This window comes from Enoplosus armatus, chromosome 19 (assembly GCF_043641665.1).
Source record: "Enoplosus armatus isolate fEnoArm2 chromosome 19, fEnoArm2.hap1, whole genome shotgun sequence".
Classification (NCBI taxonomy): domain Eukaryota; kingdom Metazoa; phylum Chordata; class Actinopteri; order Centrarchiformes; family Enoplosidae; genus Enoplosus; species Enoplosus armatus.
In genome coordinates, this window is record NC_092198.1 from 10938078 (window position 1) to 11009974 (window position 71897).

The 71897-nt window shown below is 40.9% G+C and overlaps 4 protein-coding genes across 5 annotated transcripts; 2 read left to right on the plus strand and 2 right to left on the minus strand.

Annotated features, from left to right (window-relative positions):
* Nucleotides 1-2614: 2614 nt before the first annotated feature.
* On the plus strand, nucleotides 2615-8247 carry slc2a12 (solute carrier family 2 member 12). The gene is made up of 5 exons (XM_070926320.1): nucleotides 2615-2705; nucleotides 5680-6975; nucleotides 7533-7655; nucleotides 7922-8054; nucleotides 8151-8247. The coding sequence occupies exons 1-5, from the start codon at nucleotides 2615-2617 to the stop codon at nucleotides 8245-8247; spliced, it is 1740 nt and encodes a 579-aa protein (XP_070782421.1).
* Nucleotides 8248-10426: 2179 nt separating this feature from the next.
* tbpl1 (TBP-like 1) lies at nucleotides 10427-15370 on the minus strand. The gene is made up of 7 exons (XM_070925771.1): nucleotides 15300-15370; nucleotides 13969-14212; nucleotides 13723-13805; nucleotides 13188-13251; nucleotides 12241-12344; nucleotides 11641-11735; nucleotides 10427-11242 (listed from the first exon to the last, which is right to left on the minus strand). The coding sequence occupies exons 2-7, from the start codon at nucleotides 14101-14103 to the stop codon at nucleotides 11160-11162; spliced, it is 564 nt and encodes a 187-aa protein (XP_070781872.1). The 5' UTR covers nucleotides 14104-14212; nucleotides 15300-15370; the 3' UTR covers nucleotides 10427-11159.
* Nucleotides 15371-33445: 18075 nt separating this feature from the next.
* Nucleotides 33446-34760, plus strand: tcf21 (transcription factor 21). Its single transcript, XM_070926234.1, has 2 exons — nucleotides 33446-33868; nucleotides 34671-34760. The coding sequence occupies exons 1-2, from the start codon at nucleotides 33446-33448 to the stop codon at nucleotides 34758-34760; spliced, it is 513 nt and encodes a 170-aa protein (XP_070782335.1).
* Nucleotides 34761-51964: 17204 nt separating this feature from the next.
* Nucleotides 51965-55856, minus strand: LOC139302329 (zinc-binding protein A33-like). 2 transcript variants are annotated; one of them, XM_070925997.1, is made up of 7 exons: nucleotides 55238-55856; nucleotides 55020-55115; nucleotides 54709-54939; nucleotides 54577-54599; nucleotides 53813-53863; nucleotides 53496-53608; nucleotides 51965-53326 (listed from the first exon to the last, which is right to left on the minus strand). In XM_070925997.1, the coding sequence occupies exons 1-7, from the start codon at nucleotides 55640-55642 to the stop codon at nucleotides 52815-52817; spliced, it is 1431 nt and encodes a 476-aa protein (XP_070782098.1). In that variant the 5' UTR covers nucleotides 55643-55856; the 3' UTR covers nucleotides 51965-52814. The 2 variants fall into 2 exon arrangements, with proteins under 2 accessions (XP_070782098.1, XP_070782099.1); XM_070925998.1 differs by lacking the exon at nucleotides 53813-53863.
* Between the last annotated feature and the right edge of the window lie 16041 nt (nucleotides 55857-71897).

Genomic DNA, 71897 nt, shown 5'->3' on the forward strand with positions numbered 1-71897 from the left:
GTTCTTGCAAATGTGTGAATCAGTAGGCATAGTAATAATCCAATTATATAATATACTGTATATAATACTATAATTCTGTTGCATAATGAGTACTTAACATTTGATACATTAAATACAATTTATTGACAATACTTGAATAATATTTGGAATACAGGACTTTTACTTGAAATGGTGTATTTTTACACTGTGGTGCTGCTGTCTTCTACTCAAAAAGGATCTGAATACTTATTCAACCACTGTCTACTTCAAATCAAAACAAACCTATTCAATAATTTTGTTTTTAATTGCATGAACCAATATTATGCAAGTTTGACCTTTGGATTTTTAATAGGTGTGCTGATTATGTTGCCAATATTTTCCTGCTGGATGACTAAAGCTTTCTCTCTTTCATCCTTCATTTAATAACAAAGTACCTTTTCAGGTAACTTATTTGGTCAGAATAGACCTTCAAGCATATGACTATCTTGAATTTAAAAAATGTGGCCCTGCAAGCACAAAGTTAAACAGTTTGTTTGACTATGTGCCGCATGGTCGTGGTTTTGAATGTTAAAAGTGTGACACAGCATTCCAATATGGTATCTAAGCCTCAGGACTAAACCTAGATAAGAAATCCAAAGGTGACCTGCCAAATGATGAAACACTAATGTAATAATCACGACATTATTTGCTGACATACACCGTCTCCAACAAGCAGGACACCCATAGTTATCTTGGTTACTGAGTTATTACATAACACGAGAATGCGCGCGCGCACAGACACACACACACACACACACACGCACACACTGAGGATCAAATGACAGTGGTTAAAAACAGGTCAAACCTTGGATTCTATAGGCCATGCCGGAACATCTACGGAGAAGTAGGCCAAGCGCAAACAGAGCGTAACAGGCAGGTTGGGCTTCATACTGTCATCTGTGAAGCAGCAGGGCAGGTGTGACAGCTCAGTCCTGCTGCATTCGTAGAAACAGGACATGAGAAGCGAGCAAAACACCAGGTGGCCTCCCCGTTTGTTTTCAAATGCAGCATGAGAGAAAGCGCATTATTGATACAGGTGTATTTTATTGCTGGTTACTTTATAGTGATGCTCACAGCATAAAAACGTAACATAATAACCTATTCTTGTAGCTGGAAGCTGTACAAAAGCAAGATAAGCTCATAACCGTGCCACAATAGAGAAATATTCGCCTACAATACATTACAATACTTCATTAGAAATACATTAAATTACAGGCACGGCGTGATTGAAAACGTTGGGACCAATAGGGTTTGACGTTGGGCGTTCTAAGGCCGAATTCACGTTTCCTATTCGTGGTCCGGGAAGATATGGGCGGGGCTAAACAAATACCCTACCAAAACAAACAGCTTGCTTGCACAGACACGAGCGACACAAGAGTTTGGAGCAAAGGAAAAGTCTGACCAGTGAGAAAGTGTGCAGGAGAAATCGAATGGACCGACGAACACGAATCTAAGCTAGAGACAGAGACACAGCTGGGGCGTCAGGTAGGGAAGTGTCACTGCATATAGCTGTTGTTTCAACTTAGATACTGAAACTTTTCAAGTGGCGAAATCCACTTAATATGCACATAAATAGTGGACAAGCCCGTACTTGAAGTCAATGCAATAAAGAAAGCTGTTCACTTTAACTTTTACTGTGAAGACGTTGTGTTTTCCTTGGTGGTCTGTGGTTTCCGGCTTCCATAAAATGACCTTGCTACATTTTATCTCAAGTCATGGGGTTTTCGGACAGAAAAACAGCAGCAGCACACATAGAAAAGGAAGTAGTCGCATTCAGTACATATATGTATGAATTATGACAACCACGAGATGTTATTGCAAGTGTAGAAAAGTGCAATTAGTGTGACAAACAGTCTCCCAAATAATGTCCATATGTCAACAAAATAACAAACCTAAAGAGAGGTTAAAGGTCAAAGCTCCCCAAAACCTTAACAGGATCACAGAACCAGCTGCAACTGTCCATTGTGAGCTGCACAGAGCTGGTATTTATGACGGGGATTTCGTTTGGAAGCCTGCTTGTGTTCACTACTGTTGTATCCTGGGGAACTGGTCACCACTTTTGTCCTGCATCAGGATGGGATTATTCTGTATTTTGGAGACAGTAAAAGTCGCCCCACCTGTTGGGTAGTCTTAGCTTAGTGTGTTAAGTATAACGTCTAGTTTTTAAAGCCATTATATAGGAATCAATAGGTCTGATTTTCTGAATCAGATGTCAGCACACTGTTTGCTCTTGATGTTGCTATATTCAGAGCCATACGACATGTACGCTGCCCAGGAATGAATTGAAACTTCTTCCATGAGTGGGGCTGGGTATCAAACCACTGTACTTTACCTCAGCGCCAACTATGTAAGAGGTGGCATCAAATGTCTGGTCAGATTTGTAACCTTGTTTACTTGTTTTAATTCAATAGTTCTTGAGTTAAACCAACGTTGAATTTAGACTATTTTTTAGGCAAAGTTCTTGTCTAGGTGATTGTGTTAAGATTTGGCTTCTTTTCTCAAATAAAAAAGGATTTTGTAGAAAAACATGTTTATATTTCTCAATGTGTTGGTGTGTGTCTGTTTTACCTAGGCCTACTGTTAGAGGGGGTAGACGATGGACCCCAACAGTGAGACCAAGAAGATGACCTACCTCTCAGGCAACCCCTCCTCTGAGACCGAGAAACTGGCCCAACCCAGAGGCCCAGGTACACACAGACACCAGTGGCATTTTTAATAGATAAAATAACATGTTTAAGCCAGAGGTGTGTCAGTGTTTTGTTTAGAGCGTACATGTTACTTAAGAAACAGGGTGTACGTGTTTAATTCAGGTACAAATGGGCTCCTCCTTACAGCTTACATTCCTTGGCTTCCACCACTGAGCCTCCATAAACACCAAGGCCAATATAAAACTTGGTTATACTGAAAATCGATATTTCTTAAATGCTAACCTGGGACTTGTTGCAAGAAGCAGTTTAATTGAGTTATCTAGATAACTTTCCGAGTAACAGTCTGGAACTTGGACTGACTGGACCTGCTCTGGGTTTTATCCAAACAACTCAGAAAACCTGCTTCTTGGAACACGTGGGAATTTGAACAGTAATCATTCAGCAAAAACAAAAATGTAGTTTGCTGCATGTTCAACTTCTTTACATCGACTGTTTCCTCAAACACTGATTAATGAAGAAGCCAAAAGTTGTTCATGACTGTCTTTATGCCAGTGTCCCGGGTGACTCTGACCTTAGTGGCTTTATACCAAAAATGTGACACCCACTCATCATAAAAAACCTGCCCATGAATCATAAAAACATTCAGTTTGTTTAACCAATGACCTTTCTACTTTAATTTTGCTATGACCTGAAGAGCTGGCTTCAATGGGCCACAGATTTAATCTGTTGTATGTACTGGGGAAAAATCGTTTCTGGATGAAAGCCTTTTGTGTGCCAAACTGCATTTTGAAAAAACTTTCATCAAATTACTATGTTTTACTCGCTGACAACTGTGAACAGGATTTTCACTATTTTGCTGCACTTGCTTGGCAAAAATACAAGAGCAGCACCCTTCGGTCTTAAAATCTGGACCTCTCTGCACATTGTTGCCTTGGGATGTATGAAAATGCAAATATGGTGTGCAACACTTTGTTTTCAGTGTACTGCCTCTGCTGTAATTAGACTTAGACTATTGGTATTGTAAATTCCCACCCATAGGAAATGAGAAAAGCTTTCTGCACAGTAAAATGAGGAGACAAAAAGAGCACTAGTATTAGATTGATACTCCTTGTCAGCAAGGTATCAAGGTAACCCGAGTATTTGGATACGAATTCTGAGTTTAGGTATCAGAGTTGGTATTGAGAGTGAAAAAGTAGCATTGGTTCAGTCCTCGTTGTTTTGTGACAGAACATATAAAAATAAGTGGGTGTGGGTGCAGTACAACAGTCTTTATCCCTGCAGTTTGCAGCTGTGTCTCTGTTTTTCTTGCATGTTGCGCCTTGATAATTAAAAACAAAAAAGTCTCACTAGCATGATTATTAGAACAATTGCAGTTAAATACGTTGGCATTTAAGTCTATAGCCTATTATAAAAATGTGTTTAGCAGGTTTAAATAATAAATAATAATAATAATAATAATAAATAATTCAAATGTCCTTTATTCAAAGCTGTTTATATCATAAACTATTTTGAATCCATGAGTTATATATATTACATATATAAATGTATATGTAAATAGTATCGTAGTCTAAATGCTAAGCTCATCAGTTTTCTACTTGTTCCTTTCCTATCTGTCTAATGATAACAAATATCTGTTAGCTTACCACAGTGATGCATGCAAGGCAAAGCATGTAGGCTCCTCACGTACACACACACACACACGCAGACACACACACACACACACACACACACACACGCAGACACACACAATAGCTTGCAAGATTGCTTCAGCATTCTTCTTGTGAACCTCCGACCTCTACTTCTGCTTAGTCAGTGCTGTTAAGGCAGCTTAATGATTGGGGGAAACCTACTGGGAGAAAAGCTGTGGCCCTGCCAAAAGTTATGTTCTTTGAAATATGTTTTTATTTTTTATTTTAGTGCATTACAGCAATTTATTGATGCTATCTGGCCTTTTGCCGGGTTCTCCCCTTTGACCTCATGCTGTCAGTGACAACCTTTTTTGTAGTTCCTCTGTGGAATATGGCCATTTCCCTATGTACTACTAACTAACTACTGTCTGCTTTTTACTCCAAACCAAGTTGGTAGAATCAAGTTGGTTTTTTATTTCATCCAATGCTATTCTTGTATGTACATCACCTCTTTGATCAGGCTGTAACTCATTTCCTTGACTGAAGGTTTGTTACTTGAGTTTCTGTGCTATGACATGGGATGGAGACAATAACATATATTTTGTTTATCGTCTATCCATCCTAACCTGATTACAGCAACTGCACATGAGACCATATGCTGCCTTAAAACTTGACTAGCTGTAAACAAGAACACAGTACTTGTTTGATCACCAGAAGGAACACATGGTTGTAATGTTGGCCCCACTCCAGGGAGAGTAATAGCTCTGCTGGATCTGAAAGAGGTTCACTGTCTTGTTCTTTAACACCTCACTGCGGCAGATGCTTGCTGACATGGGGGCGTCATGAGAGCTTGATCCTTGTTGCTCAATTGGCAATATAAGATTTGTCTTATAAATTTACTTGGCATAAGCTATGTTGGACACAAATATTTTTACACGTTTTGCTCTGCTACTGTTTTGCTAATACGGTTCATTTATTTCCTACATTTAATGTTTCTAGGACATTCTTACTCTGGATGGAAACATCTCACTAGCAGTGAGTTTGGCCTGTATATTCATTTTTCTGATGTATTTGTAAATTAAACGTCTGGCCATGTCTACCAAATGAAAGGGACAGCAGCTCTATCCTTCAGTTTCAAACAGTTTTGCATATTGAGACTAGCTGATGTAAACAATAAAAAACACAACACAATCATGTCTTCGTAGAACAAAACTAGATACAGTTGCTTTGAACCTGAACCAACTTGTTCGTGTCTGCTCTTTTAGGAAAAGGCAGCAAAATCAAGAGTCCTCGAGGATGAACATTTGGACCAGGCCTTCTGTTGGGTAGCTGTTATCTTATAGTATATTCTCTGACTCTCTCTCTGTTTCTGTCCCTCGCTCCAGGCTGCAGCTGGCTGGTGGTGGTAGCGGCTGTAGCGGCCTCTCTGAGCGGCCTGATGCTGGGCTACGAAATGGGCCTGACCTCTGGAGTCCTGCTGCAGCTGCGGGGCCTCCTCTCCCTCTCCTGCCGGGAACAAGAACTGCTGGTCAGCTCCCACCTGCTCGGCGCTCTCCTCATCTGCCTGGCCGGAGGTCCTATCCTGGATCGCTACGGCCGCCGCTGCTCTTTGCTCCTGAGTGCCGCCCTTGTGGTCGGAGGGAGCGTCGTGCTCATCGCCGTCACCTCACTTATTGCACTTACACTGGGCCGGGTAATAGTCGGCATGGGAACAGCGCTGTCGGGGACAGGAGCGTGTCTGTACATTGCAGAGATCTCACCCAGGGAGAGGAGGGGTCTGCTGGTGACGCTGTATGAGCTGATGTTGGTTGTGGGTGTAATGCTGGGATTCAGCTGTAGTTACGCCTTTGCTACTCTGCCCCATGGCTGGGCGTATACATTTGGACTAGTAATCCCTCCAGCGCTGTTGCAGATCAGTGTACTTGTGTTCCTCCCACCCAGTCCACGCTTTCTGGTTGCACAGGGTAAAGTGGAGCAGGCCAGGATAGTGCTGGCCAGAATGAGAGGTGGGGTTCAGGAGCATGTGGAAGTGGAGCTCAGAGACATCCAGGCAGGACTTAAAGAGGAATCAGAGCATAGTTTCTGGGAGTTGTTCAGTGCCAAGGCCAACTTGCGTTCACGGCTGCTAACAGGTGTGGCCTTGGTCTTCCTTCAGCAGGCTACCGGTCAGCCAAACATCCTCTCCTACGCTTCACCACTTCTCCGCAGTGTAGGCTTCAACAGTGACGCCGCAGCAACCATGGCCTCCACAGGGTTTGGAGTGGTCAAAGTAGTTGGCACCATCCCAGCTGTGTTGCTGGTCGACCGCGTGGGACCCAAGAGCTTTTTGTGTGTGGGCGCCGTCGCAATGGGAATGTCGCTAGCAGCACTTGGTATACTGACACTGCAAAGCCACACTCACCTCACCAGCCTGTGCAAAAGCCAGACTATACTAAACCACACACATACGCTGTGGGATTTGAACAGCACCACGATAAACTTGGACAACAGTGACATTTTTTCTACTGACCTCCCCAGCCTGTGGAACAGTGAGGAGACACAGGGGACGAACAGAGAGGATGGTGGGAATGGAGGGTTAGGAGGAGGAAAGACTTATGCAGAGGTGTCTTCCTCACTGAAGTTGGCGTCATTGATCAGCTTGCTGGTGTACGTTGCAGCCTTCTCCATTAGCCTCGGGCCAAGTAAGCTCCCATTCATTCAGTGTTATTCACCCACTCCCTTTGCACACACACCCACACACAAATGAACTGGTAACTGTTGACATACATTGTATTTACCCTTCAGGACATCCTCAGGCTGTCGTTAAAAGAAGGAATGCATGTCTGCATTCTAGTGTGCCCACATTTGATTTTTATACTTTTGCAGTATCCGCAATATAGAACAGCAACCATGATCCATATGCACTCACATGCACATATACGTTAAGATCATGTGTCTGGTTTATTTGGTTCTAATGGCTGCAGCTTGTCAGACATTGTACTGTGAAGTACAAAGTACAACAATGATTATCATACAATAACTATGCTTAGAGATAGAAGTATAGATTGAAACACCCAAGTTGCCCAGATAAAGCAGCGTGGACCCTGACTTTAAAGCTCCAAGCCTGGCCTATAACTCCACACAAAATGGTCAGATATCAAAATTGTGAAAAGCTATTCTGGATCATGTTATTTGTATTTATACCTTATTAACCATGCCCCCTTATGCCATTGTATATTTCTTTTCTTTTCTATTCCAGTGGTATATGTGGTTCTCAGTGAGATCTTTCCAATGGGAGTCAGAGGCATGGCTGTGTCTGTGGTGTCGGCTGTAAACTGGGCCACAAACCTGCTGATCTCCATGACCTTCCTCACAATTACAGGTGTGTGTGTGTGTGTGTGTGTGTGTGGTTATACTTTATTAAGCTGGGATTCACGAGTAGATCAGCACACAGTGTTCTTTTCTGCAAAAAATTACCACAGGTAAAGAAAACCTTTTAACCATGACACAGCTTTGAGCTTTTGCCCAGGACAAAGAAAGAGGAATGTTTATAATGTTTGTGAGGACAACCAGCAAACTTTATACACGTTTGCTGACTGAGATTTAAGAATATATATATATATATATATTTTGCTGTTGTTTTTCTAGAAAAGATTGGTGTCCCCAATGTGATGTTCCTCTACTCTGCCATGAGCTTTGTTCTCCTGGTGTTTGTCATCCTCTGTATCCCCGAGACTAAAGGTCGCACGCTGGAGGAGATATCAAAAGAACTGGCTAAGAGGTGAGTGGCAGCTTACGCAGAAACTTACCCATCCAGTAAACTAGTTTGTGAGATAGATTTCTTCATCTTCCATCTCTCCTTTCTCTGCTTTGCTAGGAAGCCTTTTGAGGTGAGGCTCTGCAGGCAGGTTCAGCCTCAGGAGAGCCTGATCTGCAGCAGCAGCACGTCCTCAGAGATCCCAGCAAATGTCTGACTCCTTTAACAGACCACAACTGTACACCTCACCTGAAGGGAGAACAAGAGCAAGGATCAAGAAGGACAATATGTTAGCACTGTTAAAGAATTTGGGATACAACTTGTATGTCTCACCTGCATTTGTACATCCCTGCAGTTCCAGCTGATTCCTATAATAATGTCCCATTCATATAGTTAGTTTTAGCTACGTACTGCATGTGAAGGAAGGAAACAACAGGGATGGTCAAAATTACACATAGAGGAAAGAATGAAATAATGGAGATTTGCTCAAATGAGGATAGCTCAGGGTTTGCTCTTGCTTGTTAAAGGGCAGTAAAGAAAGGTCAATAATGGGGATTGTAAATGAGATTATATAAAATACATATTATAGAACATTTATTTAATTCCTTCCTTTCTTTACCCCTTCCCTATTTAAGAACACAGCTCCAACAACGCAGAAAGGAACATTTTTCTTTAACTCCAGGATGAAATGGACTCCCCACCAGTCAGTAGAACTGATGAAGCCCCTTGCATGAGTGCTGAAACTGTACCAATAGTCTTTTAGTTTTTTTTCCATTTTGACCATGACATTGTGATGAACATTTATAAAAGATCGTCTCTTCTGGATAATCATGGGGAAATCAACGATGTACTGAAAAATCTAAAGTAATACTGAAAAACATTCTTTGGGTCTGTGTTGGACTGCAAATGTATTCCAGTGACATTGTTTAGATGCTGCTCCCTGTCATATGTAATGTAATAACACTAACATGGCTCAAACCTGTCATACCAGACCATCCACATGGTGACGGAAACATGGATGAAGGCCACAGTTGTGTTAGTAAGAGCCCGGTGTCTCCTCCTTTACATTTTATGGGATCAAACAATCATGAAAATGATAATGAATCAACACACTCAGCTCCACTGTATGCCTGACTGCCTCAAAAACCAGCAATGAAGCAAAAAATACTAAACTCATTAGGTCTAGTAACAATATTGGGTAGATAATATAACGAGTAGTACTGTTGTAGTGTAAGAAGTAGTGTGAAAAGTAATGAAAGTGTTTTTTTTTTTTTTTACTTATGTCAGTGATGCCAAAATTATACTTATCTGATTAACAAGTCGAATGTTTTACTGCAAGAAAGAATGAGTTAAATTGTACATTTTTAAATCTGTACTTTGATACATATCTGAATCTCTTTTCATGTTGGAAGATGTAGACATATATTTGCAAAGTCTCACACTGAAAACCATTTTATAGGATATTCTCTTGAAACTGCTGTGCTCCACCTGTAATCAGGACATGTACACACAAGGAGACACAATGAAGATGAGAGTAAAACACACTAAACAGTAGTCATGTGGTGGCCTCTTATCATTAACCTTTATTTTTATACAAAATACAAAATTCTGAACAAGTGTCACAAATCTTCAGTTGACACTGGTTCAAAACAATCCCACACACTTGAGACAACGTGTCAAAGTTTTTGTCAACATATTTTCCATCAGATGCCTTTATTATATACATACATATACGTTGCCTCTCGCTAGGTTTCCGGTTCTTATTTAAAAACGCTAAACTTGTCTCCATTGGTTCACCAAAGTTTTGTTTTTCAGACAATTCAGGCACTGGCTCATGTTGTAAGCATGGCCTCTCTGAACACTGTTCGTGGTCTTACGTTGCTTCAATACATGGGTGTATTGCCTCTAGATGGGTGACAGTGCTGAGCTAACTGCCATACAACATTGTACGACTTAATTGAGTGGCTGCTTTTGTGATCATGAGTTCTTAAACATTACAATTTTGTTTAATTTTTTGTTTCTGTTACTCTGTCCCTCGCCTTTACAGCAACTTTGGATGGAAGACCCAATTCTGGACAGTGTTTAATAATAAATTTGTATTCCTCTGCCCAATAAAATGCTAATTTTAAATATCTTGCCTCAGTACCACTATAGCTTGGGACTAACCAGACTAACCAGTAGTGTTAAGTGAAAGCAAATGAGGGGTCTATGGCTCAACAACTCACCACCTGGACAACAAAATATACCTGAACCCTTCAAAGGTTTTCATTACATTCCAAAACATTTAGGAGATCAATCTTGTTCTGTACATCACTCGAGCCAAGAAAATACAATTCAATATTTGCAAGTTTAGCTTGTGTTTAAAACTATTATAAGGAAATGACATGAAATGAAAGCACGTTTATAAAAAATTTATAGTGAACTGACAACCAAACAAAGATGACAGAGATGAATGCATATCCTGAGCAGATATGTGTGTCTGCATTGGGGGTCTGCTCTTACTTTGTGTACATGTGTAACAGTCCAGACTCCGTCTTTGATGTTTTTCTCTTTGGGCAAACATATGGGTAATACAGTGGACACCTTGTATTTGCGTTAACACGTCGAGCCATGGACGGAGATTCTTCCAGAGAAAGTGGCAAATGGGACGACTTGTTGTATGTAGGGTTAAAGGTGAGGCTTCTCAGTGTTAACATACTGACTCTTTGCAACGGTCATCACTGTTAAGCGTAGAACTGATTAGACTGTTTAAAACTGGTCTTTCTGTGTCCATGCAAAAAACACCTGGAGCAAATAAAAAGCAAAAGCAAATAACCTCCACCCCCCTTCAGCATCAGTCAGGTTTGAGGAGCAGTTCCTGCTGAAGGATATTAAGTTTGAAAGACATACTTGCAAGTTTAGGCTGTTAAAATCACAAGAGCCACACTATCCACAACAATAATGACATTTTGTGACAGGGAAATCTTACGACTCCAAATAGGGTTGTTAAACATTTTGAAAAGTCCAGGTGACATCCAGTTAGACGTTTGTGGCCGTTGCCATGTGATGATAAAATCAAGCAAATAAATCCAAGGATAAGGTGCTTCCTCACCTCTCCTTCATTTCTTCTGTCTTGAACTTTTTTATCCTTTATTTGCAGAGGGGTTTCCGACACTCGAACAGCAGTGGGTAGACCTGCTCAACAGCTGTGGCCACATTCTGCACATTTGGTCCTGAGTGATTGGATGTGTTTGGGGGGGGGGTAAGGGGGGGGGGAGTGAGACCATAAGGACAAGTTTTGAGTACAATAAAAAACGAAAAAGCAATAAACCCTGCATACATACAAATAGAGAATTGCAGACAGAGAGAGAACGGTCAAAACATAAATGAGAGTGACAAAATAGTTAATTCCTTGTGGATAATGGATAACATAGAGGGCGTGAACTATTTAACTCGGAGTAAGATTCCTTGAGGAATTAGGTTATTTACAAACCGCTTTTCTGGTTGTAACAGACTATAAAAGTGCATTATGTCAATGTGACCTCAATCCCTTAAGCTGTTGTGCCCTCTAGCTGTATGTATGTATGTGTGCTTGTGTGTGTGTGTGTGTATGCATGTAAGTGTGTGGTACCTGTAACTGTGATGCTGCCAGTAGAGAACACCTGTATAGTAGCCTTGATATTTTTGATCCTGTATGTGGCAGCAGGATGGAGCTCTGGTTCATAACTGACAAACACACACACAAAATGGTTAAGTACAATGACATATCCAGCTTTGAGGCTGTTTTACATGATACTCCACTTGACGTCTGACTACACCAACATCTGCTCCCACCACTAGAGGTCATCCTGTCCTTGCAAATATTAAACCACTTCAAGTAAAAGAAGTGTAACATTTTAAACAGGGTGATTACCTTCGTAATACATGTGCTGAGGTGTCTCAGGCAAAATTGAATCAAAATAACTGACAATGATAGGTAATTATGAAAGTGATGTGTATTTTTCCTTATGGCATCACAACTTACTATAACTCAAAACTAATCAACCAAAATGAGTATCATAAAATACAAGAGACTCTGAACTGACACCTGAGGGGTAAGGTCTGATACAGGAGATCAGTACAATGAATACATTTCTAAATACTGCTCAACTCAGACAGATCAGGATGCTGATGATAGTGATGATGTGAATTAGTGCGATTATGGTGGTTGTGATGCACAGTACTTAATTACCTGGCAATGGGTCGGTTGTTCTTAGTAAAGTCTATAAGATGGATTGCAAACGGCATGGAGCACACTGCCAGCACATTCACAACTTTGAAGGCTGAAAACCTCACCTGAACAGACAACACACACGCACACATACACACACACACACACACACATATGAATGCATTTATATTTGCATACTTTTACATTAAAAAATAACTTTTTTTCTTTCAATCTTGGTCTTATGGCCGTTGTGTTGGCAAGTTTACCCATAGGTTAGCCTCATTTGTACTTGTGCTTGTAGCAGACACAAGAGCTTTGCTGGATAAAGCTTTAACACAGAAGCTATTTGGATTGCAGTTCTACTGTACTCGAGGTTCAACCTGCAGGTTGCCCTGGCTGCATGCAGCTGTTTTGTTTACTAGTCATGAAACATGACCTGGCTAAAGCAAATGATAAGTCAAAAGAAATGTAGTCATGTACACAGTCTAATGAATGTATTTATGAAAGACCTGCTTTAAGGTCTGTGCCTCCTTGGCACAAATGGACTCTTATTGTGTCAACCTTCAGGCATATTAACCAAAACTATGACAATAAGACCAGGATTGTAAAGCAATGAAGTAAATATTTATAGATTATTGCAACTGTATTCTTTTAACAAAGGTGTGATATATAGTGAATTGTGATAAACAATTTTTTGTTGTTTTGTCTAAATTAATATTACAATGCAAATCCTCTTTAACATTTCCCCACGAAAGGACAGTTCCAGTTTGACTCTGTATTTCCATGCAAGACTTGAACATTAACTTGACAATCTGAAAGGCAATACCTCAACAGATATTATGATAAACTCTATATCTGAATTGAAAAGTTATCTAGTTATTGTAATATTCAGGTTTATGCATGTTTTTCAAAAATAAAACCTGTGATCTGTTATAATGCTGTTCACCAACAACTGTGATTATTCTCACCTTGAAGCCCAGTTTCTGCAGACAGCGTGCTAACCTGCGAGCACCCAGCTTTGCATCATCCTCACTGAGCAGAAGAGGAGAGCAGGAGTAAGTGCCAGCATAACAGTGGTATACGTACTGTGTATGGTTTGGCATGCAAAAGAGATATAACACACAAACAGCAACTTTCAACCTTAAGAGTAACTGTACCAAAGTCATCACCATGCTGGTTTGTGGCCGATTTACCAAAAACTGATAATTACTAGCTCTAATGTCAGCTGTGACAGGAGAGACAAATGGTGATACCACTGCATTATTGGCAGTTGATGGGAGATTTTGCTCAAACATTCAGCTGAAGCCAACATTACTGCACCAACAATACAGGGGCAAGACAGCCAAGGCAATCAGCAGCCAACATTTCTCTCACCAGAGAAAATGAATGGCCCTTTGGCAACTAGCAACTCCACTTGTTATGTGCAGTTGCAGTGGTTGCTGTTTGTAGTTTTTGACAAGTCTTCCAGTCTTCTAACGGTTAGTGCGAGTGTTTCATGTCTACCTTGTTGCTCCAGTGCAGATGATTTTCCCTGAGGACCAGATTGAGGCCGTTATCTTGGGTTTACGAAGCTTCATTAGAACTTTCTAAAAAAAGAAAAGTGGCCAACATTTGAATGGTGCCAACATGACCCATATCATATACCCTTGATAATGCAGTAAAGCTGTACATCTCTTTAACAGTCTTTAGAATCAGAATCAGAAATAATTTATTGATCCCGGGGGGGAAATTACACTTGAGCTTCCTTACCCCTACTTCCGGCTTGTAGATGACATTGGTTCCCTCTAAGGCAATGGTGCGCAGGTTGAGGTGGCACCTGGTCCTGAAGGTTGCCACCACATTGGTGATAATAATATCAAGTGCCTCGTCATTGCTGGAATCCATGAGGAAGTGAGCGGTGCAGCAAGAGGACCACAGGGGCTTTCTCTTCACACTTGTATCATCAACGCCACCATCACCACCATTTCACGGAGGGACAGGGAGACAAGACTAGCTGGAAGAAAAAAAAGGGCCAGGATTTATTAGTATTTTGATTTACACATGCACTATGCAATGTAATGCAATGCCCCATACTTTTTTTTTATCTAATTATTTTTCATCTTATTATTAGTGCAGCTTATAGCTTGCACATACAGCGCAATCAACGAGCACGCAGCATTTGCACATCTCTGTGTAAATAATGTGATCTAGTTGATCTTACACCTGAATAAAAACGTTATAATATTAGGAAGGGGCTTAACTTGTCACCTTAGTTGCAGCACCAATTCATCTGATTCTCCAGCTAAGTGGTTCCCTTCTACTTGATATATAGGAGTGTGACTCAAAACAAGAATCACACCGGCATCTGCAAGACACTAGAGGAGTAATTGAATTATTTCGGTTTTTAAATGTACTTCTACGCTATTTTGGCCATGAAGTAACGTTAACGTTAGCTCGCCCGCTAGTGTCACAGCTTGAGACGTTAGCTACCCTCTGTAGCGACTAAATTACCTAGCAAGATGAATTAAAATATTATAGTTGAGGCTATATGTAATGCATCTGTAACTTAATTACGTGAAAGCGTAGGGTATAACTCGACGTAGTTTTATCTAAAATGTAAGGTTTATTGGCGTTACAGCTCATGCATCGCTCATCCCAGTGTTGTATTGCAGAGTAACGCAACTGATAAGCTTGTTTAGGGAAATTATGCTAGCTAATCTTGCCAACATAACAAGCCGACTGTCAACTAACGTTATTCATCAAAAACTAATTCAGCATAACTGCTTAGACTAACGAACGTGTTGTTGTGACTAGCATTCCATTAAAATGAGCGACTAAAAACAACAGACAAACAACAGAGTAGCGATAAAGTTACCTCACTACTGCCCAGCTAATGTTGTGAATAAAGCTACCCGTTAGCTAGCAACAAAGAAAAGTGCACAGGCAGTAATGAATGAAAAGTTGTTAGCTAAGCTAGCTAGCTAGCAGGCGAGCTGTATAACGTTACAGTGAGGACGAGGTAGTTCCACTGTTTCCAGGTGGGTTTGCGTGTTCATGGCAAATGTGTGTATCTAAAATTTTTGCTTTAATTCTTTAGCTACCTCTTCATTTAGCTCAGTGCTGTAACCCCGAGACATAAACAATCCAGTCAAGATAAAATTGTAGACAGACCCCTTCCTCCGCGGACAAGGGACCAGCGAGTAAGCCACTTTCCGGTTTCAGCTTTCAAAATAAAACAAGATGACCTAGCGAACTTCAAAATGACTACAACTTCCGGTTACAACTTTCAAAATACAACGATAAAAAAAAACACATTAAACACTTGTGTGGTGTTCGTGTCTGTGTGTCCCGTCCAATGTTTACTAAAATAATATTATAGTTTTATAATTGTATAATGAAATATTATTTAACCTGAAACTCATTGGCCTTGGCTCTTTTTCTGTGAAGAACATGTTTTCACTGACTGCACACTGCACACCGCGTCTTCACATTTACATTACATATGTGGTGATTGGGTTCACTGTACCCCAGGGGACTCGACACTAATAACATGCATTCTTTACTCTGTTGTGTGTCAAACTGTCTCACACACTCTACCTGAAATTGGGGGAGTAACACAATAAATAAGCTCTGTGTGCGTGGCTCCTTATCACAATCAATCAGTATGGCAAAGAGAACCTCTGCTCATAGAGCCATAGAATTAATTTAGGAGAAGCTTGTGTGGAAGAAGTGAATAATTCTCTAAATATGAGGATCATGTCTGTCAATTCATAGTCTGACAGTGAGTTTGAAGAAGAGGATGAGATTGACCCTAAACTGGTCCCAAGACCAGTTTGTCTGGAACCAGCCACAAGACCAGCCCACCAGAAACCATCCCGTAAGGAACCAAAAAAATGTAATTGAATGAACTAAATTAAACTGAATCAACTCATTTTTTTAAATTAGATTTACTAAAGAAATAAATTGAGTCAACAAAAAATGTAATTGATACAACTCAAATTAATTCAATTGAATAACCCATTTTATTGAGATTAAGTCAACTGGATATGCCATGCTATGATATTACAAGTGTGAAGTGAATTCCTTTCAATATCAAACCGGGTAACCAAATGACATTTAATTAACTGCATTCAAATCGGTGTGAGTTAAATTGAATGGCAAAGGAAATTCATAATTAACCATAGATTGTTCATATGATAAAATACAACCTTTATTGTCAAAGAGATCAAGAACATAATGAATATTTGTAGTTGCCCACACAGATGGACTTGAACAGCAACCAGTAAGTTGGTCTAAAGTTGTCTTGTTGGAAAAAAAATGACATAAATTTGACATAATTTGTGGTAAGAAAAGCTCAGGTTTTCTACACCATGCCCTGCAGAATGAGCTAATAACTTAATGTTATTGGTAGATTTGTTGTGAATTAATTTTGAGCCATTAGAAGTTATAATTTGCAAGTCCAAGTAAGGGTTAAAATGCTCATTGATTCCAGCCAAATTCTGTGTCCTCAAATTTGTCTTTGTAATCATCTATGTCTGCCAATATTACACTTAACAGGCTTATGTTAACACCATTTCCAGATAACAATGTGTAACTTATTTTTTCAGTGTTTATGGTGTATTGACATTTAAGCTACGTGGATTAGAACATCTCAGAGGAAAATGAGCACATCTGGTCAGTAAATGCTCCTCAGGGAATTCTGGACAGGCTACAAAAGAGGAGAAGGAGTAAAGTTTGGAGGCGGCCGGGAATGTTTGTGTTATCAATGAGAGAATTCACAGCCGCTCCCGTGGCTCATGAATGAATTTAGTGAATGGATTCTGTCCTGAGGTTTCTGTGCTCTGTCACGTCCTGCACTGATTGTGACCTTTAGGAGGACTGATTGTGACTTTGTGAGGTTTTGCGTTGATTATTATTTTCTGAGCTCATTTGACTGACTGTACTTTGTGTAACTTTTGCACAACACTGCATGAAAGTTAAACTGATAAGAATGACACACTTTGTGAGATAAAGTTGAATAAACTAAACACAGATTTGAATGTGTGTGGATCTCTGCACACATTCACGTGTATTTGTTTATGCCTGTTAATATCCACATGACTTGCTTGCTTATGCACATTTGCGCATTGTGTCCTGTAACCCAGCTCTTCTGCTCAGACCACTGCAAACACTTCTCCCGCCTGGCCTGCACCCAAACAAAACAGAAAAATAACTTCTTTATGATTCAGCCTTGTTGTTATTGTTCTTCCTCCCTGGTTACTAAATTGACTCTTTTCCCTCTTGTTTAATCCTCCTGGGCTTCTCCTGGTGAAATATAGCCTTGTGATTCACATCCATTCTGCACAAGAGCCTTGTTCAGATGTCCCAAGATGTTTACTATAAAGGTTTAGATTTAGTGCAGGTTAGGAAAGTCTGACCACTAGCATTGATGGCGTGCGTGTGTTTGTGTGTGTTGTGAGACGGCTGACGCAGGGCGCAGGAGTATGTTTACAGCTTGTTGGGCTGCACATCACTGGGGCAGTCTCTTCCCAGGGGAACAATGCTCTTATTCTCATTAGGTCATAAGATGCAGCATGTAAACACACAGATGTGAGCACTTAGGGCTTAATAGATGCAGATATGTCTAAGAATAAATAGACGGTCCATCACTGTAACTACTCCTTGTGTGTGTGTCAAAGAGAGAGTGACTGAGGGAAAGTGAGAGATAAATCATTTTTTCATGTTTCTGGGAATATTTGTGTTTGTGTGCTTGCATGTGCGTGCATATGTTTATGTGTTTGTAACAATAGTTTTGATCTGAATTGTGGTCGATTGGCTATTGGATAAGTTGAACGCTTTACCCTTACATTTATGCTTATGTTTGCTATTGGATGGAACAATATTATCAACCTAACAAGGGTGAATGGTGGCTGTATATCCATACATTCCCAGGCCCCAAGAGGCGTGTTTTCCTCTGAATGTGTGGATGATCTTGACAGTTTGGTATTCTTATGACAAACAGCTGACAAGGTCACTCCCAAAGAAAAGAAGAAGAACTTTAGGAAACATACTAAAACAAAGTCGCTTTCTGTCTACAGCTTTCCAAAAATACTGAATGTTAAGATGGCATTTCTTTTAAAAACTTGAGTCACATCAGCAGATGCATCTTTGCAGAGATGTTCTGCAGAGGTGACCTCACTGTTGCCTGTAAACTGGGCGTGTTTGTCAGGACCCCAGTGTTCTGTTTATGTTGGGCGTACATCACAGGCCCATTTCAAAAGGACTTATGAGAGTGAAGTTAAAGCTTTTGAGAGCCTTTGCGGTAGTGTTATAAAACTGAGTTTAGTACTGGTTTGATGGCTTTGTGGGAACTCTGTGTCAGACTGCTAAAGGCAAAAGGAAAAGGCTCTAAACAATAAAAGTAAGGGGAGGGAGATAAGACAGCGACAAAACTGAGTAGGAGAAAGAATAAAAGACTAAAACCTGTGCTTGTCACATTTGTAAACGTGTTAAACGTGCATGGCTGCATTTCTGCATAAATGCACATACAGTGTCTCTGCATGCCCATGAACCATGTATGTGTGTAAGTCTGTCTGTATGAGACAGAGATGGATAGTGTGTGAGTGCGCCGTGCGGAGGGAATCCAGTGCTCTGGTAGTGCTGCTCTGGGGTCTTCCAGTGTAAACAGAGACGTGGGAACGACCAAGCCTGTTTATATCAGCTCCATTCTTACTGGGACCAGTCAGCCAGGCATCAGGGGCACAGCCAACACACCGGTCTCATGTGCATACATGCTCACCCACATGTATGGAGTTGCATATACAGAAATACATGTAAGCCGGTTTGTTTATACATGCATCCTAAAATCCTAGATTCTGCAAGTGTTGTTGGTGTGGATTGCATCATGTTTTACTTGATGTAAGAGGCAATTACTAACTCAACTAACTTACTAACTCAAAACAGGGATGTAATGAAGAATAAACCTGACCAAAGTCTGACCAAGTCTTTTTAGGCTGATGTACTCTAAATTCATAGCATTTAGTAAGAAGTAGTTACCCCAAATAGTTCTACGGATAAGTTGTTTTATGGAAAACAAACATAAATCAGCACCTTTCTGTCAACATGATGGGTTTTTGATAATGCATGTGGTATAAGATATATAGATAATGATTTACCCAGGATTTCATTTGCAGCCACATGACCTATCTAAATCCATCCAATATGAGTCTAACATACACAACAGAGCCAATTGAGGCCAAAATAAAAACTTGGACATTCAACCAAACAAAAAGGAGTTTCCACAAAGAAGAGAATCTTCTCACCCTCCCATCACAGCTCCAGAGGTGAGGCCGAGCTCAGACAGAGAGACAATCACTCCGACACTCATCGTGCCAGATTTACTGGCCTAACATTAACACACCTGCACAAATGTTATGGAGTTCCCTGCTAAGCCATGTTTAGACTAGTTTTGGAAATGATGACACTGCCACATTATCTGGTGCAACTCCAGTCCGCCAAGAAAGCACCTGCTCTTTTCAGAAAAAGAGATGTGAAATATTACAGAGGAAACTGGGTCAAGATTAAATCAAAGTCTCTTATAGATATATTTGTTTCTAAATAGAAGAATGGCAGTATAATTGTAAAAAAAATTGTATAATTATTATGTTTTTAGATACATTCCTTATACATTTTTAATGGACTAGGTCTGATGTTTTTGTTGAATTTATGCCTAACTGCCTCTTTAATGTGCAACATGAAATCATACATGAATGAAATCATACATCATCATTCTTCATCATGATAATTTACGGGTTAAGTAACAGTAACCAAAGCTTGTTTTTATCATTTCTGATATACCTTCTTTGGGAAAGATGGGATTTGCATCAATAAGCAGTATTACATTGAGTATGTTTCAGTCCATTATTTCAATATAATTAAATAATTACATAAGACAAAGTAAAGTATATTAAAGTTTGTTCCAGGGGACTTTAGATTCTGTATACCCTCAATTTAACTAAGGAAACAACACACAAAACAAAACCTCAAAAGGAGCAAAGGAGGAATGCCTTGTCCATGATGGATCAAAATGATTCACATACTTCCAAGGAAAATAAAAGCTTTATTAAAAAAAAGCTGCATAAACCCAGTGCTTTTGTAATTACATTAAAAATCCTGATGGTAATACCTCTTTTTGTGGCTCGTCACTGACAAACATGAACAAACAATACGTTTCTGCTACAAAACTGGGGCACACTGGTCATTTTGTCAGCACCTCAGACAGACAGATAGCCAGTGTTTGGATAGAGAAGGAGTTGCTGTAAGCTTTGTGGAGTGGATTCTTCCTCTCTCACAAGAAAACAGAGCGCTCCGAAAACAAAGTGCTGTAAGAGCGCGGAGGAGTCCGTCTGAACGGCACCTAACAATCGCAGAGGAAAACCACACATTAGCTGGTCAGAGCTCAGGAGTCGGGAGGTGGGGTCATCAATCACACACCTGGTTGCCTTTCGAGACGAAGTACGTGTGTGAAATACATCATTGTCATTGTTAATGCTCTCTTTTCCTGTATCTCCACGTGTGTGTGTGTGTGTGTAAAGTCTCTAAACGCTGTGCTTATAAAGGTCTGAATTTGGGTGGAATGGGGGGTGGGATGTGTTGACATAGAAGGATGTTTTGGGGTGGCGTATGGGGAGCGAGTCGGGGTGAAGGTGTAGAATGATGGTAGGAAGGAGGGATATGTGATAAGGGGGTGTTGTGTTTTAGCGTTTGTTTAACAGTTTGGGAGTAACGTTTGTACGGTGTGCAGTGTTGCATGTTTGCAGATATGCACGCACTTTCTAATTGATCTGCTTTTGCTCATACTCATATGTGTGTGATGAAACAAAGCCACAAAAAACTCCCACTCATATGTGAGCAACACATAGACAAACACATGCACATGTACGCACACACACACACATACACACTGATATCTAAATTAATGGTCTCCTTGGGGAGTCATCCAAAGGCCACGGGCGTTTGGGAGAAAAGATTCTTGGAAAAAGGCTTCATCATCGGAACATTTGCTCATTAGTAACCCCATCTTAGCCATCCAGAGAGAGAGAGAGGTGCACTAAGGAATACATGGACAAGGTCATATACTTATCATTTTGAAGAGGCATTTACTTTACAGTCTCTCCAAATGACGATAAAAGTGGTAGATAGAGAGAAGCGAATGGGGAATCAGCCTTTGGTGTGAGGAGCAGAGACACGGGTAATGAGGTAAAGAGCATAAATAGTTCAAAGAAAGTCCAAAAAAAAAAAAAAGATGTCGATTCTCAGCACGTTAGACTCCCTCTGTCTCCTACAGCCTCACTCTGTGCAGGAAGTCATTAAAGAGTAAGCCAATAAAGCTGTGTCAGATATTGTATCCCCCGTCCTCCACAGAGATATAAAATATTGGCCTCCCATTCTCATCAGACACGGGGATCAGCATTTTACAGGCCCACGATGTCCTCCTTTGGAGTTCAGAGAGTTTACTGACGTTATCAACTGTCTTGTTGTTGGTATTCAACCTAATTGTTTTTTATTGAACATGACTCATAAGAAAGGGGCATCCTTGGTAACACAAAGGTTTTGTGGGAATGTTCATCTTAACAAGTCAGCAACTCGGCATTGGGTCTTAGTTTTTTTGGCCTCTAAAAATAACAATTAATTTGATTTGGGAATGATCCTGAGCTGGGAAAAGACTTTTCCAGCCATGACTATCAAACTTAAAGCTGCATTAATAAAATTTTGGCCACTAGGGGGCATATGAATATGTCATATTACAGCTTATAAAGTTGTTATGGATATTGTGTTAGCATACGATTGCGAATTGCAATTACATATTTTGCAGACACTGAGCACCATTCCATTCATTTTGAGTAGACTACCTGATGAAAAGTCCAATTTCCAACCTTTTTTTTAGCTTTGTTTTGATCACCAACTCCTGAGAACAATATCTGGGTCTTTAGCTGGCCAGATCAACCAGCCACTTCAACTTCCTCTGTTTGGTGCTGCAGATGTAGTGAAGATAGGCTTTATCAGAGCTTCTTTGCATATTGGGGTTGATGAGAGTGGCAGGACTGAAACATCCAGTAGATTTGCAGAGCTTAAAACCAATACAATGAGCCAAAAGAGGCTGAAATAAATAAATATATAGCTAAAAGCAGTCCTCCACCAACTTCTGAGGGAAATATCTGCCTCTTTAGCTGCTATACATTCACCACTTAGTTGCTAACGTTGTTGTGTTTTTTTTTTTTTAGCTTTTTGTCTGAAATTATCTGCCTGCTGGTGGGAACGAGGCTCATGAGAGCAGTGAACCCAAACAGTAAAGTTGTGGGCCGTTAAACCAAAACATTGAGTAAAAAGATGTTTAAATGCTGGCAGGACTGCACCACACAGCAGAGTGACTAGCTGGTGAACATAGTGGAGCATTTAGCCTCTCAAGAGCCAGATCTTTCCGTATCTGCTGGACATGTAAACATACATAAACATTTTTCCAACAATGTCAAGAATCAATTTTTCGGGGAAACTCCGTTGGAAACAGGTGAGCTTATTATTACTTGATACTAGATTAAATGACTTGTTAACATTTTATGCTCAGTGTGTGTGTGTGTGTGTGTGTTGATGTGTGTGGGTGCAGTTCAACCCCCCCACAAAGGAAGTGCTTGTGATGATATATGCTGTTTCTTTGTTCTCTGTCTGTCTTGTTTTTCCCCTCAGATTCAGTTTTTAACATATTTGGACAAGTATTTTACATCTTACGCAAACAAAGAGGCTAGTTCGGAGGGAAAATAAGCAACCCCTGTTGCTTTTTCTGCTGATAAGACAGTTCATGTTCCTCCAAAATAAATATGCAACATATTAGTAATAGGGCAAGAAAAGAATGTGTTATTCATGGACATTTTGGTGTACTTGAAGTGTGTTTTTCCTTTTAATATTGTGTGTTTCTCCATTACAGATAGATTGATAGATTGATAGATAACAAATTGATGGTCGGAAAAGAAGAGAGCAATAAAACATGATGGAGGGATAGGGAAGGAGGGAGAAAGGGTAAGGAGACGAGGTTAATCCAAACAGACGTGTGCCAGGTTATTTTTACGACAGTCCCATCAGCCATTATCTGCCTGCTCTGTTATGGTTAGGGATAAATACAGACCAGGGCAACACCAAGGAGCTTGTGTGGGTGTGTGTGTGAATGGTTTTGCGTCTGTGTAGTTATGTGTAGTTTCGTGATCATACGTATGTGGTCTCTCTCATTCTCTCTGGCTCTCCTCCACTGCAGCAGCCAGGGGAGATAACTACAACAGTTTATTCCATTTCATCAGACGCTCTTCTGGCTATTTTAGCCCTAATGGACACAGAGCAGAACTTGCCTTTTTATCTTCTTGCTCAATAAAAAACTTAAGGCCAGTCTGCTTCATGAGACTCTCTGTCTCTGAACTAAATAAATATCTGTGTATTGACTGAGCTGGAGAATGGTGAGAAAAAAGAAGTCATTGGAGAGAGTCTGTGTGTTTGTGATAAGTGAAGTAGAGGGGAATTTTCTGTGGGAAACTATTGTGTGAGGGAGAGACAAAGAGGACTTGAAACATAGTTACATGATATCATGATATCTGGCATCAGATTCTCATCAGTAAGCTCTCCAAACACCTGTGTTTAAGGCGTGGAGTGAAGATAAACGAGGGGTTTAAACTTACACATACAGAGAAATGAATGTGTGTGTGTGTGTGTGTGTGTGTGTGTGTCTGCGTTTATGCATGTGTATGCAGGCATGTGTTTGAAAGATGTAACGTTATGTGTATTTAAAAGCCCTTGACACTATTTTTTATCATGCAATGCTTATTTAAACATGCATTTCAGTGTTGCCTATGTGACTATCTGCAGCATTTCAGTTTACACTCACCTGCTGCCTCAGGGAAAGCCAACAACCATGTGTTTAGGGTTTGTGTGTGTGTGTGTGTGTGTGTGTGTGTGTGTGTGTGTGTGTGTGTGTGTGTGTGTGCGCGCGTGCACTCTCGCCCCATCTGGCCATGTTGCTGTGAGAGGAGCTGAGGTGACGGTGAGTTTGGAGCAGCAGAGAAATGACCTGCAAGGTTTATTATCTTTAATTAGCATCCGGGGGAAAGAGATAGATAAGGACCACCATTTTGCTGATGGATCTGCTCTGTGTTTTTACCCAAACCGAGAAGAAACAGTGCAGTAAAAAAAGCAGAAAGAGCAGAGTTTTATAAAATTGGATGGTGCGACACAGCTATTGTGATATAGCTTCTTCCATTTTGGACTCTCCGGTTCTTTTCGTTTCCCTCTAAAGTCAACACTGCCGTTGGTCAACGGTGTGTATTTGCATGTCAAAGTTCACCAAAACTGAACTCCACATGGGTCTACTTTTCCTCCGCACATAAATCCTCTGAAAATTATGATTTCATTTACCATTGAAATCATTTTTAATTTACCATTCATTTTGGAGTGAAATTTCAATGTTATAATTACTGATGAGGCTGGACCATGACAATGAAATCAACAGTTTTTAAAAGGTTTTGATAATACACATTTTTTGTTAAGAAGCATTGAGCATTTACATTTCACCAGTATTGGAAGAAGAAACAGATTGAATCAAGAATCAATTGTGTCACATCATGATGGCAATGATAGAGATTGAGAATGATGATGATGATGGTGATACTGTATGAGTAACACAAGTGCACACAAACACACGCACACACACGTCTCACCTCTTAAGACGCAGATTGCTGCTGTCAAATAAATAAGTCAAAAAGTAAATACACATCAAACAGCTGGACAACAGCTGATGCACCACAGGGACTGTGTCTGTGTGTAAGCCAGTGAGAGGATGAGCAAGAAAAAAAAGAGTTTTATATTTATACGCATGTGTATGTTTCAGAAGCAACACTTCTTTGTAATATGACATGTTGAATTACAAAACCTCGTAGGTGCAGAGCAGAGAGAGTAAAATTAAATCACGACTACGGAACTAAAAGTGATTATATTTTAGATGAATTGATGGCGTAGCTTCTTTCACTCCTCTTTGTGACCGTAAACAACTCAACAACATTCTGAAGAAATGCAGCAGGGGAGAAAGAGAGATGTATACACACAAACACACTGCACAAAAAGAATAAAGGAAAGTGGGAAAAGTGGAAGGTTTGGCAAAAACCATGAATCCTGTTGGATTTCCTGGCCAGTTCACACTCTTAACACTGTATAAGGCAAATATTAATATTTTCAGACAAGTAAACATCCACACATCTTCTAAAGGAGCAGCCTAGAAGCTCAAAGACCTTTTAGATAGACTGCTGCAGAGAAGAACAATGTTTTTTTGAATGAATACTCAGTTACTACGCGGTAGTTTAGCATGTGTATCATACATCTGTGACATTTATTGCCATCAAGTGATATAAGGTTATAAATTATATTTTTTGTACAGACATTCCCATAACCCAATTCATCAACTTGCACTTTGATTCAGTCTTCCATGCAGTCCCACTGCTAACTCAGGAAATACAAAGTCCTGTCATCTGTTTAGACACTTATCTGCTAACACTCAGGAGCAAGAATAACACCAAAAATAGTAGTGCTACATGGAATTATCACTGGACACTATGAATGGATGTGCAACATTTCAAACGAAACTCTTCAAATGCTAATAGGAGGCAGCTAGCTAAGAGTTTAAAATGTCAGTTAATCTGGAAACAACATGGTGCAGATATCTTTGTGCTGAGTTGTCTCATAACTGCCTGCAGTGTGGTGTCATCAGAGAAATATGCAAGAACATGCACTCGGTGTTTAGCCTGATAATCCAATAACTAAATGCTACGGCTAACATTTAGCCAACATCTGTTTGTGATTACACCGTAAAGGTAAGGTGCTGTTGTGTCTGTCCACTGCTACTAAGTGGACCTGTCTGTTAGCTGCACCGGAGCTTGGGTTACCCTCACCAACAAATACATGCACACACACTAATGAGCTAATACACACACACACACACACACACACACACACACACACACACACACACACACACACACATACTTGTTTGCTTCCTGCCTTGGGACTTGGGGTTCAGAGGATCTTAAGGGTCTCTTGAGATTTGATGTTAGATGTTTAGATGTGTGTGGGTGTCAGGGGGCACTTTTATCACAACTCACATCTCACCTCTTAGTCATCTCCTGTTATCCTCCGGGAGCATTATGTCTGTGTCTCATGGGAGAACTGATCCGCACACTCGCACAAACACAGATTAGGCTGAAATGAGATGTGAGAAGGTGCTGCTAAGGTCAGCTACCTTAATCTTCCACACACACCATCAGTTGGGTGAAATCACAATTCATAAACAGCCAAGCATGTCCACTCCATTTCATAATTTCACATTCGTTTCTTTGCCTTTCTTTTCCTTCGTTTTTCTTCTCTCCAGTCCCACTTTTCTGTCATAAATACAAGCGATGGCTTTTCATGTTTATATTACAAGAGTGCAGGAGATTTGTTGTTGTATATTCTATGCCTGGCTTTCTGTGTATGTACAGTATGTTAGTAAGTGAGGGTGTGTGTAAGAAATTGTACACATAAGTCAAATGTGCAATGTTTGTACAAGTTTCCTCCCTGTACATCAGACCCACTCCTAGAGAGGGAGGAGGGGGTATCAGTGGAGTAGCCCAGGAGGAGCCTCGATCCTGGGCCTGGCGGGGGCGACGGTTCCCTGTGGGACCTGGAGGGAGATTGTAGGCTGGAGGGAAGCAGCCAGGGGGGAGGGAGATATGTGTAATGTCTTCCCCCAGGAAGGCAGGAGGTTTTTCCTGCATTTGGGGCAGTCAACACGTCCCCGGCTATCAGCAGTTCTGGATGGTTTATCCAGAGATATCGGCAGGTTATGTGGGTGTATCGTATTAGAGCCTGGATTTTGTTCATGTAGACAAGAGCAGGCTGACACCTCCCTCCACAGAGAGTCATGCAAAGAAATACATAAATGCAAAAACACACACACTACACACTAGTCTTTAGGGACTTCTACTATCTCGCTTCCTGGGGTCTGATAATACTCTCCCTCTGCACCCTGAGCTACAGTAATGCCATAGAAAGTTACAGATAATCAGTGTGTGTGTGTGTGTGTGTGTGTGTGTGTGTGTGTGTGTGTGTGCGTCTGTATGAATGGGCTGTTTGTGAGTTTGCAATCATGTCCTGAGACAGAGGAGATATGATGTGGTGAGATAATTTCATCTGCGAAGGGAAAAAAAAAAAGAGTTGAGTTCAAAGTAAAAGTAAAATAAAGGTGCTGCACTCCAAACATTTTGCGAGGGTAATAAATATAATACGTGTTACAAAAATGTCCACATACACACACACACACACACACACACACACACACACACATACCTGTCATTTCCCCTGAGTAATGAGGAGGAAGAAGATCAAAGCACATAACCTGATCCAGCCAATAAGAGCACAGCACTGTTTATCATCCCTCTCCATCATCGACCTCTATGTTAACAACAGCCTGACTAATCAGGTGTGAATAATACCAGCGACGGTCCAGCATTACACCGCTAATTAGGTGTGTGTAATGATAATCCTGACATTATATCTCTCGCCATTTACAGAGATCAGTCAAGGATAAGACCGGTGCAGCGATATGAATTGATTTGTATTGGAAACTGTACTTTGGATATACTTTACTCACTTGAACCTCAGTGATCTGTGCATTCCTCCTTTCGATCTCTTAAATGTAAGTAGTGTTGAATGTCTGTAAGGCGTGTTGAAAAGCTTTACATTTTGTAACATTGCAAACATGAAACCACAAATCTTGAGTATGAGGCAGCTATTCAAATCCGATTCTAGTTTTCATTAGATTTAATTTCACTTCATAAATGCAAATCCATTCTGTAGTATTTGCCCAAACTTTAAACAAATGTTAGATGACTCAAAATCATAGGTATTTTCACAATAAAACCCTGATTTTACAGAACAAAATAGTGTTGGTAGTGCTTTAAGATGAACTGAAACCGATGAACTGATTGTGATTCTTTGTGTGCATTATACTGACAATGTCCGTCAGAAGTTTTTATTTTTTAACTTTATTGTCCTGTGCACACAAAGTCTTAAAGCTGAACACCACTTTGAAATACAGGTATTAGTGTTTAAACAGGATTGAGTGTGTGGCTGTGTCTTGGCTGAAAAGCTTGTTTTTGCTCAACTGTTTTGACTCTATTTATTTTGGCTAGACAGAACTGACCAGACATCCAACAACAGAGAGTGGAGTCAGTAGTGGGGACAGTGGAGGAAGGGGGGGGGGCGTGCAAAACTGGGTGAAGAGGAGGAAGAAGGGGGAGACCAAGCGGCTGCTGTGAAGGATGTAGTAGGGTGCTGGGAGTTCTGGTCTGTTGGAACATCAAACCACACACACACCATAGATAGATAGATAGAAAACTGTCTCTCTCTCTGTTTATAAACTGTAGCCTCAATCACAGTGACAGAGACCAGACCTTTGACTCTGAAACCCAGCACTGTCCCACACCACCCTTCTGCCCAGTGCTGCAAAAGGAAGCCACACACACAGACCATGTTTTTATCTGTGCATCCGATCACCAGGCCACGAGTTAGACCAGAGGTTGCAGCAGAGGTTAGAAAAGTGCCATACTGTAGGAGAACACATGCTCACACACAAACACACTCAAACTGCAGCTGCATCACGTCTCACTTACTTCCGACAGGCCACTTTGGGCACTCAGCCAATTCAAGTTCAAGCCAATTCAACTTAAGTAACGGTGTGTGTATGTGTGTATTCTGAGCCGAGCCATCAGTACAGCAGTGTCTGTTGGACATTTCAGCCACAAACCCAGTCCAAAATGCTGTTAATCTCCTTGTTGGTTTTCCTACTGTCTGTACCTTGTTACTTGTCTGTTTCTCTCTACTTTACAAAGGTTGATTTATTATTGACCTCCATCTGTCTCTTTGACATGTCTTCTTTTCTTCTTTTCTCTATAACAATTGGCTTTAAAGAAGCTTTTCTGTGTCATTTGCACAAATGTGTGACGCTGTACTGTTTGTGTTTATTTGCCCCAAAGAGCCAGTGTACCGTCTGTACAGGCGTTAGCTGTAAACTAGCTAGCAACAGACGCACCGACAGTGTGTCAGACTGTCTCAGAATTCAGCAGAAGCTCCAGTTCTTTCCCTCCAGTCTCTCTCCTTTTTCCTCTTGTCATATTGACCTTTATGTGTCTACTCGTGTCTTTCTATTGACTTTGTATGCCATCGCGCTTCCTCTAATTTGCTTTGCTTTCTGTCTGAACACACAGTAAGCCTTTCTGCTTTGGCCTTCTATCCACAGGCGTTCTTCATACCTAAAACCTGACCTTTCGAAAGCGGTTGTAAGAGTGGATAAATCTGAAAACTCTGGCCTTGCGATCAATTGGAAAACTGGGCTTTCGAAAGACAAAGACCGTGTCAGGAACAGTTAAGGAAAAGACCCTTTCACCATTTTATGTATGTACAAATAAGTGATACACCATGAACTCCTTCAACACTTTCTGAATGTCAATATATGCGATCACGCATTAGTGATGCTGTCATTAACTTGTATTTATGATAACATTTGGTCTTCGAGATCCTAGAATAGTAATTTCATTGTGTTGCATCAGTCCAGCATTTCAGAGTTTCAGTGGACGGAGATCTACACTAAAACGACCTGACAACACAAGTGTCGATGCACTTTATTTTCACACATAACATCTTTGAACACAAACACAACATCCCAGGTTTGTTCTAGTCAAATCAGCCTGTTGTTCCTGTTGTCTGAGTGGCCGGTGATCAGAGGAGAGGCAGATTTACAAAAAACCTGCAGGGGCACTTTGCAGATTCTCACATTCTCCAAGATATCACACGATTTCTTCACATGTGTTCCACAACATCTCCATATCCATCCGTCACACACATTGTGAAACCCAATGCATTCGTCACAGATGCACACACTTACGCAGATAAGTGTGCACATTCCAGAGACCAATACACTCCAACTCCCGCACACTGTAAGGACAAGACTTCCAGGTCATTAACCTACACTGTGACAGAATATCAGTCTTATTCTGGAGAATCACTGTTTGCCTCCCCCCGGATGTTCCTGTCACTGAATATCAAAGGATTGTAGTCTTTTTGAAATATAATATGATATTTCCACTCCCATAAACATCTTCATAATTCTCTCTTATTGCCCAGTTTGTCCGGCACATCCTTTTGCCCTGGATTTCTCCACTCCCTGCTGTATCTGTGCACTTTCTGCAACCTCTCTTTTAGTTATTTTACTTTGATTTTTCTTTTTTAGAGGTACTTGAACTGAGGCGAATAGCAATTTGTTGGAGTGTGTGTGTTTGTGTGTGTGTGTGTTGGGGGAGTATGGCTGTGATAAGGGACAGGGAACTGGAGTGCTTAGACATAGATGGATGATGTTTTTCTCACCCTAAGCCTCACTCCAAGATTACAGTTTCTCAGTCTGTTCTTTACAGCCACCAAGCAACTAGATTCTTTATTTTTTCATTTTTTTGTCACAGAAAAATACAACTGGAATGTTTTGTCAATAAATAAAACAATATTTTGCCTCAAATTATGCTCCCTCTCTCTCACATAATGTATTGTTCCCATGTTTCTTTGCATTTTTCAGCTGACACTCATAAGGTCGAAAAAAAATTGGGTGAGGAAAGGAGATGAGAAAAGCTGTTTTTATGAAAGTGAAAGCTCACTTAAAAAATCAAATTTGATAGAGATCAAATTAAATCTTAATCGTCATAACCAAGTTAGATATTGGGAATTAGAGAGCACTGTCGATAACCTAATGTCACATTAATTTCAGTGAGCCTTTGATTGTATGTTTAAATTATGCTTTGGAGCAAGCACATCTAAACCAATCACTAGTGTCTCACTCATTACAGATACAATATTATTTGTTCCTCTGCAGGACATATATATGACATAATATAATATATATAAATTTCATGCGGTAGATCCAGTGTTTCTCAGCATATGCAGTTGTTTTAAACATTTAGCACAAGTGTTTGTGCGACAGAGGGAGAAATGATAATGACCCATGGCATCAGGTGTCCCCCTCGGTGGCCCTGCAAGCAACATCTGGAACCCGTCCCTTCATGGTGACATCACACAAGCAGCCTAACCTTTGACCCCAAACCGGCTAATTAGCAGCATGTCCCTCCATAACTGCCAGGATCCCCTCTTTTTTCTCTCTCCATCTTTCTCACTTACCACCCCCCCCCCCCTCCACCTGTTGCCTCATGTCACTGTGTGTGAGAGGGAAAAACGGTCACAGAGAATGTTTCCTGAACACTTGCCGTACATTGTGTCACCATTCACATGAAGGGCTGGTAGCCTTTCTGAGTACAAATGATAGTTATGATGATATTACATCAGGGTCTGTGTTTTATTGACGCACAGGGGAGAGAAAAAGGGCTGTGCTCTGTTTCATGAGCTATTTTAGTTCATCTCCCTCTCCCTGACTCTCTCTGTTACTCTCTGGTGGATCCATGTATCTCAGAGGTGATCATCAATCTAGCAGACTCTATTATTACTTTTCCACAGAGTGCTTTGATTTCCAGCCCACCCAGGAGATTAAGCCCCCTCCTTCCTCTCTTTCCTCTCCCTCCGTCCCCTCACCTATCTATTCCTTTCTCCTTTCTCTCTTTCTCTCTGCTCCATGTAGCACCATCTCTCTCTCTCTTTTCCTTGCAGTATCAGTCCTGTGAACTTTTTTCCAAAATTTCTTCTCTTTCAGATTTACAACATCCATTCTTTTCAAGATGTTACTTATTTCCGACTAGATCCAAACTGCAGCTCCACATGAAGTTTTTCTCCACATTTCTGTATTGTGTCAGTTCTAGAGGATAAAACGTAGAGGTGGTGCCTGTTTAGTGCACTGTGACTCCGGAAGCAAAGAGGTTAAAGGTCAGCTCTCAAGAGACACACCTCTCATCCTTGCACACGCTTCAGCTGTGCAGGCAAAGGCGTTGTGTTCACACAAACACACAATCCCGCATCCCTGCAAGAAAGATCTGCAGCTTCACGCAAATGTGCTGTATTAGGCAAAATTTCAGTTACTCAAACTCACAGCACATCATTCAGAAAGATGCACATGACTAGCATCGGCGTTCTCCTGGTGCATACCCCAACATTTTGCACTTAAAGCAGCTCCAGAGAGCTCCAGCGACTTTGGTGTTTGGACTTGGCCCTGAGTGGACCAGTGCATGGAGCATCGGTGTGGAATGATGTGGAAGGCCAAACAGGGGATTGTGGGTGCCGGGTATCCATTACATCAGAGGGGACCAAGGCGCCAGTTTGCCATTTGAGACGTGACACCCCCGTCCTTGCATTTTATCCTTTTAACTGGTAAGATGTGCTGAAGGTTGCATGGGTCCTGTGAGTGGCAGATCTTATAACCAAATACTTAAAGTCTGCAATATTATTACATATAATGTATTAATATGTGATTTATGAGGTATTTACACACGAATTCTTTAAGATAAAATGTTGTAGAAAACAAAATATTTGAATGTCTTTTACCTAATTTGTTATGAGAATAAACATCTTTTTGCCAATTACATCTACAAGACGATGCATAAAGAAATGAACATTGATTTTATGATATTGTGATTTTAGTGTAGTTTTAGTTGTAGTTTTAGACTTCACTGTTTGCAGGTGATTTTTCTTGAGGAATTAAAGGCTCAAGAAAAATAGGCCTTGCCACCAATTCAAAACACATCATTAGAACCTGCTATCACAAATTGATTAATTGATTTTTTTTTGTTGACATCAGTAATATTTTCAGTGAGTATGCACAAAGCTTAAAATCTTGAAACATATATGTGAATATTAAAGATTCAGCTTGTATGTATATTATTGAAAAGGTTCAAGGGCTTCCTAATACAAGAAATGTCGGTAATGAATTCATCTCTTCGCAACTGTGGTTAAAATAAACGATATTCTGAATTTTTCTGAGGACCCATCCAGGGTCCCTTGGGTTCCTGGAACCCTTTGAGAACCAGCATGTTAGATCAGCACTAGTGTCTCCTCCCAGCATGAGGTAACGCCCTCTCTCGCCATGAAGATAAAAACTCTGTTTCTTTCTGCTCCGGTCACGCACAGTTAGCAGTTGATGAACACCCTGTTCATTCTGGTCCAGCCGAAGCTTCCTGCTCCCATGTTTTGAGCCCGCTCCGGTCGGAGACAGTTCACCATGTCCACCGGGTCTCTCAGCGATGTCGACGACGAGCTCCTGGACGGCATCCTGAAGTTTGGCTCCTCCGGCAAAGACTCCAACGAGAGCACAGAGGAGAGCTCCAACTGCGAGGGCACTTGCGCAAACGACGCGCCGGGCAAGAAACGGAAGACAGCGTCCCGGAAAACTGCACCCAAGGGTGTGGCACAGCAGGAGGGCAAGCACGTGCAGAGGAACGCGGCCAACGCCCGGGAAAGAGCGAGGATGCGCGTCCTGTCTAAAGCCTTCTCCCGGCTGAAGACTACCTTACCCTGGGTACCAGCGGACACCAAGCTCTCCAAACTGGACACACTGCGCCTGGCGTCCAGCTACATCGCGCACCTCCGGCAGATACTGGCCAACGACAAATATGAAAACGGATTTATCCACCCCGTTAACCTGGTGAGACTGCATGGGGGGAGGGGGGGGGAAACCCAGCTGAAAGTTTATTTATGTTATAGAAAATAATCTGAGTGAGGTAAAGTTTAAAAGGTAGGCCTTAATTAAGAAAATTGAATTTTGTTAAAACCATAAAGATGTTTTTTTTTGTCTAATAATATTAACTCACTGATTCGCCTTTATACAAGGCTGCACCGCTGGAATGTATACATTTATCAGGATTTTAACCTGGTTGCAGACTCCTGCTAGGCCTCTTGGTAAGCTAGTAAGATAGCTTTGTGAAGCAGGTGCATAAGAGGGGAAAACAGCAACAATTCCTATGTATGATGACTGTTTTTAGGCAAGAATCTGACTCAGTGCAAGGATCACTCTTTATGAAGCTTTACAATCAATGCACAGACCAGGAACTGTAGAGGCCTATCATTTTTCTCAGGGAATCATCTCGAAATAAAGCAGCTGATGCAGTAAACCATTGGGCCTTAAATTATTACTTGAAAATAACTTAGATAATAGTGCAGTATTTAAAATATCATAGCAGATCTCCAAATAAGCTTTTGGAATGTGTGATCGTGATATAGGAGACAAAAAAAATCATATTAAATTCGGCAAAAACACTATAAAATCACAACATTGTGTTACGATTAATAAAACTGTTACAGGTCACATTATTGCAGGTGATTCATTGACACATAATTGGCCTGGATTATTATTATTATTTTTTCGATTTAATTATTTGATTTTGATGAATTGATATTCTAAGAAGCTCTTTGTCCTAACTGGTTGTCTTTTGTCTTTTCCTCCGCAGACGTGGCCTTTCATGGTTGCAGGTAAACCGGAGAACGACTTGAAGGAGATGCTGAACACAACAAGGTTATGTGGAACAACGGCGTCCTGACGAAACCAGGCGGACACCTCTATGCGCTTTTAAAGGAACAGTGAAGAAGATTGTGACTGAAATGCACGTCTCATCTCCGCAGACTTTGAGTGGGAATAGCGGACAGAGAGTATCCTCTCTCCTTCGTTCCCGTACAGACAAGTTGAATTTTATTTAAATGCATTCTGTCGCATGTTGTTGTCTTTGCTGGTTCAAAGATAAACTAAGTGCCTTAAATAGCTTTTTTTTATACTCTGCAGATGCATTTTTACTCTTGCAGGCCGGCTGCATTATGATGGATGGATGTACACATGAAAAGTTCAAGTGTCCACTGTCTCAAATGTTTGTACAGATTACATGTATATAAAATATATTTGTATCACTTTTAAACCTTGTGTTCTGAATGTTGTTTTATTTTCTATTTCGTTTAATTCCCGTGTGTGGGCCAATGCTTTGACCTAGTAACCCCTCTTATCGCTCCACTCCTTCAGGAAAGCAGAACCTGAGCACCAACGAAGCCTCGGTGCAGATAAGTCTCTCCCTGTTGTTTCTAAAAGATAACAGTGGACGTGGTTGTCATTACATAAACAAACGTTTGCCTTCAAAGATGATTCGGCACCCTGAAAGCAGTTAATGCTCTTGCAGTTTAAACAAGTCAAATTGAGTTTATCTCCTTGCCATCAGTGCAGCAGTTAATACGGGATTTGTAATTACTGGTGTAGTTTTAATAGCCTGTAACATGTAATTGTTGGGCCATAAATGATGTAAAACTTTGACATTAATTAATAACAATAACAACCCAGTTTCATACGTTTATTTCTGAAACAATATCACTACGAAGTGCAAATGCGATTTGCATTTAGTATAATAACATTTAGGCTAATTAACCATCACGCGCTCACAGGTGTGCTCTGATTGGATGGAATATTAAGGACCCAGCCAATCAGAGGTGAGGAGCGGAGCGGCGCGAGTTGCCGGAGGTCAGAGGACATTTTAGACGTTTTTGAAAGTAATAAAAAAAACCAACACTGAGCTTTAATCCCGCCCAGACCAGTTGTTTTAATTCGCTCGGGTTGTGACCGCTTTGTTTACATCATGCCGACAGTTATTTATGCAGTCTGACACGCGGCCTCTCTCTCTCTCTCTGTCGACATGGTAGATCACTGTTTTTGTTTACACGGAATCCCTTTCTTTTCTGCCCCTTTTGTCTATCTCCATCTCTCACATACTCCCTCTCTCTTCCAGCAGAAATGGTCATTCACTAAGCAAGCATAACCTGCCAGAAACTGCACTCCACTCACATATAGAGGCCGGGAACTAATGAAACACAAATTAGTACTTTTTGAATTTGCAGATAAACGAGTGAGTGCACACTGAGTTACAAGATATTAGAAGGCAGGCAGGACCTTAGAGCTGAGATTATTGAAACGAGAAATGCTGAGAATCGTTGTTTGTTTTTTCTTACCAAAAAAAATATCTTAACCCTAATCCTAACCCTTCTATATTAAATGTCTTTCATCTATATTCTATGTAGCAATCTGCCTAAAATACGCATGTGCGGTTATTTCAATCAAACAGTACAAACTTCCTTTAGGTCGCCACAGTAAAACCCTCAAATTCCCAGTAAAAAAAGAGGACGATGTCCTCAGTGTCCTCAGTAATAGATACGGAACACATAAAACGTTAAAATGCTGTTTACACAGTAATGCCTCAGTGATGATAATCTAACCATCTAACACTGACTTTAGCCATTCTGCGTCCTCATGGATACTTCTGCTTGTGATACTTTGAGTACATTTGTCAATTTTTAGATTGAGATATTGCTACTACTACCACCAACGTATTCACCAACCGTTAATGTTTAATATTTCAATTTAAACTGAGCGTGAAATTTCATTCTTGACTTACTGGAAAATATAAAATAATGCTAACTCAAGGTCCACTTACTAGCTTTTTTCCAACTTTGATCTCATGGTCTTCACCAAAAGATTTGTTTACATTATTTTGTAAATGTGCTCATTTTTGCTTCATTCCTCATTAGGACTACTCCTCAGAGGAGGGATTTGGCTGACTTTAATCACACATTCTCATTCACTTCACTTTACCCGTGCAAAAAGGACAGTACCAAGTATCCTTTAACAGGAACAGAGTGCTGTAGTAATGCAAGTGTCCCACCGACATCTCTTCACGGACCCTCACCTAATACATCAGCGGCGGCGTGGCAGGGGCCTCGCCACCACCTCAAAGGGACCACCGTGGAGAAAATAAACTTGGCCGCCTCTCTCCTGGGGCCAGCTGCAGAGAGCGAGCGAGGAAGAGAGATAGAGGAAGGAGGGAGGGGTCTGCATGAGAGCAGGGCCGGGATTCCCATACTTGCTAATTGTTTTGTTGGACGGCTGCCCAAACTGTGATGTGAAAAAGGTCCACGGGCTGAAGGGAGGAAAGGAATCACATTGTATTCCAGCTGATCCCATCATGTTTCCCATCTGCCCTCGTGGTTCCTTCAGATCACTTACTTTACAGCGGCGTGGCTGTTTGTCAGGGGTGATATGGCTAATGCAGCATAACAATAGTGTGAAGTTTCTGTCTGTCTTTACATAAATATTGGACGGATATGAGACATACACAGCTGGATTATGATGTTTTTTTCACTATATCTGAAGATTTCATCAAGCCCTCTGCAGAAAACAACACCTCCAAATCACTCCTTCTCTTATGTTGCATCACTATATACATCTCATGTTATTGCTTTCCCAAAACCCTCCACAGGCCCCACCCTAACACATCCATCTGTGCATGCAGTATCCTACGACTGCCATCTTCTGGACAAAACAGAGGGTGTTTTTGGGAACATCTTGGGACCTGACAATCATCTCCAGACATGCCTATTATAGCCACGGTATTGTTATACCAACTAACACTAATCCCTAGTCCCTAGTTTGATGTGGAGAATACACTGAAAAACACTTGTTGCTTGTTGGATAGAACACAAATGACAATATCCACAATGCAGAGATGAAGAATATTTATTTATTTGGATGATTATAAAGACATGCTGACAATTAGAGCACATGGTAAATATTTGATATTGTCTCGGTAGGCTTCACAAAACACTGTCATGATTTATTCTTTTTTTCTGTTTATTCAATTTTGTTGGATTGTTCCAAATTTGACTGGACGAAATAACTACATATTGTAAATCTGAAATGGTACACTCCTATCACAGATGCAGTGAAAAAGTCACAAACAAACACTTCTGTCTGTTATTGTGTTCATATTACCAATTTACCAATGCTTTCACCTCTATATATATATAGTTATGGGTGTCCTGGTTCATAGTGTTTATGCAAATGTTTGAAAAATGCAAATATTGTGTAATAAGAGAACCTGCTAAATTAATCAAAAACACATGCTGATGCTGCCATGACAAAAGTCAGGTTAACACTTTGCTTTGTAGAGAGAAGGTAACCAAAACCCATATGTATCTGTTTCATGTATTTCAAGAAGAATATCATTATTATTTCAAACAAAAGTAAAAACCTTCATTATAATTGATGACTAAACATGGAAAAGTTGACCAGATATTTTGACCAGAAGATGGCAGCCTTACAATACTGGTGACATACATCATTTTTAGGAGTTGGTCAGGGGACTGGTTGGAGGGACAAAGTGTAATGAATGAATGGGTGCCATTTAACACAAACTGACATCATTACCAGCTGGTCCTCAGCAAGTCACTCATAGTGTTCTTGGCACAATGGATATGTAGCTTTACATAAACACAGATGTCCACCACTCACTATGTTTGTTCCAAAAGGAGAAAAAGTGTTGTGAAATACTTTTCAGGAAACTGCTGACAGTATGTATTAAACCAATAGATGGCAGCAGAGGATCCCCTATGATGAAATGTTGTGAAAGCAATAAGGGGAAGAAATGGGGGGGGGGGTAAGAACACATTGCACGGATCTTTGAGGATTTATGAGGATTTCGGGACATTGTACGATGATGACTGGGTGCAGGAACTAAATGGAGCACAGCAGGTGGACAAACAGGAGCTGAGGTAGGGTTCAGGGTTGTGGAGGATCGTAGTGGAGAAGTGAGGAAGCGTCTCAGTAGAAACACTCAAATTGTGTACATGTTTTGGTAAAAGAGTGCTGACTGCTGCTGTGACTAGTCTGCCTCTTGTGTTAAATTATGTAAAGCCACACGCTCATCATGCGCAACATGCATTTTAAAAAAAGATAGATATACTAACATGACTGAGGTTAGGGAACAGCTGGTAGTGGTGTCAATTTGTATCAGATGGCATGGCAGCCTGGCACAGCAGCCACCAGAGCAGAGGAGATTCCAAAGATAGCTGGGGTCTGCCCAGAACACCTACCCATGTTTATTGGCATGCTCACACGTATGTGTGTGTGTGTGTGTGTGTGTGTGTGTGTGTGTGTGTGTGTGATTGTTGGCACCACTTTGTGATTATTAAAAGGAGCACAGCAGGTGTCTGCCATGAGACTTCTGGCCTTTACGTCATAGCTGGAGCCATCTATGCAGTAAACTATCTGTCTTTATCTCACACATTCTCCATGAGAAACTGCCTTTTGCCCCGAAACATGACTTAAAGGGTCAGTTTAGTTGAAATTCAACAACAATGTCCTAGTTACTCAGGATAATCCTCAAACCTCAATGTTTTTTTCACTGGAACTACTTTCTACAGGAGAAATAGACCCCAAGAAGACAGCTGCTCCCATAGGAAGAACCCTTTTCATTTTGTTGACCCCCTGACCCCTCCACTCACAAGATTAGCTGCAAAAGAAAAATATCTATACAGCAATATATCATGGTATGATTGAACCAGTACCTTTAAACTTCATCTACTTGACTTAAAATGTAGTAGGTGTGTTTTCTTTGTTTACTGCAAATATTATACCTCTTCTGTTGTCTGTCAGTTTGACCTTTTCCAGTTTTTGGTCTATAACTGAGGTGGCCAACAACATCTTAGGGTGGAAGAGGCACTGAAATGCCATGAGGTATCAGAGTCCCAGGTGTGTGCATGTTTAAAGGAATATTTTGACATTTTGGGAAATAATAGTGACTTCCTGAACTTTCTGCTGGTTGCCTGGCAACCTCACAACGACAGCAAGTCTCCAGGGAGTCACTGCACCCGGCCAACAAATAAACACATGGCACATAGCTCACATAAAACCACAGTTTGTCATTTTTTAGAGGTGCAGGTAAGCTGATTTTATTACCTTTGGACAGAGCCAGGCTAGTTGTTTCCCATTGTTTCCACTCTTTATGCTAACATAAGCTAACTTGGCTGGAGCTTAATTTTGAACAGACAGATATTAGAGTTGTATCAACCTTCACATGTAATTCTTTAAGAAAGCAAATACGCATATTTCCCAAAATGTCAAACTAATTCTTTGATTATGTAATCTTGCCACATATTGCCATAACACTAGCTGATGATTTTTTGGAAACATAAAAGTGATGCCGCAGCTCATCACAGAGGATCAAAGCTCAGAAAACACGTCTTCGCTCACACACACACACACACACATAGCTGTCAGGTAGACAAGTAGAACAGATGAATATCCATCCCTGCTTGGGTGCTTTCAAGCATTCGCCTCCTCCTGAGCCATTATACAGCACATAAGTGAAAAACAATAAATTTCACTGTGAAACCCAAACATAAGCTCAAAGAGGTTTTGGCGTCTCAAGCCTTCAAGTACTTGCTTGCGCGCACAGATTTATGTAGCCTAAAGTACTTCACATTCAGCAGACTGTGAAGGAATTTGACCTGAACATGGAGGTTGTCAGCCTGTGTTTTGGTGATTACGTTACAATAATCAAAATCACCACTAGGCCACTAATTTCACAAGATAGGAGAGAGGAAAACAAACGAAACAACAATGGCTATTTTATTTCCATCTGTGTTTCTCAGTCTGCTTAATAGGATTAAATTCAGTATTTATTTGATATGTGGAAGACTGAGGACAGATGGTCGACTACTTCAACATGGTTGGCTGCTAGGCCTGCATAGAGGGGTCATTTTCCTCAGAGCCTTGAACTGCTAAGCTTATAAAATATAGTATTGTAATTGGATGGTTTAGGGCTTAGAGAGTGTTGATAGTCAAATGCAATTTGGGATAAAAAGCGAGCAAAGGGTAAAGGAGGTCACTCTTACACACACACACACACACACACATGTATCCATGCTGTAAGAGCAGTGTTAGTAGAAGGAAGGGGCGCCTGACTAAATGATGTTTTCCCAGGTGGGCACAATTACCTGTGTGTGGAGTGTGTGTGTGTGTGTGTGTGTTTCTATGGGTGCATGCACACAAGCCTCTGTATGTGTGTGTGTCCACGTGTGTGTGTGTCTCTGTGTGCATAAGAATTATCCACATGTTGTTTTTAGAGGATTCAGGTCTATTACAATTAGGAAGACATGAATCAAAGTCAGACTCCCACAGTTCTCCACAGAGCACTCGCAGGTAGACGACCGTCAGCTGAGCAGCGAAGAGTCAGACAGTGTCCTGATGCTTTTCTTATTATTACCACTTAGAATAATACCGTGCAGACAACTATGATACCTAAGCAGCGTCCTGGGTTCATTTAACAAGCGGCTATTCATTCCCGGTTAGAGCAGAGCACTCACAAAGCCAGAGGGAGCAGGATGATGATGGGTCACTGCATAGGGGAGCAGAACACAAGCTCTCACTGTTGAGTCATGGAGCTTATGAGAAGCTGAGGCTAATCCTTGGTGTTTGTGTGTGTGTGTGTGTGTGTGTGTGTGTGTGTGTGTACGGACAAAAAGCTAGTGCCAGTATGTTTGTGTGAAGGCATATAGCATGTGCAGGATTGAGGGAGTTACACAAACACCTGCTTTAGTGCTTATCAAATTGAAGGGGTTAGTGTGTGTGTGTGTGTGCGCGCGTGTGTCCTTGTGTGTGCAAATTTGAACCAGCAAACATGTGTCTCATTATAAGCTGAAATCACTCACAGGTGACTTTGTTTATTTGATCTCAATTAAGCCTCTGCCTCTTCCCACATGGAAATCTGACTTCAAAAAAAAAAAAAAAAGTCCCCTTCTTCTATTAATTCCAAACAACGTTCCAAGGATGGTGGTGAAAACCCAGAAGAAGAAGAGGAAGAGAAAAAAAAAAGAAAACAGATTTGTCAAAACTGTGGCCGCCCTGATGGCTGTAACAACGGGCCATTTTTATCCGCACTCCACCAAAACGGGAACACCTCGGAATACCGAGCACACATGGGCTCAATTATTATCCCATGGAATTCCACAAAAAGTAAAGTCGGCAATAAGGAAAATATTCCTCTAATCTGGGGTCTTCCTCAAGCTGGGTGTGAAGGAAATTTAGGGGGTCCCCGTTTTAATTGGGTCCAGATTCGACCACCCTATTGAAACAGGGCCGGGACAGTTTTTTTAGTGGGCTTATTTTGTTGAAAAAAGGAACTATTTTGGTTGTACGTGAATAAATGTCTGACTTTTCAGAGGGGGTTTCTGCAAACCAGATCAGACTGCCCCAGTGTTATAGGAAGCAGATGGACACGACCAAGGAACGAAAACAGTGGGTCCCATAAGAGAGGAGGAGAGAGGTTCAGAGGGAAATATAGAGTTATGTGTCATGTGAATATGAGAACAAAAAAGACAAAATGTTCTCAAATTCAACCTCATTGATCACAATGTGTGAATGTAAGAATTAAACTGCAGTATATAGGACAGTAACAGTATATCCAAGTCTGATCCACCACTTTCTTAATGAGTTTAGCATGCAAGGCCACATGCTTGACACCATAAAAAACCACTAATCTCTATACACTCAAAGTTTCACACACACACACACACACACACACCTGTATTTTGACAGATTTATCTGGTGAGTACAGTGATGCAACTTTTCTTCCAATGACAGCTCTGAGAGGCCACTGTGAGAGGAGAAGTGTAATCCTGCTGTACATTTAGTAAAGGAAGGAAGAGAATTGAGAGACTGGCAGATATGGAAAGTAGGAAAGACATTAAATTCACTCACATCGTAATTTTTTAAATTGGAGGCGATCCAGACCACACAATGAACCTGGAAAAATGACATTCTGTTAATAGAACCTTTAAGTGGTAAAAACACAAAATATAAAACAATGACACCACTCTAAAGTACCAACAAACCAACAGAGGCACAACAGATTTTACAGTGACAGAAAAACAATCAACTAATAAGTGCAAACAGCATCTAGAGTGCAACAAAAGTTCACACATGCTGCCTCGTTTCATGTGCAAATGAAGTGATCTAATACCTGTGTGAATAATTGATCCTTTGGTTCTTTCACTGTAGAGTTTAAGCAGTAAAAAGCAGCGTAGAGATGGCATCAACTCAAGCACTGACGAGTACATCTTGAGGAGAAGGAATGGCCTTGGTTTCCCTCGCTATTATCAAGGTTTCTCAAAACTCTCTATTTTTGTTGCCCAACCAGAACCTGTTCCAAAAGTTAGAACAGATTGGATAAAGCACAAACGCTGAAAGGTTTTATTTCTTTGTAGGAAAAACACACATTGCTGTGCCTTCATGCAAATTAGATCTGTTTTTCTCTCAAAATTTCCTCTAAATGACATTTTGATATTTATTGCTCTTCACCAGCTCCATGGCCTCCTCTTACAGAAGGAATAACAAAGACAACTCTGAGGTGAGACAGAAGAAGAAAAATTGCTTTATTAGTTAAACTATAAACTCAAATGTGAGGGTTTCTTGTCCATGTGATTATACTTATACAAAGAGGCATCTTTTCCTCTATCCCTGCCTTATATTCACACTGATCTGTGGATTTATAGGTTTTGAGTATATTTATGAGTGTACGTGAGGGTCAGCGAAAGACAGAGAAATAGGCACTTTTACTAGACCCCACAAGTTGAGAGTTTCATCAGCATGTTAAGAGTGCACTGTCTGAGGGAAAAAACACAACACCCACCTACTCACCCATTCACTTCACCCTCGCTCTCCTTCTCCATCCCGTTCTTTCTCTCTAGATGCCATTTGTCCACCTTGGTACTCTGATGCCCTTCCGGAGAGCCGAGTATCAGCTTTCTTCCCCAGCGGCCCCCAGCTCCCTCCACCATGCATTTTTAATGGACACACTCGTGCAGCGGACAAATGATTTTTATTTTTGACAGGGGAGGGCTGGCTCCAGTTACATAGGGATGGGGAGTGAGCGTGCACACACACACACACACACACACACACACACACACACATACCATGGACACAACCAAGAAAGAAAGTCAAGAATGACCCAGCTATCCTCTAAGTGCTTAAAGACCAGATCTCTCCAAAAATTCATATACAACCTCATCAAACCATGTATTTAAATCTCATGTGCTTTACAAAACACACACACACAGACACAAACACATACTTACCATAAAGTGGTTGATTAATTCATCACTTGGATTATGATGGGCCGCAGACCAGGATGATGAAAGAAGAAGAAGCCCACCAAGGCCTTCATTAAACCAGGATTAGAGCCAGTCTAAACCCATTAACTCTGGCTTAAAACCACTTTAATTCCAATCAAATCAGAATTAAAATTCACACTGTGAGGCTATGTGCACCCTGCACATTGTGACAGCAGCCTACTGTGTGCTAAACTGTCTATCCGTGTGTGTGTGTGTGTGTGTGTGTGTGTGTGTGTCTGTGTGTGTGTGAGTGATAACTTTACATTATAATCTCTCCTGTACTGGCTTTGCCCCTGGACAGTGTAATCCATTCATTGAGGGAGGAGAGATATTACTGAGTACTTTTAATAGAAATTATAGTATTACCAATATAAAGGGATATTCCCTTTAATTTGAGGGGTAGGGAGGAGGGGAAGAAGGATGAGTTACGACTTAAGCTAAGATCATACACATACAAGGCAACGCTGGAGGAAATTAAAGGAATAGTTTGGGGAAATATGCTTATTAGCTTTCTTGCCGTTGTTTTAAAACGCTGTTCTTTAACACAAAATAAACAAACAAGATATAACACGTTAATTAGTGAGCTTTAGAGATGCTAATAGGCAGATTTTGTTACCTTTGGACAGAACCAAGCAAGCTGTTTGCCCTTGTTTCCAGTCTTTATGTTAAGCTAAGCTAACCGGCTGCTGGCTGTAGCCATATATTTACTGTACAAACATGAGAGTGGTATTGAAGTTCTCCTCCAACTTTTGGCAAGAAAGCCTATAAGTGTTGAAAATGTCAAACTATATAGAGATTATAAAATGACATAAGAATAAGAAAAGTGAGGTACACATGCTGTGATTTGAGTAAGATTTTACTGAAAAGAAAGTGTATGTTGTGAGACAAGTGACAGTTTACAAGAAGCTGTCACATTTTAGTGTAAAAAGTATGTATTCTGTATGTATTATATATTCTAACACAGCTTTGTTGAGTTTGATCGTTGGTTTTATGGCAAGGGTTTGGAAATCAACCGTTTTTTTAATCCTATCAAAAAGCTCTGTATGCTTATTCCTATAACTAAAGCCTGCTTAAAAGGAGAAGTAAACACCAGTTAAGTAAATGTAATTTACTTTCCGCCTCTAGAGAGAGGAAATGATGGAGAGAGAGAAAACGTCAGGCAGGTAGCCTGAAAGGGCATTCCCAGGTGTGACCACAGCATTCCCTCCATACACTTCAACAAACCACCGTGTGTGTGTGTGTGTGTGTGTGTGTGTAGGTCTGAGGTTTGTAGCTCGTAGCCAAACTGGAGCTGAACTTCAGTCCTGCAGCCAATAACAACAACTTTTAACTCAAGCGCACACACACATACACACAAACGGACTTGGTTAAACACATTTGCACTCTGAGAGGTGACAAGTGAGGATAAGATGATTTTCATTTTTCAAGAAAAAAACATTTGATGAAAAAGTCAATCCAGGGTGACAAAATGACTGTGTCCTTGAAATAACTTTGTCAGAGTGCATTGTTGAAAAGTGAATGTGTGTTTTGGGCTGCGCGAGTGAGGGTGTTGCAATGAACGTGTGTGAGGCCTTAAAGCTTTCCTGATGGTATGAAAGGACATTAGCTCAGTTTCACTTTTTCCCCTTCTCTTAATCCTCTCTCGCCCTCGTTAGAAGCTTCCATTAGGAGCTGAAAGAGACTTGGCTTGATATCTGCTGAAAGTGTGTTTGTGTGTGTATCATATGATCAACTGTATTTGCATGCCTAAATATTGAGCATGTGCTTGTGTATCTGAATGAGCCTGTGTGTTTAATTATGTGAACGAGTGTGTGTGTGTGTGTGTGTGTGTGTGTGTGTGTGTGTGTGTGTGTGTGTGTAAATTGAGCCTCTTTGTGACACAGCAGTTGGCAGATAGAGGGGACTAAGTTACCCAAGCTCCCTTGGGGCATCCACATTGTAGAGGGCTGTCTGGGGCACCGCAGTGGTATGTATAGGTGAGTCTGTCTGTTTGTGTGTGTGTGTGTGTGGTTGTTCAGGGATGACAGGAAAGGAGGATGACAGCTCGAGGCAGAAAAAGAGATGAAATGAAGTTGGGGGCATGAAAGAGAGAGGAGATGATGGGAAGGACAGAAAGAACAGAAACATGATGTGTCGACTATAAAACAGGAGCAGAATAGAAAAAGGACAGCTCAGAGACGAGCGTGTCCTACTACTGCACAAGTCTTTAGAATAATAGATATCAAAGTGAATTAAAGATAGAAAATGTAGTTATAAAACTCCATATAGTTAAGTTTCTTTTTTCCCCAAAATGATTTTTCTCTGGATAAGAACAATGGTTGCTACTTGAAGATTTTGAAGAAAGAGTCACAGTACTGGATCCGGATTGGTCAGCACACCACCTCCTGTAAAAAAGGGGAGCCAATTAAAACTATTTATAGAAGGACAGAATGTATAGATGCTGACGAGCTTAAGAAACTAATTTTGCAGGTCACCAATTTACTTTATTGTATACACTGTTTTCTTTGTAAGCATATCTGAAATCTGTTTCAACGTGTTAAAAGCATAAGGTCTTTGAAAAGTAAACATTTTTACTTTGAAAATAACTTTAAAGCTGCACTAATTCATGTTCTTATAATAACGGATTAAATGACTGTGTAATGTGAAAGAAGTCGCTAGTAGTGATGAACCCAAAGAGAATGATCATATCATATCATATGACGGTAGTTCCCCTCAGCTACATGGAGCGTTTTAGCATCTTTCTGCTCATTGTTTTGGTTTTACAGCCCACAACTTAAATGTTTTGATTCACTCTCACTGTTCTCATAAACCCCATTTCCAGGCAGCTGTTTTTCAACAAAACAACTCTGATAAACCCTCCATACGCTACCTGCCCAGCACCCAACAGCAGAAAGTCAGCAACTAGCTAATGACCATAGTGAAGTGTTTAGCCGCTAAAGAGGCAGATATTTTCTTCAGGAGCTGGTCGAGATTGAAACAGAGCTAAAAGAGAATGAATATTGGACTTACATTCATCAGGTGGCCAGAAACATGACTCTAAATGAATACTAATGTAACTCTGTGTCTGCTGGATGTGCAAATAGGCAACTGTTTGCTAATGCATTTCCAATAACAACTTCATATGGTGATGATATGTCAATGTAGTGTTTTCAGCTGTCCCCAATTACCTAAATAAATTAATGCTGCTTTAAGCAGATCACTAAAAATACCTCTATGAAAACATTGAATATATATCCTTTTTTGATAATATGTTTTTGAATAAAAGTAGATTATAATGAAAATGCTGCTTTGTAAACGTTGTTACTGCAGGCTGAACACAGTAGCAGCTGCTGGATGTGACCAAACAGATGGCACAGGTATGATACTAATACACACACACACACACACACACACACACACAGGATCCACTCGCCTGATGTGATGCATTAGATATGCACGCCCTACCTGTCGGTGTAAGATATGAAGGAACAAGGATGAGATTTAATGGCTGTTTTACATACCCATTATCTTACCTTCTCTCCATCCTCTCCTTCAGCACTGTTCTCTCTCCATCTCCCCTCTCATCGCCAGCTCCATTCAGCCCAAGCTTGTTGTTTGAATGAGAGGAGCGGACCACCCTGGGGAGAAATGGGGGGGGATCACATTACCCCCAAAAATGTAGAGGGCCTACAAAAGGGCCATGAGACATCAGGGTGAGGGAGAGAGGGCGGCGGGGACAGAGGGAGAAATCGGAGAGCACATGAAAGAGTGCATTAGTGAGGGGGGAGGGAGAGATTGATTGGGATGGAGAGATGAGGGAATGGATAAAGAGAGGTGGAGGTGAGAGACGGGAGGGGCGGAACAGGGTGAAATACTTTTTCTTCTTTATTATAATGATCTACGCTCTTGTATTCAGCGTTGTGTGTACTTACAACTGCCTAATGAATCTCAAGCTCTTCTTCAGTCTCTCTGTTTTTGATTGACCTCCATCTCTTCCTCTCTCCGTATTCCTTTTTTGTTCAAATGATTTACATTTAAAGGGAAATTACAGTTTCATCCATTCAACCTGGATCTTAATTTTGTAGTTTTGCTTATCATTCCTACCAGTAATAATTAGATTGTTATGAAGCTATGTTTATATACTTTTATATACTATGTTCATACACCCGAACACAAAATACATTGAGTAAAGAACGTAATGACGCACAGATTTTGTTTTTATGAACAAAATGAGGAAACGTTTTAACATTTGACATATTTGCAAAGTTGCGAGTGTATATGCAAAACACTGACTGACACTGTATTTAATTGGCTTTCCCTACAATATCCACTCTTATAGGAACCAAAGCATGATAACACGTTGTCATGGCTATGATTAGGCACTCTCTCACTTGGTTAAGGTTGGGGAAAGATGGTCTTGATTAAATATTGAATGAGTCATTACTGACCGGAACATTTTTTGTTTACTTTTTATATTATTTAATCAAACCCCGACGTTTCCTTAACCCTTAACCAAAGTCATGTAGTTGCCCAAACCTCTGATCCCTGGGTTGTTCAATGCTGACTTACAGAACTGTAGCTTTCTTGTGCAGTGAAGGACTATGACCAACATTTTGGTGTTACCACCAAAGAAAGTGTCTTAGATAATCTAGTTAAACCTCTGGTTTGTTTACAAAACATCAGATTGCTCTTGTTTTTTACCCCCACCCCCTCAAACTTGATTGCCCAGATCTTGGCAATTACTTTGGTGAGCACAATGTTTTCACAACTGATAGAAAAGACGGCAAACACTGAAAATAAGTTGTAATGTTCCTTTAATGAATGTGACTCATACGCACATTTCTAAATCCTGCAAACCACTAACCACACTGATCGCTATCTAGAGTATCCATTCAAGTTAATGTATACCTGTTGATTCAGCAAGACAGACATATATTATTAATGTGTTAACTATCCTGTATGACTCAGCAACATAATTGTAGATGAAACAGTAGCTGAATGGAGGCAGATAAATGGATGAGGTGAAGGCCTTCTTCTCATTAAAGTTACACGTCAAAAGGTAGTGATTCACACACATAAGGTCATAGCTTTTTCCACACCACTGAATTCATCTTCTTATCTCTCACAGCAGCAAACGCATCCTTTACTGAGGCTGCAGTTTCTAATAAATGTCCTTAGGAGGCGCTGTGAGTCTGGGCTTTGGGATTTATCTGCTGTCTAGCTCTTCCTATTGCCTTCATTGACATTTAATGATAATTATAACTTGGGTCACACCAGGGGCAGATGCACACACACACACTAGCTCACTAACAACACACACACACTGCCTGGTTAAAAACATGAAGACATTAGCGGTAACTTGATGCTGAGTGAGTATTGATCTGCTCTCAGGGGGCTTAGAGAGTGAGAGAACACTAGACAGCACTTTATCACAGCACTTGACCATCTAGACTGGCCAGTGCAAGTGTGTATGTGTGTGTGTGTGTTAGAGAGAGGAAGAGGGAGCGTTAACAAAACAATTTGTTATGTAAATATTTTTCAAAAAATAAGAACAATTCTTAAGTTGTCTTTGAAATCCAGCCTCATTTTTTAACCTTCATTCATCACTAAAAAGCAAACTTCCTTTACCTTCCTTCCTTTCCTCCTTCCTTCCTTCCTTCCTTCCTTCGCCATCCATACCAGTATCCTCCTGTGAGGTCCTGACTGACACATTCAATCTGCATCTATAACATTACACAGACCAGACTGAGTAGCAATCAGGACTGTGTGTGTGTGTGTGTGTGTGTGTGTGTGTGTGTGTGTGTTAGACCAGTAGGGATTTCATGATTATGATTGCTGAGGACACGTGCTGCTCAAATTCTTCAATGATTGCCTCCAAACGCAACACAAATGCCAAACAAAACAATAAACCCTTCGCGAGGGTGAGAGAGAGAGAGAGAGAGAGAGAGAGAGAGAGAGAGAGAGAGAGAGAGTGAAATGACAGCATCATGTACTTGCAGTCTGTTTCTTGAAGATATCCAGACCACAATAACATGAGCAAAAAGGGACCAAAAGGGACCTGAAAACAGGCAGCAGATGGAAAAACAACCACATAAAAGTGCACATGTGTGTGTTCTTGTATCTGTGTATTACATTATGTACACTGCAATCATTCAGGCAGTACTTATGGCGTGCTCATACAGTATGTCATGCTCATTTTTGATCCTCATTACATTGTATGTTTGTTTTCACCGTTCTGTAACATCCTCCATCTATATTTGCAGATCTTTCCTCAACACACACACACACACACTCTGTCTTCTACTCAGAAGCCAAGCCAAGTCAAACTACGTAGGTGCTGGTCCAGACAGACAGAGTTACTGTATGTCTTCTATCTTCAGGCCATTGGCACATCTCTCCCATCTCCCTGTTTGTCTCTCTTGTACTCTTTCTAATTGTGTCTTAACTTGATATCCACTTACTGTTTTGGCTCCAGCTCAGAGCCATGTTGTCATTCTGATCACCAGGAGATGTTCCGCCTTTGATTTCTCTACCCTGATTCATTCATTTTCAGCTCTTTGTCTCTCATGCGTATGAGTAGCTCACAAATAGCTTTATCACGCCTTTTAGTTCATGAGATTAAAATCGTTGATGTTAAGTGTGAGTGATTCTCTTTGTAATGTTTTGGGACAAAACTAATTTCCTCTGCGGTTACAAAAACAATGCCCAGCGCTTTGAAATTCCCCAGATTAATGTGTTTATGTCGTCTGATTAGTAGAAAAATGGGACTTTCAGTAAAATAACATCTGACGTGTTCTGTTCAGTGTTTCCTTGGTGCTCTCTGGTCAACATCGAATGATTGATCATTCAAAGGGGATTTTGAGAAAGAAAAAAAAAGCTGGATATGCTGGTTTGCCGTCATTCCTTTGAGCTAAAGTAATGGTTTACACAGGAAGAATGATGATTTGTAGAGAGAAAAGAAAAGGAAAAAAACGCTAAGAAGAAGGTTTTTATTCCAAAATGTGAAATCTGTCAGATCACTGCATTCAAGTTTGCACACGCAGGGATCAGTGTTGTCAAGCAGCCAAGCTCCCCCTACACTCCCCCTACAAAGGTATGAAAACGTAAATGTCCAATTCTGAATGTAAAACCTGAAAAACACACTTTGCCTAATAAAGTTCATGGATAAGTAATCACTCAAGCTGTCACTCTTTCTCTAATGACAGACTTATAGTTTGAAGTTAGTCTGAAATTTATCTTGGGTAATCGGGGGAAACAAAAATCCCCTCTTGACCACATTTGAGCAAATGTTGTGTCAGTCAGTGGCTGATCTCCAATCTTCATTAGCCCCCAGAAAACTGGACTCATCATGTAAAACATGCAGAGGAATACAAATTGAATGAAAGACACTTGTGCGCCCTTTTCTCCCTCCATATTTCCTTTTCTCCCTCGGTGTGTTTTCTTCTCTCAGTCCGTTTTTTCTCTCTTTTAATTTGGCCCCTCTGTTTGTTTTTCTTCATTCTTTCATTAGTTGAAAAAACATAGCAGGCATTCCAGCTGTAATACCACTGAGATTCAGTATCAGTGTGGGGATTCGGACTCATGTGTGCAAGTGTGTCAGCAGCGAACAGACAGACAGAGAGAGAGAGAGAGAGAGAGAGAGAGGTGGCAGTACACTAGAGACGTTAGGCATTGCCTCATAATGATTCATCCCTGTGCTATGTGTGCATGTAGGCAGACCTATCAGTCACACAGGGGCATTATGGGAATGCTGGAGATTCCTGATGAAGACATTCAGACTGGCTGAGAGCTGCACTTTGGTTTATTTGTTGCTTTTTTTTTCTCAACCACATTCACCAAGACATTCATCAGTAGAGCCATGTTACTGCAGACGCCCTGGACTCCATACACGATATTTGCTGCACAACAGTTAAGCTCACAGACACCTGACAAACAACTAGAGCTCTCTAAGGAATTACTTATAATACATTTGACTTTATATATACATTTTGACTGATACTGAAGCGTCATGTACAAGTTAAGTCACTTTCATTTATAAAACGCCACGTCTGTCTCAAAGAGGGTTTTTGATCTGTACACCCTGTATCCTTCGACAGTTCATATAAGGAAAAACATTATGAAAACAGAACGATTGTTTTAATCTTTGTCTGATCAACATATTTACATGATTAAACTCTAAAAGTCTTAATACTAAGTACTCACAAGATCTAGATTAAAAAATAAAGACTTTTAGTCCCTAGCACCGTAGTGACATCAGGGTAATTTTTTTCAAACTTTAGAAAAACTCCTAAAGAGCCACAGAAAACATTATTACAACTGTTTTTATAATGCTGTGAAGTACTCCTCATGAGTAAACTGAACTGTGAAATCAGTGGAGTGCCCCTTTAAGGCAGACTAAACCAAAAAGAAAACAGGGGTGACTGACAACACTTAGGTTAACATGTCATTGGTCACTGAACCAAGGTCAAACAACAAGATGAGGCTTTGAAATGGCCTTACTTTGAGTGTTTACGATACCACCCACCTTAGCAAATCCTGGACTTGTTGGCACATTAAGCACTTCAGTTTTTATTACTATTATATATATATTTTCATCCCTTTTTTTTTTTTACCTCCGCAGTAATGCAGAATGTTTATCTGGGTTGTCTTATCATCACTGACAAATCAGCTGGAAGAAGTTTTGCATCCTCACCAAAATACGGAAAAACCGTTTCTCTGAAAGTGTATTTGATGGTGTGTACAGGTGTTTTCCTATCAAGGTCAAAAAATGACAGTATTCCTCGGTCGTAATCTAGCTGCACTCTGACCTTTTGGGGACATAAATCTTGAGATGCAAGTTTCTTGTACGTCTCTGGAGTGCGTTCAAGCACACAGCCAAGGCATGCACACACGTAGATGCACCAGATCTTTCCAGAGGTTGAACCCTTGGTTCTATTAGCCACACCAACAGTCCAATAACCCGCCACCTCCACATCCCAGCTGTGTTTTCCAGAGCTAAAGCCTTCAGAGCCGAGAACTCTTGAGTTCCACAGCCTTTCTGGGTTTTTAGGAAGCGGCTGACTCTTGTAGCGTATTGTTGAACGAGTCAAGTGTTCTGATATAGTTAATAGTGAGCTGCCAGTGTTGGTGTCCAGAGTTACAGGAGCTTCAGAGAAAAAACAAAACAAAAGGGAGAGTTTATTGAAATGTTTATTAAAGTAAAGGTGAAGGTTTTTCTGAAGGCATTACAGCCTGGTGTTGCTGTATTGATAAATATTATCAGTTATCTGTACATGCCATGTTAAAATATGGTGAGGCAGAAACACAATGCTTACTGTATTGGATTATGTTCTTCATCTTCTTCCAGACTGTGAACAGCAGGTTCCCCATGTGTTTGGCCTCATCAATCAGGGCTCCTGATGGAGTCTCTGGTTCTGGCAGGTTGCATCTGAAAGAATATTAGGCAGCCACAAATTACCAGTCAAATATTTTAAATACCTCTCAGTGGTTGTGTTTTTGTTTGGTGCAAAGCAGCAAATACTTTTAAGTTATAATTGTCACAATTTTATCATATCAAACCCATTTTTTGTATTATTCATGGCTGGTATTTATTCTTCTGTAGCCATAAAATGTATTTACACTCATGAGTTACCTCTCTATATAGTAGTTTGACTTGTCAGTGGCAGAGTCCGCCATCCCCACTCTGGATTCAAATGGCGTGCACATGCACAATGGATTCATGGGAAGAATACACTTACAGGACGAAATTTGTAATACAAGAGCTGGAACATGCACACATTTCAAACAATTTGGGCACATATTTATAAGAGGACAAGTATACATATAGATACAATGATTTATGAATATATATTGGCCACCTTCTTCTGCTGTATTTATTATCATTAAGACATTCTTAGCATCGCCACCAGGAACCACAGGTGTTGCAAAATTAACCAGAACTGACATATTATGGATTATAACTCCAATCTAGTTAATTTTAACATGAGCAAGAAACAAGTATATGTAGGTAAAATTTGTTTATGACGTTACTTTATTTATTAAGTAACATTATTCATATTACTTTGTTTGTAATGACCTATGAGTTTTGACAAACCACACAAATGTGAGATTTATGTTTTCTTGGAGGAGCTTTCTAACAATATGTTTCACTTTTTCAAATTTGTGTCAGGTTAACTTCCCCACCTTCGATCAAGGGAAGCACAAAGCAGTTTCCCTCCCCTCTAAACGTTTTAATGCATCCAGGACTTCTCCCCACACAGTGGATGAGACAGTCCCAAACTACCATCAGTCCTGCTCCCGCAATGTTGAAGTTGACACTTTCTAATGCTTCTTCTAATGCACAGCTGAACCTCCTTCGTTCAGCTGTGCTTTGATAGTGGACAGGAAGCTACTTACCGCTCCATTGTGGATTTCACATTCTGTCAAATGAAGAGAAAACAGGATAAAAAATCAGTACCTCTAATTTTGTTAAATAATCAATCAATATTAAGATCACAATGTTAATTAACACAGCTAATCATTGAGTACCAGCATAAATGAGATGTCCTCAGTTTTCATCGCCCCCTGTATGGTTTGGATTTTGTTTGTGAGAGAGACGATCTCAGCATTCAAATTCACAATCCTGATGTTCATTGCCTGACTCTTGAGTGTTGCCTCTTTCCTCACTGCATCGATCCTTGCAGCCTCCTCTGATCGCAGGAACTGGTAGAGCTTCTGAAACTCCTCTCTGATGGTCTTCTCCGTCTGCTGAGCCTGGAGCTGAGGAGAAACACCTTTTTGATGAAAGCAGGCAACACATGTTGCTTTCTGCCTCTATGACCATTATGTCTGTGTCTTACCCTGATGTGGCCGGCCATTTTATTGTAGTTGAGGTTTTTTGTATAAAATGACCCCAGTTTGGTTTTCAAGTGCATCAGTTCAACCTCGACTTTGGTCTGCAAATAAATGTAAACATAGTAAACAATGGATTAGTTACACAACACATTGTATTTCTACAATTTTCAAAACTACCAAACCCAAAACCTCTCTCTTTTTTTTAAACTACGTATTTGCTCACCCTATGGGCTTCTGCTGCTTCGTTGAGGGGGACGCAGTTGTGTTTCTTATGTTTTTGTGCATCCCTACAAATCACACAGATGAGCTGCTGATCATCCTGACAGAAGAGCTTGAGTTTCTCACTGTGCAGACTGCAGATCTCCTTAGATCCTGAGTAAGATCTCTGACTCCTGTCTTGTCTCAGTGTGTCAGACAGGTTTCTCAGTGCCAGATTACGTGGAGGCTTAGCCATTGGAAATATTTCCTTACAGACCGGGCACGTCTTGAGTCTGCTCTGTCTCCACCACTCCCGAATACAGTACTTACAGAAGCTGTGACCGCACAACAAGAGAACAGGATCCTGAAATATATCACAGCACACAGGGCAGGTGCAATCCACTTCAGACGGTGAAGCTTTAGCGGCCATGCTGTTGTCTCTTCTTGCTTGTCTCAGTCAGCCAACTTACTTTCACTTCCACAGATTCACACGTGTTTGCTCAGACAGTTCTCAAGTTCAGTAGTTTTAGTTCCAAGTGGTTTCAACAAACACTCATAAATACCTAGTTACATAGAGAAACTTCCTATTAACTGGATTGTCTTCCTTATTTTTGTTTCCAAATACATTCCCTTGTGCAGCTTTAGGTCCTGACTTCTTGTGACTTCTTTCTGATTTCTGTCTAAAAAGGGAGGAGCTTTTGCTTCTTCTTTTTTTATATATCTCTGCAGTTGTGTCCTGTCCTGCGCAATGAATAGTAACACACTTTTGTTTGGCATAGAAATTCCTGTGGTTTTGGACTCAGGTCTGCTTTGGTTTTTGTTAGAAGAGAGGGGAAGTGTTGGAAAGTTATGAAATGACTGATCAGCTCGTCATATCATATTTTAATTTTGATATTGTGCAAATCTCAATTAAAAGAAGGACATATAATGAATCATCCTCTACAACTGCCTCATCATAAGGTTCAAGGTTCATCTATCTATCATTCAATAACACAGGGTTGCACAGCAAAATGCAATGTATATGTGTAATATAAATGGTAGTATAGTGGGTATAACATGAAATTGCTAAAGAACTATTATCCCTTTATTCCCTAACTTCACATCTTGTCCCCTTGTACCTACATGTATGTATGTTTATCTGATTGGTTTCTGTGTTTTCTTCAGTGATTTTGCTGAGATGCTCTTACATGATTAATTCATTTATACCCAAGAATCACACCAAAGCTTATAACAATGAACAGAATGAGTTTTCATCTGTCATTTACATGAGAATAATAGTTTTGGACAAAATGATAAACCTTGACCAAATAACATCTTTGTAGACCTCACTTCGTAAGGGAGGAGAAAAGAAAGAATAAGCTGAAAAGTGCTCACAAATCAGGGTGAAAGGTCACTTGTGTAAGTGTGGTAGTCCAATGATTAATACACAGCTTGCACTTGATGTTTCATAATGAGATTATTCTTATCTGGCAATTAGTTCCATCAGTTGTGAAAACATTTTGCTCACTAATACTAAATACTAAACTATTTGGTGGCAACAAATTCGAGCATGTTTGAGTCAAATGAACTCCCACTTTATTTAGAGGTCAAACCGAAAGTTGAGTGCAACCATACTGTCACTAATAATTGAACAGGAAACTGTGACTGCAGCAAATCTCTCTCTCTCATGCACTCACACTCACATTAAAGCACACACATAAGCTACATACATCAAATTCACGGCAGTGAAAATCACAAGTGATTTGCCCCTTGACTGCTGCAGCAATAGCTATCAGAGGGTAACTGTTTTAACATGACAGCACGCACCGCCATGTGGCCAGCTAATGTGGCTACTCGTTACCTTCTCTCTATCATCCAGACTATAACCAGAAAATCTGTCCCACATTGCCCGGATGTGTCCTTTCCATGTCAGTCTCATCTGCCACCACAACAGGAAATGCATGACATCCAATGTGAGAGCAAAAAAACAACTTAAAAAGATTTGTTTATTTGAAGCTGCTCCAATGAGGCAAACATTTCAATATAGACACCCTTCTGTTTTGACTGTACCGCTTCTAGAAATGATTTTCTGTACTCTTCAAACGTGCCCTTTTTTAAAAATTTGTATAAATATTCAAGTACTTTTTGGGAAAAAAATGGTTGGTTGAATGTTTGGTGTCAGTGTGTAAAAACCTCCACCATCAGTATTGGGGTTGGCTATCACACTGACAGTTTGTCCATATCTCTCACTGAGGAAAGACTTAACAGTATGAGCTCAGTTACATAACTTCATGATAATGTCTCTCCTACAGTATACAGACTTTTCCCACTTACCTTTCCTACGCTGGTGTAATTATTAGGGCTGGGGATAGTGGTGCGGGGGTGGATTCTTGTGAGACTGTTCCTATACTTAAATATTATGTCCATAACCATAAAACATTCAATCCACATAAAGCCAAGTGTTCTGGATCTGGCCACAGTAGCCTCCCCAGGGTGGTGCAGTAAAACCGCCCTGAGCCGCCATTAGGTGGAGGGAGCTGGAAGAAATACTGGACAGAGGCTGGGACCGAATGAGAGCCAGAGCACAGCTGATGGTAAACTAATTTTGTTGGCCTGATACCCCCCCCCCCCCCAAAAAAAGAAAAACATATGCAGAACGGGTTGTGTACACATCTATGAGGAGCACACACATTGTACTGTATCATGCTTCAACACAAGTGAGGAGTCTCTTGACGCTCAATGTGGGACAAAATCACACACTTTCTCTCTCTTTCCGTCTCTTCCCCCAACTGCTCTCACACACACTTGATCACCCTCTCACCGAATAAGGCATATGCTCCATCATTTGCCTTGAGGGACAAAAGACTGGGAAGGAATTCAGCGAGACACACTGTAGCACTACTCTGCGCACTCTTGGAGAGAAGTGCAGTGTTTGTGTGTATTAACAGTGTTCAGCGGCACAGCTTTCCTGTCTGAGGAACAGAAGAAACACTATACAAGTCTAAATCTGGACTTGATATTCAATGTACACTATTTCAAGAAAAGATCAATCATGTTCTTTACATTAATAGCTCCAATTATGTCTGAAAGGGGTTGCATGTTAATTCCAGCAATCATTTTGTAAAAGCGCACGTCAAGCGTTTAAATGTTAAATGTCTTCCATGAGACTAAAACCACCGTCTGCCCATCTGATCTGATGCCCCACATATTTTAAGAGCCTTTTCACTCTCTGAACAATAAAGGGAGACATTGATTGCAGTGATTACCGGAGGCCACACACAAAGAAACTTTGAACATGCAGAAATAAACCTAAGTAATATTTAGCTTTTACTCTCTTTTGCTGTAATATGTTTGTCTCTTTCTGTCACCGGACACTAATAAAGAGTCAGCAAAAAAAAAGTTGTAAGTGTAACCGGAGCGGCAGCTCCTCGGCAGGACATTACAGGAATTTACGATGTGTTAAATGTTTCCTTTGTTCCTCCCTGTGGCAGCTCGCTCCGGCAATTAGGGAGGCCAGCGGCCTGCAATGAGCTCATTACCTCCCCTCCTCTCTCTCTCTATCAAAGCATCTTCATTTAACATACTTTTTGTGCAGAATTTTGATTGATTGATTTATTGATTGATACTTGGAGTCTTTCAAACGCCTAGTGATTCATTGAGCATTAAATAACCTTTGTACTTGCATCTTTGGCTTGCTGACAGAAACATGAAGTAGCATACGTTTGACTCGTGCACCGCCATCTTGATTACCAGAGGAGATTAATTTAATAACGCTTTTGTTTTTCTTTGAATTTTGTGGTAAAATCTGAAACCCAACTGTGGCACTTTGCCAAAGTCTAAAATGCCAGCAGACTTTTTTTTCTGAGCACCCGGGCCCTGAAATAAACCCCAAGCGCCATTCCATTTGGCAAACCAATTTGGGATGGAGGGTGGGGGCAGGAAAGGGAGAGGTATAGGTTAGCTGTAGTAATAATCATAAATCACCTCTGAAATGCTGCCATGTCACATGCCAGACTGCGCCACTAATGACCAGGCCCATCTTTCACCGGGTATTTTTATCTGTGTGCCCTGACACTCGACTTCTGGAAGCGTCCTCTCGTTTTACATCGTCAGCACCTCGGCCCGGCCTGAGCACAAGTTCCTCACATATCTATAAATACCAGCCAGCTAAATGGCATTTTCTCTCACCCACCCCCTGCTTGGCAAGAACCAGAAGCTCTGTGACTTGGCAAAGGGACCTGCAGTCCTACGCCACTAAACATCTTGGGGCTTAGCCCCCCACCCCAGCGTCACCCTCCAGAGAACAGCTGGCTAAAAAAATAGATCCATCTGCCACTGCCTTCAAATTCCAAAGTGGTTTCAGTTTAATTAAACAAGTTGAAATTGGTTTTCACAAGATCTAGTAAAAGTAGCAAACATTAGCATGCTGGTTCAGTTTAAGACCACCTGTAGGATAAATTTCTGTCATTGCAGGTGTAGTGAAAGCACCAACATAGATTAGTGCTTGTTGACTCATGTAAATACACACAGACACACTCTCTCACACACACCAGAAACACACAAACACCTGTACACGCTTCCTTTGTGCAGAATGTTCTGCCAAGTTTTTTAAGCTTGCTGACATGCGGCACTAGAGACTGCAGGTCAGCGACAGCTTCCTGCTATTTCGGGCTCTGTCACAGCTTGAGGTTTTAATTTATTCTGCCAGAATGTGTCAATCACCGAGCAGCAGGGTTCAGGCCTGAATCGGCTGCAGGAGGGAGAGGGAGAAGGCACAGCGGGTGAGGCCTTATTGAAAGAGTCAAACAGGACTAAAAACAAACTGGTGTTATGACAGAAAGTAAATTCTGCTACTCATTGAAATTTCCCAACCTTCCTGACCACACCCACAAAATGTATGTGTCAAATGTCAAAAAGTTTGCTGTCTACACTGAAAAGCAAGAAAAACTTATTTTCAACAAGGTGGGAAGCCAGAGAGGGATCAGGACGAGTGAAAAACACAGCTGAAACACAAACAAAAATGTGATTTTTCATTCAGCTATTTTCTAGGGCCGTGATCAAATCTGACTCGACGAAGAAGCCTCACAGAAAAAGCCCAAGAGATTTACGATTAGCATACAAGAATACAAAAATGTTCTTGCATGAGGCCCAATGAGTCACAGAGGTGGCAAATATATGCAGCCCTACCAATCAACCAAGTTAAGGCCCTGTGCTCCACAACGGACACAGACTCGGAAAGTGGGGTGGGGGTGGGTCTCTGCATAGACAATAGATGGATATGTTTTCAGGTGTGCAGTCTGTCATTCGGGCCCTCAAGGCCATGTGTCACATTACACTGACATTTATTTTTAAGACCAATGTTTTCAGATGTATTTACATTTGAAGTTTTTGTTTTTACGTCTAAAATTCAGAGGTCAAAAAACCTAGCTGAGTGTGAAATGTTAAAAATGTGTTCCCTGTGGTAGAGTGGACATTGAATCATTGCTCGAAGATGCACTTCATGACTTCCCTCAATAACTTTATGGAACAATTTCAGATTTATGACCATCTAGGGGGATTTTATTTGACTGGTTTGATGAAGATAGCCTTTAATCAGTGGTCAGGAAACACAATGATTATTATTCTCTCTCTCTCTCTCTCTCTGTTGGTGTCAGGCCACTGTTTGCCATGCCAGTGCCTGTTCACAGGCCATGCCAAGGGTTTGAATTTGACCCTCCCAAAGCTGTGCCAAAACACACACACACATGCGCAAATCAGTCATCATGTGATGTCCTACTACGCATGGCATCATATGACTTTGCAGCGCTTATCCTGCGCGATTCCATGTAAAGCAGTGTCACTCTTCAGGATGACAAACCAGGGCTCAATATGTCCCTAATTAATACATTAGTTGTCTTCTGACATACTTTCTACATGCTGAATTTAAGAAACACAGCAAATGTGGCAATGATTTCTCCTGAGATATAGAGAGGTAATAGATTTTCAGCTCGATTCACTTTGATTTTATGTCCCATCACACCCACAAGCAAGAAAGATGTATTTCCAATGTGGTGGGAAGCCAGAGAGGGATCATGTCCTTACAGTTGCACTACCTCGTCCTCTGCCAGAGAAACAGGTCACCACTGTTCCTTTCCTGTTTCCACCTGACGGTCAACGTTGTTTTTTTTTTAAAGCATGACCACAATCAATCTCGCTCCTTAACCACATGTTTGTTATTGTAACCATGACAACGAAGCTCCAATACCTTAACGGAGTAGTCATTTTAAACCAAGCCACAATGTTTCCCTAAACCTAACCAAGCCTTAACCATAGCATTGTCACATCATAAAACTGATTTATATTTAACAGCGATTTGTTTTTTGATTCTGGAAGGGACAGACAAATTATGTTGTCCTGCCAAGAGGGGCGTCTTCTATGTGACAAACGACATATTTTGTCATTTAATCTGGTCATGGTGGTTGCCAGATTTTCAGCCAGCCTCAGCTCCAGCTCCTGAATTTTCTTGTTCCTGATAACTAATGAGTGTAATTTCCTCCCCGGGGATCAATAAAGTATTTCTGATTCTGATTCTGATTCTGTGTCAAGTGATAAACCCAAAGCTGAGTCTTCTAAAGTCCAGCCACTAATGTGTGGGGGGCATCTAATACTGCCTCCATGTTTTCCAGCAGCCTGCAGCTGGGATGATCTCCGGCACCCAATTAAACAGACAAATGGAAAAAGAAAATTAATGGATAGGGAAATGAAAAGAGTGAGGGTAAACACTACACTGAGGTAAGAAAATTTATATGACAGCCTCCTTTTCTCTCAGCTCCCACTTTTTCATTTTTGCTTTGCCAGTATGTCAGTGGCTTTCTCTTTCTTTCTGGGTCTGCCAGCTGAAGTGCCAGCCAATGCCACAAAGAACAGATCTTTTTTTTCAGTGTTTGTGTGTGTGATGCCAGGGAAACTTTGGCTCTTTTCATTCTACATAATATTACCAAGAAGCCCTCTGAATCACATAAACAAATTGCATTTGTGTGCATGAGAGGGACAGAAAAGCAAGGGGAAGGATGTAAGATGCATTTGCGTGTATGGTATGTGTGTGTGTGTGTGTGTGTGTGTGTGTGTGTGTGTGTGTGTGTGTGTGTGTGTGTGAATGTCAGCAGGATCTCTAAACCAACAATCAGGGATCAGTCAGAGAGGCTGCTGACATCATCATCCCAAATAAATGACAGCATGGTAAAAGAGCGCTGATCCAAGGCCAGCGGGATCCAACAGTCTCAGAATCCATAAGCCATAACAAACATTCAATTTTTCAAAGAAACTCCACTCCGTGGCCAAATCTGTCATCTTTTTTTGGGGCCACTGTGGAACAGTGCTGTCTGACTTTACTCTCACAAGATTTATTTGAGCCATGTTTGTTATTTTGTTTTGGACACCCAGCATGTTTTCTGGCTTTTATTGGCACCACTGATCTCAATTTCTCTGTGTATAACTGTACACAGATTAACCAGCACCATGTTTTCTCTCTGTCTTTATGCATGATTTTGCATTTTCGCTATCACGTCTGCTCTGATATGTGTATCCCTGTATATTTTCAAACGGCTCTCATCATTTGAACTCAGAAGCGGCCTACGTCTGCATCCTCTACAGTACAGAATTTATACAATTTGTGACAAAACCTTTTGAGAAATGTAACGTGTGTCCCCTGCATTAAAGGGTCAAGTATTTTCAATGATCTTCCCAGACCTAAAACTAATTATTTGAAATTCTAAACAAAGCTTTGAGCCTTTTACCAACTTACATCAAATACATTTCTAATCCAAAAAACTTCAAACTGCAACTGAAAAATGTTTTGGTTAATATGGTGTAACGTAAACATATAAATTTGGCGTCTTCTATCTCCTTTTTGGTTATGTGTCATTCTCTTGTGGTTCAGTCTTAAACTGGATGTTTTATAAATTATTTTATTTTATTTATTTTGTTCTGTATTTCTCATGGTATTTTTTCTTTAATAACTGTTAATGTATAAATCTTGTCCCATGTATATTTGTGGGTATTAACAAACCCCAGGAAGACCAACTGCATCAACAGAAGCTAGTGAGGATCCCACAAACAATAAGCAAACAAATATTAATTGGAATAAAATAAAATAAATGCATATATACGGTTTCTCCACTAGAATGACAGGTGATTCCTGGTATTTTGGCTTTGAAATAATTTAGGGAAACAAAGTTGACATATTTTAACAGTAATAGAAAATGTGCGGGGAAAAGATTGAGTGACTATAAGGGATATGTGGGAGCACACTTGACCTCAGTACTCCTGATATCCTGGCTACAGCCCTGGCAGCAACATGTCTTTCAAGAAATAGTGGCCCAGTCAACCACAGAGGGAACTGTTTTTATTGGAACTACTACCAAGAAAAAAAACCTTTAATGTTCAAAAAAGCCTACAGTGAATTCATGAGGGGGGGGGGGGGGGTGGATAGATAGATAGATAGATAGATAAAACTGTGAGCACGTCATTTGGGCCAAACTATTAATAAGAATGTAATTTTGGTACCCCCCTCCCTCCCCCCTCTGAACCCCATTAGTCCTTTGGACACTTACCCAATCGTGTCCGCATGGCAGCTGGACGCATGCGCAGCGGCAAGGTTTTCGATAATGAAGTTGAGCCTAATGCGTCTGAACAGCCTGGTGCTCAAACTTGGACGCGGACTGAAAATAATGATGTTTCCAGCAGAAGTGTGCGGTCCGGTCCCCGATACCGAGACCCGGGACCTGGGTTTGAGTTTGTAAATATGTTTCATCGAGTCTGATCAACTCCTCGGGCTTGTTTCTGGACTCTTGCTGGTAATGGCCAGCAGCGGCTGAAGTGTTTTGATCCAGTCAGTGACAGCCTGCAAACAGCAGGGAGAGCTGTGCGGCGACCACATTGCGCTTGATTATGAGCGTTTCTAAAAAGTGAAGGAAATCTGGGAGCCGATTTCTTACTGGGACGAAAATCATCTTGACACAGGTATGTTCGCCTTGTTTCTTTATTTACAGGCAGGTACAGATCTGTGGTTTTACTTTGCCAAATGTCAGGTCAGTGACAGTTTAGGTGGCTGCAGTCCGACCATCACGGCTCGATAACTGTCATAGTTATTGACTTTGACTCAGTCTTCTTCATTTAATGGAATCTTAAATAATAAACGAAGCACGTGCTTTTCAAAGCATGCCTTATTTAAAATTATGTATTCTCCAACGACCAATTATATTCCCACCCTCGGCGCGTTAAACCCGCTGAAATTCATTTGATCCATCCATTTGTTTTCAGGTAAAGACGTTACCTTTTAATGATGCAAACATAATTTAACAGTAAATTAACGTGACTTTAATCAGCCCATTTCCTGTAAAACTGTTCTAAATGAAGCTTTTCCTCTTCTTCTTTTTTTAATAATTGATAATAAATCAAATTATCTTATTTGCCATATGATGATCTTTGACTGCAGATCAGTGTGGTTTCTACATCTTTTTATCCAGATTTCACCACACATGGAGGAATCTAGTCCCCTCGGTGCTCTGCCAGCATCCCTCCGCGCGTCCACGGTTTTTCTCCCCATCTCTCTTTCTCTCATCCCACGTGGAGTTTGTGTTTATATTTGATATGTAGGAAATGGGAATCTTATACCGCGGCCGGGCTCTCAGGGCTTGAATGGCCCCTGGCCATTGGCCTGCCCCTAACAACATGACAGGTTACGCGCCGACTCAAAATCTGATAGGCCTACAGCGCCGTAATCCATACAGATTAGATTTCACATTAAGGACTCATAGTTACTGCCCAAGAGATGGATGGACGAGATTTGGGGAAATGATAAAGTCCTGTGGGTGCACATAGAGGCTGAAAATCAATTATTATTCTGGCCTTTTTTGTATTTGTGTGAATTAACCAGCAGCATTTACAAAAAAAAACCCGTATTAAGCGATTAATTTGAAATAGTCGGTTAAGCATTATGATCAGGAAAATATGACGTCGCCCACTGGGGCTGTCCGTTTACTATTTCATAGAATATATATGTATATATTAAAATGGAGGTACAATTTGCTTTTGTTTTTTTTAAGCAGATTCTGTCTTTTTTATGTCGTAATTATTTCATATTTTATAGGCTATATTTAGTTTTTATTTTTCTCTTGCACAATAATCTGAAACACTGTCTTTGAATAAAGGTAATAGAAAAAAAGCCCCGTAGAATTTCATTTGAGGGATGCAAAACTTATACATTACATATATACAATACATATAACATTTTATCAAAATTAAATGTATCATTGTGTAAAATGTAATAATAAAGAAAAAGCTTCACACCCTTTACACTGTAATGTCCCTTAAATGGTGTTCGCTTTTGTGCTGAAAAATATATTATTCTCAATATAGGTCTGGTCAAATTTGGCCCACGTGAGACATTTTTCATTTCTATCATTTTGACAATTATTCCTCGTGATAAATGTTGTGTGTGTCCTCGGTGTTTGCTGCTGAAAACAATAAGTGTTACAGATATAAGATAGAAGACGTGAACAAAAGAGACTGAGAGAAAATGAGAAAATTCCTCAACTCATCTAAAAAAAAATCGACCTGTGCGTATGAAAGCGATTGTTAAGTCAAGACGGCCTGAGTGGAGCTGAACGTGTCTCTGCAGCCAGCAGCAGCCTGCGGTTTGTTCAACATTCTCCTCTCTTCGGCTTTTATAGCGTGAAATTACCGCAGTGAAGCTGCGTGGTCCACTTTCTAATCCTCCACCTCCCATATGTGTTTCTTATGTCGCTGTCAATAGCCATAGAGAGAAATACAATTCTCTCTTCTGGGACACTGAAGGAAATGGCAGGCATTATTGATTCCCTGTGCAGTGTCAGGTAACTACTGGGTGGATTTAGGGCCATGCGAGGCAGTCATGTGTAGTGGAATATAACAACTTAACCAGTTGTTCATCAGCAATTAACAAAATGTAAGAATATTTAAAAGCATCAATTTTTACATATATATTTTAAAAGGACCTATTCCATACTTTGATACTCACAATGAGTGTCAAATATGTTGTAAAAGTATCACATTAATGCCCAAAAAGTTAGACAAACCTCTCACTATTCTCCTAAAATTGTTGATACTTTATGTGGGTTTACTGTCCACTACATCCCTGCTAAAGAGGAATAAATCATGAAGTGGAGCGTGCAAATGCAAACAGATAGAAGGCTGAGTCTGTCCTCCACAAAGGTGAGAGGGAGGGAGAGAGAGCGGGAGAGAAAAAGAGGGGAGGGAGGGAGGGAGGGAGGCTCAGGCACAAATCAATACACCTGAGAGACGCATTATTGTCTTCGGTTTCAGGCGAGGAGGAGCTGAACGCTATGAAAAATTAAAAGGATGCCAGTTAGTTTAAAGGATCGAGCCAGACAAGTCCACAGTGCACACACGCACACGCACACGCACACGCACACACACACACACACACACACACACTGAACAAACTGAACAAAAGTCTTATATTGCCCTAATTTAATGATCCTGTTAGTAATTTATGTTTTGGGGCACATTTTAGATTAAGTTGCCATTTAAACTACTGATCAGCCTTTATAGAAGAGTATCCCCCTACATGTTTTTTTTGTGTGTCAGTGCATACACACCGTTCACACATAGACACACACATATACTCTGAACACACTGTGTGATACAAAGCCTTAATGACACTGTGCAGAGAGGATAGCATGTTCGGCTTCTCTTGACACACGAAGTGAAATAGAGCAAATGCATAAAAATAAGGATTTTTTTTCTTGGAGAAAATGAGCTGGAAGTGGTTCAGTGGCACTCCTTGGGAACCACAGATCTAATGACAGGGAAGGACATTTGTGTTTGCATGTGAGTGCGTGTCTTTGCAGCTAACTCCTTTGTTCAACTGTCAAACTTTTTTGACGGCCTTTAGCACAATACAGCAGAGGGGAGCCATTTTGTGCCGTCCTGTTGGGGTGATGATGGCATTGTTTTCCTTTCTTTCAGCTGGCCTTTTGCTGCAGAAAAAAAAAAAGACAAGGACAGAATCTTTTTTCTAATCGCAACATTTAATCTCACTTAAGTTTGAAGACGATCAACCTCGGCCTCTCCGTCGCTCCAGACTCCTGCGCCAACCTGTCTCCTGTCTAGTATTAATAGGGTCACTCACTGTCTTCGCATGCTCGCCAGCCACTGTGTCTGTGGTCCAGAGCCAGCCAAGCAGCCGTATCGTTTACACTTCTCCATTTTCATTGTTGATATTTACTTCTGCAATTATCTCTCCACTTCACCCTCGGCTGAAGATGATATGCTGAAGTTAACGCTGCAGCTTCCCTCCTTCCGCCTCCTGTTGTTTGTTCACACATAAATACACTGACAGAAGGTCTAATTGACAGAAAAGAAAAAGAAATGAATACAGCATGGTGGCTGGTTTCGTCCACAATGTGAGTATAAGCGATAAGCAATTTGGTAATCAAACCCCCGAACAAGTGTTCAAGCACCATCCCTGGAAAACAATGTTAGCACAGGTGATGATTTACCATTTAACGTGTGCACAGGTAAATAAATAAAGGTGACTTTTTCATCCCTCAACCCACATTTTATTTTCTCACTTTTGCCCCTCAAGTGTGTGGCGGATCACAACCCGAGAAGCCATGGAGGCCTCACAGGACCTCAACGAACAGATGGTGAGTTAAACGCTACTGTATGCATGCAAGTGTGTGTGTGTGTGTGTGTGTGTGTGTGCGTGTGGGTGGGTGAGTATACCTTGTATTGGCCACACAAGTCTGAGGTATGGGCGCTTTGGAGAGATGTGTGTTTGTGCTAACCCACAGCAGATGTGGTTCAGTGAGTGTACAGTAACCATATGGCAGCAGTCAGAGTGAATGAGACTTCATTAGAAACAATGCTGGACGTAGACATCAATTTTTGTGTGTGTGTATGTGTGTGTGTGTGTGTGTGTGTGTGAATTTGTGAACATAAGTGTGAAGTGCACAAGTGAATCCACAGTCATTTTAAAATACTGATAAACTTACTTTAAAAAGTAGGTCTTTTTTATCTCTACCATATCTCTACCTCAATCCCGCACACGCACCCACACACACACACACACCCACACCCACACACACACACACGCACACACACACACACACACACACACACACACACACACACACACCGAGCCTGAGGGTTTGTTAGTGTCTCAGCACAGCAGGCCGTCTCTGCGTCACGTCAGCGTCCCAGTTCTGCTTGTTTAAAGATCAGGCTGTATTGTTGGGAAAATGATTTTGGCGGCGAGCGAGGTCCACTCACATTTCAAAGTCGTTAGTCAGCCACCAGAACAGGTGTAATTTCATCTCCTCCTCCTCCTCCTCCTCCTCCATCAAGCCTGGTTCCCTCTCCCTCACTCTCCCTCTGACCTGCCAGCCTCCACAGTAATAATAGCACGAAGTGGGACAGAGCACATGAACTATGTTGTTTTTCCCCCACTTTTTGTGTTGTTCTGTCAGACTCGCCCTGGGTTAGATTACGGGCTGACCCCAGTGGAGTACTGTCACTCACGTATACTGTACCGTACATGCACACAACAAAAACACACAGGAAAAGATGAAGAAAGAAAGAGAAAGAGAGGAGCATCCATCTTGTCTTGCTGCCATCCAAATATCAAATATTGATGTCCATATTCCACAATTACTTCACCTGCTTTAAATAGGGCAGTGGTATCATTTATAATGTGAATTTGAGCTGCGGCTCAAAGGCATTGATTAATTGTTCAGGTTGGAAATGAGACCTCAGAGCAAGGACAGACGTTTTAATCATATCACATAGAGCTAAAGGCTTAGAGAGCTGAGATTCGTTACTTCTGGAAATGTCTTTTTTGGTAGAAAGTAGAATATTACTTTTTGAAGCTGGTAATTGAATTAATTAAAATAGTTTTGTTTAATCACTATCTGGTATAACTGATGTGATTATATTTTGGGTAAGCAGTGTATGATGTACATTCAGCTAAAATGCCCTAACCCTAACCTTAACACCCAGCAATAAATTATACCTTTATTAGGTTCTAATGTTCAACTTTATGGTCATTTTGAAAGTTGTAGTTCGTGGTCATGTTGAATTATATTGCATTATACTGAGATGAGATGTTTAGTCAACCCTCATTGATATTGGTGGGGAGGACATACTGGGGCATGGTGACGTGGTTTACAAGACGGTACCATCAGTGAAGTAAAAATGTTGGCCGGAAACTGTCACTTAATATGTCATGAATGGCTGCAACTAACAATTATTTAATTATTAAACCAGAAAGTAATCACAATTGAGAAGGTGACACAATGAACATTTGGCATTGCTGCTTAAGAAATTACTCAAAACAATTACAACAGTTAATTATCAAAATAGCTGGTCATTCATTTTATGTCAGTCCACTAATCGATTAGATCATTTTAGCTCTACTTTCATGCAGCCAGAAGGATAACCAAATGCAAGATGATATTTATATTATATAACAATGTCAGTATCGTACACAGTAGATATGTCTTCCTACTCTGTTTCGAGGTTCGTCAGTTTACTATTATTTGCAGTTTTGTGCTTATTGTCTCACTTTGATTGCAACGGAACCTCAATTTCTTAGTAGGAATTCACAAATTCAATTTCTCTTCAATTGAAAATGAAGGTTTTGATTTGTTAATTGATTCTATAATTGTAACTCACATCCTCTGAATGTTTTCCTCCTGTTTAATGTAAAAACTGAAAGTGGCTAATTCTTTCCCCGTACAGCTTCATTGAAATAGGCGTGTCTCGGGTGACTAAGAAAACAGCGCAGACCTCACACACAAAGTTTCGGGGAGTTGTCTGTTGATACCTGATACCCCCACCCCTCCCCTCTACCCTTTAAAGCCCCCCCCGTCCCCTTCCTTCCTCCGCCCGGCCCTTTTCCCACCACATCCATTGCGCGTCATCTGGGTTATGGTCAGGCGTCCTCTCTGGCCGCCCGCCTGCCGAGGGCCAGCCTGCCGTCTGGGGTCCTTGGGGAGCACTGGAAGGAGCCTGAGGCAGGGCCAACAGTGGTTAGCCCCGTAATGCTACTTTTAGCCTGTTTAAGTGTCTCACTCCACCTGTTGTCACATACTTGTTTAGCTGTGGAGAAAAGGTGATAATTGTTTTTTGTTGTGGTTTTTGAGTGATGCTCTGTGAGATGATGATGATGATGCTGGTTGGATCAAATATGGTATTATGAATTTAGTTAAATCCTAAACATGACTTTCTATAAGCATTAAGCAGATATTTAGCAAAGATAGACCAGCATGAGTCTACACACACACACTGAGCTGACAGAGCCCTGATTGAAGTCTCCAGTCTGTTGGATAGTGGGGGAAGCAGTGAGAGACGGGAGGGGGAGCGGCGGTGTTTGTTGACCCCGGGGAGCCTTGCAGGATTTAAATGTATGGCCACCAGAAGAAAAAAGTGAAGAGATGAAGGAGGAGGAAAAAAGGTTCTTTTAGCTGTAGCCTTTTCCTCTGGTGCGCTGGGAGAGGCCCAGAGCATGGCAGCTGTCCCAGTCTGTGTGTGTGTGTGTGTGTGTGTGTGTGTGTGAGACAGAAAGACTGAGAGGGAGAGAGAGAGAGAGAGAGAGAGAGAGAGAGAGAGACCAACTTAGAGGAGGAAAGGGGTCAGGTTGCACCCCTCTTTCACCCCTACAACCCCATACAGACACATTCACACAAACCTACATGCAGCAGCAGTAGCTAAATACGAGCACGGCCCAACCCCGATTGCCAAGATTGCATTGGCGTCACAGACAGTCGTTTCAAAATCTGCCCGACGACAAGGCATGAGGACAGATCACAAGAGTGTGGAGTATAACAGCTACCCGCTGGCATCCCTCTAGTAGGCTGGCATCCTAGTTGTGGCACCGAGGTGCACTTCAATTTCAGCTTAGTGTACAGTGATTCTTGTACGATTTATGTTTAGTTGACAGCTGAGTGTTGCTGAGAGAGTCCGCTGTTCAGACTTCGAGTCACCTCCGTCTGAGCTGCACTGAGGGAAGAAAATATTTAGGACACATAAATTATGCCATTATGCTTGATTGAATTATGGTTGATAACTACGGCAAAGGAGGAGATGAAGGCAAAGAAAAGCAGACAAGTTAAAAAAGGAAGCAAAATGTGGAGTGTGCGGAAAATGCTGTAAGTCATCATCAGGAGGATGAACATCGTATTCGCTTTCCTGCAGAGTGTGACGGCCAATCCTCATAGACAGCGTCTTCAGAGGTGTCACTCACCCGTCTCACAGAAGAGATACACATCTATTTTATCAAATGTATCAGTCCACACTGACTCTGAGAGACGCACATGAGACGCGCTTCACCCCAACACCCCCGTGCTTTTCTACGTTCAGTTTTTTTCTCTGGTGCACTTAGTGTAGCAGCATAACAGCTGTTTATGTCGCACAAATGTCTCACTGTTCATATGTTCTGAATGGTATCTGTAATGATTGATCAAGGCGCAGTGAGTGACACTGGGAGCCTCACTAAACTCAGTACATCAATTAAAAAAATCATGCAGATTTTCTCCCGTGGCGTCAAGATGAAACTATTTTTGTTCAGTAAATTTCTGCTGTCAGCCAGCCTGGTGAAGGCCGACTGCTGTCCTCCTGACAGGGCGGCTGTTTCTGAGGACAGAGATGGCCGAAGGGAGGTCCAA

What these genes read in the sequence shown, in the direction of transcription:
- slc2a12 (XM_070926320.1), top strand. Translation starts at nt 2,615, where the DNA reads ATGGACCCCAACAGTGAGACCAAGAAGATGACCTACCTCTCAGGCAAC. An exon ending in GACCTTCCTCACAATTACAG is followed by an intron (nt 7,656 to 7,921) that starts GTGTGTGTGTGT and finishes TTGTTTTTCTAG; the next exon opens with AAAAGATTGGTGTCCCCAAT. An exon ending in TCAAAAGAACTGGCTAAGAG is followed by an intron (nt 8,055 to 8,150) that starts GTGAGTGGCAGC and finishes CTGCTTTGCTAG; the next exon opens with GAAGCCTTTTGAGGTGAGGC.
- tbpl1 (XM_070925771.1), bottom strand. Translation starts at nt 14,103, where the DNA reads ATGGATTCCAGCAATGACGAGGCACTTGATATTATTATCACCAATGTG. An exon ending in TCTACAAGCCGGAAGTAGGG is followed by an intron (nt 13,806 to 13,968) that starts GTAAGGAAGCTC and finishes TTCTTTTTTTAG; the next exon opens with AAAGTTCTAATGAAGCTTCG. An exon ending in ATCTGCACTGGAGCAACAAG is followed by an intron (nt 13,252 to 13,722) that starts GTAGACATGAAA and finishes TCTTCTGCTCAG; the next exon opens with TGAGGATGATGCAAAGCTGG.
- tcf21 (XM_070926234.1), top strand. Translation starts at nt 33,446, where the DNA reads ATGTCCACCGGGTCTCTCAGCGATGTCGACGACGAGCTCCTGGACGGC. An exon ending in TTATCCACCCCGTTAACCTG is followed by an intron (nt 33,869 to 34,670) that starts GTGAGACTGCAT and finishes TTTCCTCCGCAG; the next exon opens with ACGTGGCCTTTCATGGTTGC.
- LOC139302329 (XM_070925997.1), bottom strand. Translation starts at nt 55,642, where the DNA reads ATGGCCGCTAAAGCTTCACCGTCTGAAGTGGATTGCACCTGCCCTGTG. An exon ending in AAATGGCCGGCCACATCAGG is followed by an intron (nt 54,940 to 55,019) that starts GTAAGACACAGA and finishes GTTTCTCCTCAG; the next exon opens with CTCCAGGCTCAGCAGACGGA. An exon ending in AGGACATCTCATTTATGCTG is followed by an intron (nt 54,600 to 54,708) that starts GTACTCAATGAT and finishes TTCATTTGACAG; the next exon opens with AATGTGAAATCCACAATGGA.